At 52.2% G+C, this 52,781-nt stretch overlaps 1 protein-coding gene and 1 long non-coding RNA gene across 2 annotated transcripts; one reads left to right on the top strand and one right to left on the bottom strand.

The window, feature by feature from the left end:
• Nucleotides 1-4,094: 4,094 nt before the first annotated feature.
• Nucleotides 4,095-52,400, top strand: NTNG2 (netrin G2). Its single transcript, XM_064676845.1, is given in 13 exon segments — nucleotides 4,095-4,568; nucleotides 7,100-8,213; nucleotides 26,046-26,689; nucleotides 38,262-38,434; nucleotides 40,144-40,170; nucleotides 42,039-42,185; nucleotides 44,467-44,576; nucleotides 47,598-47,631; nucleotides 48,414-48,479; nucleotides 48,923-48,997; nucleotides 50,734-50,901; nucleotides 51,556-51,690; nucleotides 51,999-52,400. Coding segments are annotated over 12 exon segments (2,016 nt in total). The 5' UTR covers nucleotides 4,095-4,568; nucleotides 7,100-8,000; the 3' UTR covers nucleotides 52,223-52,400.
• On the bottom strand, nucleotides 28,492-38,265 carry LOC135425029 (uncharacterized). The gene is made up of 3 exons (XR_010435452.1): nucleotides 37,992-38,265; nucleotides 34,430-37,329; nucleotides 28,492-31,643 (listed from the first exon to the last, which is right to left on the bottom strand). It is a non-coding gene; the product is annotated as an uncharacterized LOC135425029 (long non-coding RNA).
• Nucleotides 52,401-52,781: the final 381 nt, after the last annotated feature.

The following is a 52,781-nucleotide window of genomic DNA, read 5'->3' as shown; positions in this document are numbered from 1 at the left end:
TTACACCCCCACGGCTGGTAAAGATGAGGAAAGCTCTACCTTCCCAAAAAATCAAATACATCCTAAATGCTTCCTTGAGCTGATTCAGTTGGCTAAGCTCTGATTTGATATATGAAACAAAAGACAAGGCAACAGAAAGCAACATATTTTTTCAGTGTCAAGGTGAAGCACTTCCCATCACCCAGCCCATCTCTGCTGGGGTTAATGTGCATCAATAATATTTAAATGATCAAAGTTTTTCAGCAGAGACAGTGATGGGGTTTTTTTCTGACTTGTCATGCTTGTTTTCCTTAAAGAGGCAATGACCTGCTGTAGTCAAGGCTTGCAGTTTGGCACGCAGGAGCGTTTTGAGAAGCGTTATCTCCCGAACAGAACAGCAGCCTCATGTTTCCCTGCACAACAACCTTTCTTAGCCTAAAATGCTTTGCATCCCATTTCCTTGATCTGGCTAAGTGCTTGCATGCTGAAAATCCCACCCTCCCTCCAGCTGTCCTTCTGGCAGGGAAGAGACAGCATCTTCTCTCTGGAGAGTACAGTCACTGCTCCTTTGGTTATCTAATCAGGGAGGGCAACATTCACTCAGGGCCCTGCGAAACCGGCTGAGCTGCACAAAATGCATCCGAGGTCTTGTGCAGGAGGAGGGAGCTGGGGAAGCCTCCCCTCCCAGAGCAGGTGCTCTCTGCCATTTCCCCAGTAGCTTTCACAAAGGAAGAAAAATGTGGAGTACTCCAGGGACTGAAGCATTCGGCTCTTCCCTCTCCTGCTCACCAGGTCTGTGTGCGCAGGGCACGGGCAGCGCCCGAGAGTCTGGCCCTGAGGCCAGAGCAGAGTGTGAAGGGAGGGCAAGAAAATAAATGTCCCCCACCCACGCTCCTGGCCTGTGTGAGCCAGAGCTGGCTGTGACTCGGTTTCTCAAGGCTTTGTGTGGGTTTTCCAGCATTTCTCCTAACTACAAAACATTTTGCCTCTCTGCCTTTTTAAAAGTCCGTGATTTTGTCTCTGCACCAAGCGCAAGGAACTGGGAAGCACAAACTTTCCCATCCTGGTCAAGCTGGGAGCTTTTTTAATGTTCAGCTTGCTAAGAACAAAAGGGCAGTACAAGGGTGGTGAGACGAGACAAATCCCCCCTGATAAGCACAGGGTTCAAGCAGCCTTTGCCTCTGCCATCCGTAACATCCCAAACAAAACCACCTACAAGTAATTTCCTCCCTTTTCCTGGAAAACTTCTCCCCAGTCCTGGCGGGCTGGAGAGAGTCACTGCTGGAACAAGGGGTTGGACTGAGCTGTGCTTGTCAAGTATCACCCGAGACCCTCCCTCCCAAAGGGGTCTCTCTCCTGCTCCTGGGCTCGGAGCACAATTCCAGGCCGTGTGTTTCCACCTAATAAAATGCTTACTCACTTGCAGGAGGCACTTTGACATCCTTGGCCGCACATTGCTAGATAAGGACCATAAAAAGAATGTATTGCTATTATAGGTGATACAGCAATATGTATCCCCAAATGAAAGTTCCTTTATAAGGCTGGTTATTATTCTGGCAGTAACCTCAGATCACTCTCCACGGGCTCAACTCAGCTCAAGTGTTAGCGAGCGTCTCGCCACCGTGAACAGGGACTGCGAGGTGCCACGTTTCCCTTCTGTTGTCTCAGTATATTCTCTATCATCCCAAGTCGGGAAAACACTTCCCTCTTTCTTCCGCGCATGTCAAAAGCACCATTTGCCATTTAGATTTCGGGAGCCAAATATAGCCCCGGTATAAACAGGTGCGAGCACGCATATGTCAATAGAATTACACCTGCTTATAATGGCTTTACATTTGGCCCTTGAGCCCTGGGGATCCCTTTGAGAGCAGAGGCTGTATTAAATATTAAGGGCCTTATTCTCCACCCCTGCCTACGCTGGAGTAATTAAATCTCGGTGCAGACCCATTGATTTCCAACCGCGCGCTCTCCCCGTGCGAGGAGGGAGCGCTCGGCATGAGGGAGGGGGTAGAGCTGTCCCCTCGAGGAAAATCACATCTGTTCTGCTCCTCGCAGAAGTTTCACCCAGAAGAAAACTACACCCAGCATTAAGTATTTGGAAAATCCGTCAGGGTAAAAGAATGCAAATGGTCTAAAATTAAACATTTGCTGCAACTCTTCCCCATTCCCTCCTGCCTGTGGCAGCAGCACCGCCGGCAGCTGCTTGCTTTGGGCTCCCGTGCCTGCGCGTGCCACAGAGCATCTCCTTCCTTCCCACCATCAGGACCCTCGGAGCCAGACCTGCCTGTTTAAGCCAGGAGCTGGGTGATTTCCCATCCTCCAAGCCTGCTCCTGGATCTCCTGAATCGCTGTGTAACCTTGGACAAGCCCCACAGCTGCCGCCAGCCTCCCCAGGGTGTTACGCTCATTAGTTAATTCTGGTGCTTTGCCTGGAGCTAGCGCCTTTTACCTGTGTCTATACAAGTATTATTGCCAGCTTCTGATCTTTTGAGCTCGCTGGGCTGAGAAAAACGACTTTGGTTTTTCCTTAAATGCCATGGAGTTTAGAAGTGTGACGACTCACACTGTGCTGTTATTCTTTCCAATTGAAACCTAATGATGCGTGCATATCACTTAACTCTGATGTCAATAATCAGCACACCACTTGGTCTTTGCCGTGGCTATTAGAGGGAATGAAAATGAAATACCAACTCCTTTTTATCCTGTTACGGTACCATAATAACTAATAAAGAAGTAATAAGTGAGACGTGGGGAATTTCCAGGGGAGTCATTACTACCCAGCAGACCTAAAGGCACAAAGTGAAATCCAGGAATATTAGCCAGCCCTGGATTCCCAGCCAGTGCTTCTCACTTAAGTTATACTGCTGCTGTAAAGTGAGTGTTTACAGAAGAAGTTAGTATGTGGAAAGTATCAGACTGTGTCCTCACCAGAGGAGTGGAAAATTGAGCCAGAATCAAAGACATCCTTGCAGACAAAGACCACCCTGTGCATCAGCATCACATTTAGGCTGGGCCACAGTCAAGACACAATGCCAGCATTTCATAAATCTCACTTATGCTCCAGAATATGGGAAACGTTTCCCAGAAGAGCTCTAAATCACCTGTCTTGTCAAAGGATGGATTGTGCGTTTTCCAGGGACTCTTAGATGGGAGAAGCCACATAGAGACCTCAGAGCAATGGGCCAAAGGAAATCATGTAACAAAATACTGAGTCAATGAGGTTCAAACCACATACAAGCTGGACAATGCATTTTCTGGCTTAGGAATTATTGAATTCTTGGTTAGGAGGGAGCAGTTATTTTTTTTGGTGGTCATGTACATAGGAGGCAGTGGGGATTCTTTGGTTTTCCTCCCCATAAATGAACTGACATTTATCCATTTCATCCAGAACAACACTACACACAGCATTAATTATTTGCAAAATGCGACAGGGTAAAAGAATGCAAATGGTCTAAAATTAAACATTTGCTGCAACTCTTCCCCATTCCCTCCTGCCTGTGGCAGACAAAAACCTGTTGTTGCTTTGGAATCCTGTCTCCAGCCACTGCCCTGTGCAGGGAAAACTTGGACCTTTACCTGCCAAAGCTTTATCTGCCTTGTCCAGAGCTGGAGCCTCCTCTGCCCCTCAGCAGGGACTCAACAGAGTTGACCTAAGCAATCCCTTCTCCAGCTCCATGCTAGAAGGTGCTGTCACACTTTGCAGCCCTGCATCTTAATTCCCCCACCTTACCAAAGAAAAACCCGGTTTGGTTAAATCCCAAAGCACATTCCCACCATTATCAAGCATTTCCCAGCCATCTGATTTCCCCATCTCCGAGTTCCTGCTTTGTTTATCCTATTAATTCCAACCACCCCCTCTTCCCCCAACACACACGCACGCAGCCTCATTTACAGCATCTTCGCTAGCAGAAGCCTCCCCAAAATATTCAGGGCACACCATGCGAGGACTTACACGTGTGGGGAAACCCTCGTGACTGGAGATTTTTTTTTTTTTCCCCCTCGAGCAAACATGATCTCATGATTTTAATTTTTTTTTTTTTTTTTTTTTTTTAAAGCTCTTAAAGGAAAAAAATAACAGAGGAGCCCCGAGGAGCGGCATTCCTGGCTGCTGTTATCCAAGCGGGGGCAGCGGGACGGCGCGGATGCTGCACCGGGAGCCGCGGGGCCGCCGGAGCCGAAGGCTCCCGCTCGCATCCTCCTCTTCCTCGGGTGGTTTTCCCTCCCTCCTCCTCCTCCCCCCCGCCCTGCATTTCCTCCTGCACCTTTAAGAAGCCCATTGCCGCCGGTGGGATGGTGTGTGCTAAAGCTGCACAGAGGAAGTTACGCAGCCGGGATCAGGCACGGAGATAAAAGCTCCGATTGTGATTGAAAGTGAGAGCAAAAGGGATTTCAGCCTCGGCATTAACTTGCGAGGGGAGCCGGGATTGCACAAAGCTCCCCCGGCCATCTGCCCTTGGGGGCCGGCGGCGCAGCGCCTGCCCGCCGCGCTGGGCTGGGCTTAGCTGGGCTGGGCTGGGGGGTGTGTTTGGGGTTCCCCCCGGCCCCGAAGTTGCTCCGCCGGGAGCCCCGCACCGCAGAGCTCCCTCCCGGTAAGGACCCGCAGCGCCGAGCACCGGGGATAGGGGGAAAAGGGGGAGAAAGGGAGGCGGAGGGGGGGCGGGCAGCGCCGGCATCTGCCCCATCCCCAAACCCCGCGTGTCCCCCGCACCTCCCAAGCTGTTCCCAGGCTTTCCTGGGGTGTCCCGCCCTGCGTCGCCCTCCCCGGAACATCCCCATCTCCCCGCCGCGGGATGGGGTTTATTTTCGCAATTCGGAGTTTGGGAAGCCCGGGGGGCTCCCCTCGCCCCGCCAATTCCCGCTCCAGCCCTTGCAACCGCCCCCCAAAGTCCTTTGGGGTAAAAGAAACCGGGGAGGATGGGGCGGGAGGGGGGGAGCGGCATCGGGTTTTGCCGGGAACCGCGAATCCATCAGGGAGAGCGGCGGGATGCGAGTGGGATTTACGGGTTTTTCTGCTGGGAGCTTTGAGCCGCGCAGCGTTGTCGCGGGGTTCAGGGTCCCGGCGCCCCGCGGGGGCTCCCCAGCTTCGCTGTCAGGGGCGCGGGGAAGGGATGATCAGCGTGGGAAAGAGGAGAACTCCCGCTCCGTGAGCGCGGGGGGAGAGCGGAGGGTGCGTGGGGAAAGCAACACTTCTGAGAGAAAATTAAAAACTCCTTCATTGAGTTTACTTTCTGCTCTTAATTCCAGAGCAGCTCAGTTGTTGCTCAGCGTTGTCCCTTTATTTCAATAGGGTGTTAATCCAATAATAAGAAAAAAACCGGAGCCAGCTAAGTCAAGACACAATCTAATTTTGTGTTTCTAATACTCCGGCTATCAGTCCCCAGCGAGTGCTGAGTACTCTTCAAAGAGAACAAAGAGCATTGATTCTATTTGTTCCCATGAACTGCAGTTTCTTAATAATATCAGGTGAAGATTTATTTTCTAAGAATCAAACCAAATCAAGCAGGGTGAAACCTTTAATTCAGGGAGCCTCTCTGCCCCGTTTGCAGTATGTTGGCTCATTTCAGAGCAACACTCCCAACTATTTCTGCAGAGGGACTGGACTGGCAAAGTGTTGCACCTCAGACTTCTCCCCAGATCCGCTCCCCTGGCTGGTGGATTGAGAGTAAATACATTTTTTCCCAGCAAGTTTTTATTTCCCTGGGAATCTATGACATTTAGCCAGCATAACAAGACACTAATAGATATTATAGATCCTTTCTACCCGAGTTTTTCCCTGACAGCCATTCAAGTGCAAAATATAATTGTCGAGGCTATGAAAATAGATCCATAAACTTAACAGCACTGGAGTCCTCATTAAAACTACCCTGCTTGTTTTCTACACCAGTCTCACACTTTCTGCTGTTATCAGGCACTTGGCAGTGACCAGTTTGATGTAATAATTAGGAACCGACTTGTTATAACTGAAAAGACAGCTCTGATGCAAGTAGGACTTATAAACACTGTGTCACACCGGCTTATTATTTTTACTACATTTACTCATGATGTAAAAATAGCAGCCAGTCTATTCTTTTTCTGGGAGTTTATTCAGGTCCAACGCAGCTATAATAGGCTGTTCGTTGAGAGCTGGCAATGAAGCATGAGAGACAGCTTCTCTTTTCTGAACTCATTCATCTCAATCAGCAATCCTTCGACCAAAAAGGGGGGAAAGGGAGATGGTAGCACGGCGGTGTGAAGCCCCCGAACATGGATCAATGCATCTGTTAACCTAGAGTTTCTGAGCTTTAGCAGCTGAGCTTTACGAGAAAGCAGATGCTAAACGTGCTGTTGAAGTAGACATTCTTAAATTGTGGAAGAAAAGTTGGGGAAACAAGTAGAAGGGGAATTATCCTGAGCTAAATTTCTGTTCTGGATAGGTGCCTCCCGCCTTCTCAGATGAGATCTTCCTCCTGAATCTAATGCTGAGAGAGGGTTTGATGTTTTTTTTTCTCCTTCAGGTCTTTGTCATTTTGGTTTGTAATTACTTACAGTTTTTATAGCTCTACTGGAAAGACAACAAAATTGCAGAAATGTTGTTCTAACCTGAAATGAATACTGGGAAGGTCATTGCTCTTTGTATTAGGTGAACCTAAATGTTATTAGGACTTTAAATTGTTTTTTATTAAATGTTATTGTTCAGATAAATCATATGTGGGGATGCTGGACAATGTATCTGTCTCCCCAGCTGTCTTATTTATTTGCTTAGCTTTTTTAAGACTATCAATTTGTCTGTCTATCCCTGCTCTGTGTCTGCATATTCTCCATCTTCTAATGACCTATACCTCCTTCTTGATATTATTTGAAGACCCATTAGAGCTCCTGTTGACCAGCTGCTGTTACAAAGCAGATACCTTAAATGGGGCAGTGCTCCTTCCCTTCTCCCAGACAGCAGAAAAGCCATAAGCATCTTGCTATGGATTGGTTTTTATTAAAGTTGTATATCTCCCTGGTACAAAAACCTGTCTGGTGGCTTGGGAAGCCCAGCTGAGGATTCTGCCTCCTTGGGGACCCCTGTTCTTACAAGTCTTGTTGCTCTGACTGTCCCCCCTTGCTCCCGCCCAATTTGTCTTTCGATTTCTTGCAGGTGCCACCTGCTGATGAGCTGTCCCTTTGCCCTGACCATGAAAGGGAGAGGAGACCTCAGGTAGCCACATGGATTGCAGCTGAAGGCTTTGGGAACTTGGTGCTCGGTTGCCAAAAGGCAGAGTTGGACAAATCCTCGCCTGCGAGTGCCTCACCACCACCACAGGACACGGCAGGAGCAGCAGAGACCAGCACTGCTCCTGTCAGCCCAGTGACCACCCAGCATCCTGCTGGGACCACCACGGATCTTGACACCTGACCTGTTCATGTTGACGCAACCATCCTTTGGGAAAAGGGAATTTTAGCTCCAAAGGATCTCTCTTGTCAGAGTTGTACTGATGACCAGATGCTCTATTCATTTTATATGTTAATGTTCAAACTCCCTAGTAATTAAGGCAGACACAGTTTAAGGCACTTCCCCAGCGACGCATTTGCAGCAGACAAGAAGGTTGAGGAAAACCTGATCCAGCACCATCTCACAGCCTCTCCAATTTACTCCTATCAAATTTCATCAGCAACTCAGAACTTGATCTTTCTATTGATTGACTGGAGTCACCTCTAGATATTTTCATGCTGATTTGGAAGACCTTTCGTACAATAAAAGGGGGGAAAAAATGAGGTTAAGGAAGACTTTTGACCACTGATCAGCAACTCTGGCCAAAACTTTCCCAATCAAGTGAATTGCAAAGTTGGCTTCTGTGCCGAGAGGAACTTTCCACATCCAGACACAGCGGGCAGAGTGGGATCATCCCTGTTACCGTCTGGGTCTCCTTCCACTGGATCATTTTTAGATGAGGAGTTTCCATGCTGATCCTGAGAGCAACCCCTAGCCCAGTAGCTGCCTTCCTCGGGACTCCCAGCACTGCCCTCGCCCAGGGACCCCGCGCTTGGCCGCAGCTGCCATGCTCCACCTGGTTGCTCTCCTCTTGCACTGTGTCCCCTTGGCCATGGGACAGTATGACATTTGCAAGTCCTGGGTGACCACGGACGATGGCCCCTCATGGGAGTTTTATGCCTGCCAGCCCAAGGCCATGCGGATGAAGGATTATGTGACGGTCCGGGTGGATCCGGCAGGAATCACTTGTGGGGACCCGCCCGAGAGGTTCTGCACCCATGTAAGTGTTTCCCTCCTTATCTGATGGGTTATAACAGGCTCTGCTGGTGACCAGAGGCAGCATCCTGCCAATGTGCCATTGTAAGGACATTTTGGCTCAGAGTGGCCCCAGTGGATGCTGCCTGGAGCTCTCAATCTCCTGGTCTGCTAAGTGGGGGAAGGCGTCCTGCCCATCCCAGTGCTGTGCCAAGGAGAAGTCAGTCCTACAGCAGGGATGGTGGAGGGGAGGGCAAGGGGGAGCTGGGGAGGGCTGAACAAGTCCTGGGTAAGGTCTGGGTTTTGGAAAAGCTCTGCCCCCAGTGAGCACTCAACCTGAGCTGCTCCAAGCACATCCCTCTGCTTGCTAAAGCATGTGGGGTGTGCTCACCGGTCCCACCCCAAAGGGCTGCTCCAGCACAGGAGAGCTGGGTACATTATCTCTGAGTAAGAGTGAAGGGCAGGTCGGTGAGGGCCAGTGTGGCCCCTGCACACTGACAGCTCTGGCAGTTGGCCTGACAGCCATAAATTTCACTGAAATATCTGAAAATGTGGTTCTCCCTCTCCTCTAACCTCCCCATGAAAAGACTCTGTGGACAGACATTTGCCCTTGTAGTTAAAATCTTTAACTTATTTTCTCTTAAATATTAATCATCACATTTCATTCCGTGCACCACAAAGCTCAGCAGGAGCATTTGATTTATAATTCACAAGGCCTTACATTGTTAAAGAATTCAGGGGTCAAAGCAAAGAGCAAAACAGTAATGCCCCCTCTCAAATGTCCCCCAGGAGTGGTCCAAGCACACAATTAAGGGACAGGGACCAAGCCAGCCCATGCTGACAGGGTTTCCATTGTGGCGAGCACTGGACAAGGAGGTATTGTAAAAGAGTTATTCTAAAAGAGTATGTTATTCTTTCATTACCCTTAATGAGGAGGGGAGTTCTCCCTCTAAATCAGTACAGAGTCCCACTTTCTATTGCCAATGCTATCCAGGCTTGTGTGCCCTGTGCCTCAGTTTGCCACCTAGGAAATACCCTGGGCCCAACCAGCTCAGGGCACCTCTTGAAAATCCAAGAGAAAAATGCTGCTTTGATACCAAGGGACCCCAAACATTTATGACCATCAGGACATGCTGCCAGTAGTTACCCAGTTCTCTCCAGCCTAAGGGGTCTCATTAGTACCAGGGAAGACATTTCCACTAATTCCAGATAAGTAGCAGCTTTACCTTTTAAAAGATCGTTTGAAAAGAAAGATTAAGTCCAAGGTTGCAAATAAAACCATTAACTATTGATGGGCGGGTCTGTATTTCCATTTATCTGACTGGCAGCAGAAGGATTAAAAGGAGAACACCAAAGTGCTTTGCACTACAGTCACTGCAGCTCTTTGCAAACCCTTTCTGGTTAGGGATGCTCCAGACTTCAGCTCCACTGACCTCCAAGGAAGCAAAAGACACAAACTGCAATCAGCCCTCCACATCTCTTGATTCAGTCAATACCGAGCTAAAATCTTTCTATTCTGGGCACCGGCAGCATTTCCGTGTAGCGTACGCCTGCCATGTGCTGTAACACTTGCAAACACCGTGTACAGCCGTGAATGAGAGCTACACAAATGCAAAACATGGATTTGCCTTCCTGTCCCTGCCTCACCCCAGCCTGGCCCAGCTTTTGTTTTCCAGAACAGAAACAGGCGCTCACAGCAATGTCCCCGAGCAATTCCCTGATGAAGAATCAAGCTAAGAACAGGAATGATATGTTGCAATATAATTTTTTAGATTTTTGGGATAGGCTCATGAAATTCCACTGTATTCATGGCCCTTTCCCCCCCTCTCTGACACCAGCACTGTCCTCTCCAGAGGACTAAAGAGTTATAAAAACGAAGCAGAGGAAGAGCAGCCCTGCTGAGGTGAGCAAAGAGCCCACCCAGCACTTAGTGCACAGAGCAGGAGGTGGCTGCAGGAGAGATCCAGCCTTAGCACTGGAGTGGTGTGGGCTGGGAGGCCATCAAGGTAAATTTTCACAGGGAATGACATGTGGCCACTTACTGCTGAGCATCCCCTTATGGTCAGCAGAAAGTGGAATCAGCAAGAAATGGCCCTTCCACCGCCGGTCCTGGGTGGTGACTTGACACCTATTGACAGGCAGGGGGAGGCGAGCGGAGCCCGCAGAGGATGTGAGCCGAGTTTTGCTCCCCCTGCACTAAGGAAGTGCCGGACAAAAATCGATGTCGCTGCCCACCGATCGTTACAACCTCCGAGCCCCGGCCCTGGCTGAGAGGGGAGGGTGAGCAGCTCACACACACGCCCTGAGCAGCTCCTCGCTGCCAGCCTGCTCAGGTGCCTTTCAGTGTCCTGTTATCCTTCCTCTTCAGGTTTTAATTATTTCTTTGTAACAGGTGGGTTCTCATAGGAGCCTGGCTTTCCAGCAGAGAAGTTCTTACGGTGACTATATTGCTTTCTTAGGTGTCTTTCAAAGCAGCGGGGTACTGTCCGTGCAGTTAAACTCGCGTTACTCAGAATTAAGCGCAGCCCAGCGGGACACCTGCACTGCTCAGACAGCTGAAATCAAAACTAAAGACACACAAACACCCCTCCATGCTCAAAGCAGCCAGACAGGAGGGAGCTGGACCGTGTCCCTGTGCAGGGCACTGCTGTGGGCAGGCAGAGGAGCAGAGTCCTGGTGACAGTCAGGACCCTGTCAGACAGTGAGTGTGTCCTGCGAGGCTGTACCAGCACCAGGAGGCATCACACAGCCCACAGGATCACACAGTGCCCTGCAACAACTCTGAGCAGTGCTCACAGAGAGTTCTGCACAAGGAGGCGTCAGGGGATGGCAGGAATTATTTGGAGGACAGTCTTTTCTGTTTTGTAGCAATTCTAGTCACATCTGGCTGCTTTCTTCTGGTTGGGAAGTGGTTTGCTGCTTATTAAAGTCAAGGGGTTTGCTTTTTCCACAGTTTCTGAACCTGCTCCTATTCATGTCAATGCCTTCCTGGCAGGGTCACCTGAAAAATGAATTGTACTTTCCCTCCTGGCAGGACAGGGGGAGTGGTGGGAACAGGAAGACAGATGGATAAGTAAATAAAAGCCTGAATGAGTCTAAAAGCGTGACTGAAGACTAATAGGGAACAGATCTTTTAGCCAAGGATGTCGAGGGAGGGGCAAGACTTCAAAGATCACATGCAGGGCATGGCACGGAGCAGCTGAACGTGGATTTCAAAGGAGAGGGGTTTGCAGGGTAAGCACGGCTGGGGAATGGCAAAGCTGCACAGTCTGCATGGGGCAGAGGGGAGATGGAGTGTTCCTTCACCTTCCCACTCTCCTGGGGAGGAGAGGGAGGATGGCCCAGCTGGCAGGGTGCTCCCAGGTGTTGATACTCTGAGCTCCTCTTTGCTGCCAAGCAGGGACCTTGGAGGATTGCACTTTGAAGCGTCAGCGTTTTGCACACAGGATAAAAAATCCTCTGGTTTTGTGGGGAGTTCACACACAGGGTGTGCAGTGGGGAGCAAGCAAACACCAAAGCCCTAATCCCAGCTCCAAATAGGTTTGCAGTTCAGAAGGTTTCCAAATCATTCTAAGCAAAAGCAAGGAGAGGTGTCCATAGCAGACAGTCCCCATGGAATGGTTTTGCTGCTCCTTGACATCCCAGTGAGAGCTCCCTGCACGAGCAGCACAGGGAGCCCAGCTTGCTGCAGGAATGGGGGCCTTTGTTTTCCCCCCAGAGGTGTCGAGACAGTATTTCTTGTTCTGACAAACCTCTTTGATGCAGGGCCGAGCTCTTAGCCCATATTGATGGGTCAGGGGTATTTTTATTTGGCGTCAGCATTGTTTCATCAGCTAATAGAGCTTGTTGACTTTGGCACGGGTACATGAAAGGAAAAGGCTTTATTTATTCATTACACATGCAGCCAAATTGGATGTTTAGTTTAATTCTTAGCTAAACTTTTCTGAATGACATGTGGTTATAAGGCTTGTACTAAAGAACTATTTCTCTTACTAGACTGAGTGCTAAAGTTGGAAAAAGCAGACAAACCTTTGGGCACAGAAACCCTTTTCCCTACGTTCTTAGCCCATCTCATACAACTCTATCCAACCATACCTTCATACACCTGTTTAGGTGCAGAAAAAGGATTGCGAGTTTGGGGATGGTTAAAAGTAAAGCCAAAGTTTTTAAAGTAAGAAGGGAAAAGGAGTTGCTTCAGAAGTACTCTTCCAGAAGCATTTTTCAAGATGCAGCATGATCTAGTGATCAAAGAATGGATTCTCTGGACTTTCTGGTGCCTTGAGCAGAGACGCACAGCCCTTCCCCAGCCCACTGGAGGTGCCTGTGCTGCCCCCTGCACCTTGTTTCAGACTGAACCAGGGAGCAAAGCACGAGGTATCCTCAGCCTTTTGACTGCCCCAGGGTTCAAGGACATCCTTTGGGCTAAGCAGAGCCCGTATACAAGTCAAATGGAAAATCCTTTCCAAGAAAAGCGGATGTTCTGCCTCCTCCTTGAATAAATCAGCACTACCACTACTGGTTGCAAACCCATCCTCGGCCATAGCAGCGGGCTGGGAGTTGGAGCTCCCCTTTGCCCTTCATTGTGGGACCTACATGGCACTGGGGACGATCACTACTTTGCCTTTATACCAAAATTCAGCAGCACAAGAAACTCACTCTGTGCTGTCAAATGACCCACGACATCTCGGGCAGGGTTGTGGGGACGGAAAGACACATCTTTCTTTTCACATCTGCAAAGTGCTAACAGCCCCCCTTCCCTCTGAACCCTGCAGTACATTAAATTAACACCTGGAAAATGCTCCCCTTTCCTTTGGGGAGAGGCTGGAAAAGGCAACTGCTGCCATTTCCATCCGGATGCAGGTTTCCCTAATCCATGCCTTGCACCCCATCGTGGCATTGCTTTCGAGCGTGGGAGAGAGAGCTGGAGCCTTTTGGTTCTCTTGCCACCCTTAATCACTTCTCAGCATCAGGGTTGCTGCAGAGGACACTGTTTGAAGTCAGGATCAGTGGCTCCTTGCCCTTGGGGCCAGACCCTTGGGTTGTACATTATTAGCAGCTCAGCAAATTACACACTGCTGCTCTCCTACCACCGAGGCTACTCCGGAGTGCGGCAGGATCTGGGTGGTACAAAAGCAAAAGCTTCACAGAAAAATGAAAGGATACAATTCAGCTTTAAATTAAAGAGTGCTGAGCACACGGGATTTTCCCTCACAGTCTGTAACAATTTCCTTAAATGCTCAGTTCGGGATTCATCTTGTTGTAAAGTGGGATGCTGCTCCCCTAGCAAGGATCATTTCCACTTGCTGATGGAAAAGACGCGGCGATAAAAATGAAACTGTCAAGTAGATTTAATTGGTACAGTGAGCAGAAAGTTTCCCCCCACCTTGAAGGAGATGAGGAAGAATCAACTACTTTAAGAAAAGCTTTACTCTTCAAAGGGAACAGTGTCCAGATGGGAAAAGCAGAAGAGAACAAACTCAGAAGACTTGCTGAGGAGTGTGGCCAGAGCTGGAAGAGCAGCTCTCACAGCAGCCCTTATATCATACACCAACTCCAGGTACCACAGTTTTCCATAAGCAACTTTTGAAGCCAGAGCTGTTCAAGGCAATCCTTCCTATTTATTGATTCTAAAATCTATATTGTGTTCTATAGCATAGATATGATTTTCCGTTAAACTTGAAAAGGAATCCTCTCTAGAGAAAATCCTGCCAGAGTGGGAAGGAGTGCTCTCCTATCATGCTCTGGTTTCCCTAAGTGAAAGTCCAGTTCTAACCTTACTTTCAGACCCCAAGTCACCTTTTTATGCTCAGGTTTTTGGGACGTGGGGCATTGGCTGACCCAGCCCCACCACCCTGCCCGTTGCCCCACGCGAACAATCCCGATGCCCTCAGCAGGGACTTGCCAGAGTTGTGATTTGCCAGAGTTGTTATGCACATGGGCTGTTCTCCACCAAGATGGGGTGAGCACCACTGCTGCCACCCTCTTGAAGTTGCCCAGCTCCCTGGGCACTCAGCTGTGCTGCTGAACGTGCCCTGGTGTCACTTGGGCAGTTCCACACAGAACGCAGGTTTCTGTGCTGGAAAGCACCAAAGAGGCTTTTTCCTCCCCAAATCACACAGCACTGCTGGGTGACCATTCTGGAGGTGTCTTTGGGGAGAAGGTTATGCCTTCAAAGCCCTGACAAACAGCAGTTTGGACTTCCAGCCTTCACCCCAGGCAGACGAGCCATCCTCTGCAGCCTCAGACGTGTCCCATGAGGTTCCCACACGTCCCCCCATCTTTCAGGCAGGGTCACCAGCACCCACAGAGGGGACATGTTGCAGTGCTGACCCTGCTCCCACCCTGCTCCACTGCCCTGACCCGTGCTTGCTCCAGCCTTTGGCACTGGTGCCTCTGCACATCTGGTCTGTGCTCCACGTGGGCAGGCTTAGGGAAACCTGTGCCTTTTGGCTCCAGGGTGGATTTCTCCATTTCTCAGCCATCCCTGAGCAGGCTCCATCTGCAAGAGGGGACTGGAGGGGGCTGCTTGTCCAGGGGCTCAGTGGGTGCAGCCACCCAGCGATGCAGAGCCACCAGGTTGGGTCTCATCCCAGCTGGCTCCCACCTCTCCCATTTGCTCACATTCCTGCAGGAGCCACTCAGGCAGCAGCCCCCCCTCCACTCCGCTCCGTGAGCAGTTCCACACACGGTGCCACAACTCCAGCCCCCACCAAGTCACATGGAAGGCAAACACCAGTGTGTGTTAGAGCAGTGGTGGGGGCTGGAGAGGACAGCAGGGTCCATCCATGGGCAGGGCCGGGGGGTTCCAGTGCCCACACACCCACATCCCAGAACCACCACCCGTTTTGCTGCACACTCCAGCACAAGCAATGGATCTCTGCTCCCTCAGTGCTGAGCTCCACGTGGATGCTGCTGCCACCACTGTGACCAGTCCTGCCTGGACACCTCCACGCCCCTTTCAGGGGGAATATCACAAAGGGACAACTAGCACAGATTCAGCTGGTTCTAATCCCAGCTAAAGGGTTTGTAACTCCCCATCTGCTGGCTGAGTCAGCTGCTTCAGCTCCACAGTGCTGCCATTCAGGGGGTTTGGGGAGCCCTCTCAAAGGAAAAAATTGCTGTCCTGCCCTCAGGGACAGCCAAGACACATTTTGAGCTGACCACAGCTCAGTCCCAACCTCCAACAGGCACCTGCTGAATTGTTCCCCTGAAGTAGAACATAAAGCAGCCAAATACTTTGCTACAACAGCGAAGTCAGAACGCTCAATGCAGCAGACACAGGAGCCCTGATCAGAGGCCGGGGTGGGTGCAGGGGTACCCACTACCCAACTGTGCTCCCCCCAGAAAGGCTTCAAAAATGCACCTCCATTTGAGGAGCACAGCAGAGCCTCCATTCCCTCCCCTTCCCACCTCCACGTCCTGCCCTCCCCCATTCAAACTATCAGGGCCTCTCTTGCAGAATAAATTATTAATAGCGGCGTAGCGAGCCTCTCTGCAAAGGCTGCATGTATTGAGCTTACAAGGCGCACAAGCTTTTAGAGAGCAGGACACTTTTCCTACTTCCTAAGCATTTTCTTAGTCCTGAATCAATAATGCACTCGCAGCCCAGCACACAGGTCGCTGCTGCTGTGCTCCTGCTGGTAGGGTCTGCGGACACAAATACATCTCTGTAGCAAGATGCAAGGGCTTAATAATCTGGCAAAGAAGGGATAGGGCAGGATCCAAGCAGCTTAATTTGTAAACAAGCTTCAGGGAAGCGCCCTGGGCAGACCAAAGCTTGCAACTCTTGGGTACAGAAAGTCTGAGTTTGGAGACAAGCTAAAAAGCAGTCAATGGGATTAAACGCCCGGGTTTTTGAACACGTGCCCGCGGCTGCCGGCTGAGGGGTGTCTGGTTCATCAGCCTCTGATCCCGGGCTCTGGGTCACCCTGCAATCCCCCCTGCAAAACGGGGTGGCCACAGGGGTGCAGCCCCGGCGGGGAGGTGGGGGTGGAGGTGAGCCCAGGGCGCCAGGAGGGATGGGGTTAGAGCAGCTCACCGGGGGATTAGCAGTTCACAAAGAAAGAGCTGCTCAAAAATGATTCCATGGGAAGCCGGGCTGCTGCGGGTGATGTGTGTGGATCCCCGGCACAGATGAGATTATCTGCTTAGGAGTGGAATTTTCCGGGCGGCGTTAACCCTTGTGCCGCCCCCAGTGAGCTGCACACACGTCCCACGGGACGAGGTGCTGGGCAGCAGATCCAGCAGCAGCAGCTGAACTGGTGCCAGGCCATCCCGGCTTTGGGAATGGGAGTGCTGCCCCGATGTCACTCTGCAAACATCATGCTTGGGGCCCTTCTTGGAGAGGTCACCCATGGACTGGGCTGATTTCAGTCTGGAGGTTACATTTCATCGTGTAGCCAGATTTTCTGTCTCTGGCTGAGCCAGAGTGGGCGTGAGGGGATTTGTGTCGGTGCACGGGCAGTGCCGGCTGCGCTGTGAGGGTGGACAGGTGACTTGGATCAGCCCTTGTGCGTGACAAGGAGCATCTCCCTCTGGATCCTCCTTTTGTGGAGAGAAGGCTTCCTGCCTGGATGTCAGCCTCCTGCCAAGGTTGTGTCATTTACAGTGCAAAGAGCAGTTCAGACCCTTTCCATGGAGTACTAACAGACCACGGGAGAGTTTCAGAGACTGTGTGGGGTGAGAGCAGAGATTTCCTTGACCCTTGTGGTTTGTCTCGACCCTCAGATCAACACTGGGTGAAGAAGCCACTACTTTGCCCAGCTGCAGATGCCTGGGGGAGTCCAGTCCTCAGAAAGGTGGAACCCTCAATGCTCCTGATGAAACCCAGACCTGCTCCTGAAATCCCTCCCTGCCTCAATTTCCCCACCTGGAGACAGGCCATTGAACTGCCACCACCCCACCCTGTCTGGCACAGTGATGTTTCCCCAGGGCTGGTGCAGAGAAGGGCACAGCCCTGAGCCAGGATGAAATACGAACGAGATGCTTCTCGAATTCAGAGCAGGCTGGAGGGGGGAAGGGGAAGAGCAGCCACGAGTAGGGCTTGAATCTCTTCTCTGGCGGAGAGACGGGCCCAAGGGAGCCCGAGAGCCTGGAACGAGCGGTGCTGCTCGGTGAGTGAGGATCTGCTTCAGGCCAAAGGCAAGAGGCAAAAAGCAAAATGTGTCTGTGTGTGTCCCGGTGTCTCGGCCGGAGCCGCGCGCGGGGCCGGTTCTGCTGAGTCACACGCTCCCAAATCCCTCACACAGCCAAAGCCTGTCCTAACGCCCGTGCAAGGGGTGACCTTGGGCTTGGACAACCTCCGATCCGGGAGGAAGGGGAAGGAAGTGGAGGAGCAATCAATCCCCCCAAACCACGGCCGGGGAGGAGATGGAGGGAGTGACATTCAGCTGAGCCAGAATTAGCAGCAGATCTGTGGAGGGACCCCATTTCCACCCTATTAATAATTCATTCCAGCTCTGCCTTTACCTGCTCATAAACAGCAAACAGCTTGTTAGCGAGGATGGTTTTCTCCCCTTTTGCTGTCTCTGCCTTAATAAGAGCCCCTTGCAGATGGCTGGGGGAGGGAGGCGGCAAGGGAAGGACACACAAGCGAGCAAACCACCCCACCAGCCCACCCTGAGCTTCCCATCCCATCCCAAAAATGCTCCTTGCCCCAGCACCCACTGCCTCCCAGCTGGAGCTGCCCTTCCCCTACAGAGGTGAAGCTGTGAAATAACCCCTGGGTGCCTTGCCAGAACCTGCCTACCCACACATGCCACTTAAAAACACCCCTTTGGAGGCACACCAGGAAAAGGAGAGCGATGCCTGGGGAATATGTGGATGAGGGGATGTCCTCATGTCTCAAACCACGACAGGGGAGCATTCCTGAGTGGCTCCCAGGCTGCAGCCACACAAGCAGCCCTTGGAGAAAACTGTATTTTCTACCATGTGAGGCAGCTCCTGGTTATCTAAAATGTATAGAGCTGACCAAAGTGGTTTTTAGAAAAAAAAAAAACAAAAAGAAGAAAAAAGCATCTTGAAGAAAGCTATTAAGATTTTGTTTCCAAAAGGCACATTTTTCCATTCAGAGCATTCCCAGTATCTCCACAGTCCAATGCTGTGCTGCTGAGCCCAACAGGGACCCCTCCCTGTACACTGACAGACATCCCAAAAAAGCACAGGCAAAGCTGTTCCCGAGATGTTTTCCAGGTTCAGGTCACTGCCAAGTTGCAGGTAAAGCCCACTTGGGCACCAGAGGACGGGAGAATTAGTGCAAGAGAAGTGGACCCTGGCCAGGCAGCTCCCAGTGCCCTCCCATATTCCTTGGAGCATTGAGCAGGGAGGGCACAGACCTTCACCTGGGCCCACAGGGAAGGGCCAGTGTGGGGTGTTTGGCACAAGAGGGGCCTCATATTCCTCCTCATCTCTCTCTGAGCTCCCAGCCCTCTCTGCAGTGAGTTATGCCACTTGCCAGCTGTTGGAAATAATCGCTGTAAATTAATTACGGCTGTTTCACCCCTCTGATCCCTCCCAGCCCATGAATAGAGTGAAAATTAATTGTCAGAGAGTATTTCCAGTTCTCTGGGAGTCCCATCCCGGCCACTGGCAGGTTATGGTTTATGCCCTGAAGCATGAGACTTAATTACTCACAAATGTTATTTTTGATCATAAAATCACCTTGTCTTTTCATAAATCCAGACAGAGCAGTTGAACCCTCAGATCAGGAGCAGCAAGAGTGAAAACACCCTGAAGTGACATTAGGGTGAGCCTGTGTTTTCTCCCGGGTAAATGCAATTCTGTTTGGGAAAGAACATCACGTCCTGGAGCAATTATTGGAAGAAAAAACCAAGAAAGCTTCCCAAAACACGCATTGCTCAGTGTGACCCTTGTCAAAAATTTGTGTTGCAGAAAATAGGTTTAACTTGGTGTCTGTGGGGAGCTGGATCAGGGACAGCATCTTCCCCACTCGGTGGGTGATTTTCCGGTGCTCACAGACACCAGAGCAAACCTACAGCCCAGCCAGGATGGGGACAGAGATCCCTGTGAAGCCTTGGCAGAGTCAGGAAAACAGGGGATGGAAGGGAAGTGAAGCCTCACAGCTCAATCCCAGCATGAAGTGGGGGAACTCAGCCGAGTGTAAAGCAGGAAAGCAAATGTGTCAGGACGGTTGTTCCAGCTCCACCCTGCAGCCTGTGGAGCAAATGGATCCAATTTGCTGCTGGATGGGGAAAGGGAGGGGGGAAAATAAGGTATTGTGAGGGGCAGTGTGTTCCCAAACACCCGTAGGAGAGGCAGGGATTGGGGCTGGGGACACCCATCTCCCATGGCCATCCGTCCTCCCGCGACAGGTTGTTCAGGGAAGGGGAGGCTGCAGGACACCCACGGTGGCACCGCTCCACGGCAGGGATGTTATCAGGGCAGGAGGGATCAGGTGCACGTGAAGATTTTGCTGATATGGTTGTTTTGCAGGATTTGGAGGAAATTTGATACCAACTTCAGGGCTTAGTTGCAGCGCGAGGCAACGCGGGGACTTTGTGAACCTCATCAGCTGAGCTTTGAGCAGAAACTCAAAGGCAGCATCAGAGGTGCCCTGAGGGAGCCAGAAGGGCCTTGGGATGCACCCAAGAGCTCCTTAAGCATCACAGCTGGGTAGGGCGGGTGCTATGGAAGGGGAATTGTCCCCTCCTGGGTGGAGATGGAGTTCCAGACCAAGGTTTCCTCAGCCATAAGCACTCCCGAGGAGGGAAGGAGGTTCCTGTGCCATCTCCTGCTTCTCCTCATGTCAAGGGAGCCAGACATGGCTCTTCAGGCTATGAAGGGGGCTATCAAACAGCCCCCAGTCCCAACCATCATCAGCACTTGCAGGAGAGCCTGGAGACACCCCAGGTCTCTGGTTGGGTTTGAGAGCCAGTTCACAGTTGAAAAAAAAAAAACCACTACAGAAAAAAGGACCCAAGAGAAACCCACACAACACCTTAGGTCTTTGTGCCAAATAAACATATTTAAATTTTTCCCCCTTCGATAAAAATCTTCCTATAAAAAGCCAAGGATTCCCCCCCCAATTAAGAAAAATAAAAAAAATTTGTTTTCCAAGACTAGTCCAAGTTGATGAGACCTTGTCAGTACTCTTATTAGGAGACTAAAATTAAAAACAAGTGATCCCAGGGTGCTCTGGGTTTTAGCAGAGGCCTTGGCTTAAACAATAAGCAGAAGAGACCCCAAAAAGCAAAAGAAGTCCGAAGGGGTTCCCTGGACTAAGACACTGTTGAACACATCACACCAAGTGTGAGAGCTGTGATGAGCATCCCTGGCTGAGCAGTACAAGCTCCTACATCATCTACTTATTTTTCCATGCTCAAATCTTGGTTCTTGTTTTTGATTTCCCCTTTAATATTATTGTTATTATTCTTATTTTTCTTCACTGTGCAGCTAGTGGTTGCAATTGCTTTCCAGCTTCCCTTTGGCACGGAGATCTAAAAGCTGCAGTCTTATTTCTGTGCAGCTTTCACCATTCACAGCAGATGTCTAGTTTGTTTAAAATATTCAACAGCTTAATGATTAATCAAGCAATTTCACCTACAAAAATACATAATTTTATGCTGTGAGGCTTAAAAATGGCATTATCTGCTGGGGGGGGGAAGGCAAAAAAACTTTTGGGCTCATTAAGAGCCCTAAAAACCAGCTGGGCTTTGTAAAACCGAGGCCTTTTACTGTGCTTGTTTTCCCCCATTCCCTCCCTTTTCAGCAAGGTGGGGAGCAGCTTTGCTGCAGCATCCTGGATTCCTGTCATTGTGCTTTGTCAGAACCAAGATCTTGTTTCTTAAGAAATCCTCCTCAAGGAGCAAGTCTCCGCTGCCACCTTCAGAAAGTCCCTTTTGCAGCATTTTTGCCCAGCACAGACTCCAGGAACCAAGAGGAGGCAAAACCAAGGGCTGGGTCTGCAATCACCAGGACTGGGACACGTTTCCAGCTCGAGGAGTGGGTCCATTGGGACCTCATGAGGTTCAACAAAGCCAAGCACAAGGTCCTGCATCTGAGTGAGGGCAACTCCTGGTATCAGTCCAGGCTGGGGGATGAAGGGATTGAGAGCAGCCCTGCTAAGGAGGACTTTGAGTCCTTTCCAGTGTCTAAAGGGGCCCACAGGAAAGATGGGGAGGGACTCTTTATCAGGAATTGTAGTGATAGGACAAGGGATAATGGTTTTAAATGCAAAAAGGTTAGATTTGACCAGTTATAAGGAAGAAAGCTTTTACAGTGAGTGTGGTAAAACACTGGCACAGGTTGCTCAAAGACATTATGGATGTCCCATCCATGGAAACATTCAAGGTCAGGTTGGATGGGGCTTTGAGCAGCCTGATCTAGTTGAAGATGTCTTTGCCTATTTGGAATAAATTACCTTTAAAAGTCCCCTCCAACCCAAACCACTCTGTGATTTCCTCGTGGAGGCACAATCTTGTTATGATGCCATTTATTTAGGACAACATGTCCTCAACAAGGCTCTTGCAGTTTGTCCCCTAGAGATTTGTCCCTTTGGGCTGAGCTGGGGCTAAGCAAGGCTGCAGCACTCTTTGTTGCACCCTGAAGAAATGCACAACCAGAAGAGCTGGAGAGCCTGAAACCTCCAATGTCTAGTTGTCGTGAGGACGCTCACGACTGATTTAATAGCGTGAGACTCAAAGTGAACTGATTTATTTTAAGCTCACTGAGACCAAGTTTGCCTGGCTAATGCATCCTGACTTTTAGATTGAAGACTTAAATATCATGAGACTTTGGACAGATTCTTTGGAGGACACACGGCTTGGGGGAGGAAACCAGATTCAAAAATAATACCTGGAATTGTTTCAATAGTGCTATATCTGATCTTACCAGGACCAAGGGAGCAGCCAAAGTATGGCCATCTGTTTCCGCTCCCCCCTGCCCTCCTGGCTCACTTCAAACCACCACCCCCCGGCAGAAAAGGCATTGAGCATCCCGCAGAGGAAGGACAATTCAATAAACCTAAACCCAAAAAGGAACACTTCATTTTAGCAGAGGAAGCTGTAGTGATGTGACTCACTCGGTGGCTTTTGAGGCTCTCCCCCACCTTCCAGCACTGTCACTTAGAGGTTATTTTTGCGTTTGCCCTCTGACAACCATGCAGCCCTCGAGCCATGTGGCTCTGCAAAACGTGAGGGTGGTTAAAGGCATCTTTGGGGTTGCTGCCTGCTGGGCTGGGCACACTCACAGGTTGGGATGTACGGGAGCCATCAGGGATCGTGCACCTCCAGTCCCTCATCTCTGGGACAAAGCATATGGCAGACAGGCAGAGTTTTGGCTTCGCTTCTCCCTGCTCCTGACCCGCCAGATCCCCTGCCAGGGACATGCCTGGCCAGCCCTGTCCCTCCAGACGGAACACTGGGAGAGGGATCACGCTTGTCAGACTCGGTTGCTTCCCCCACTGCTCGTGGGAAATCTGTCCCACCTCCCATCCTGGCCACCCTTTGCTGGTCTGGGTAATGTTTTCTTATTGTGGTTTGGTCACAGAGTCCTTCCTTTGTTCAATTTGGCCACTGCTTAAGGAAGCCTCCAGAGAAAGCCTTGATAGGAGCATTATAGCCCTGGAGGTGAAGGTGGCCACTGTGGCCATGCTGGAGGCAGCTCATGTGGCAAATATTCAGTGGAGATTGATCTTACAGCAGCTCAAGGGCTTTGGCAGCCCCAGTGGCTGCTGCACACAGAGAAAGGAAGGTGCACAGCAAGAGCCAGGGCAGCTCTGTGACACAGACTCCTCTCAGACAGAGCCACTCTGAGCAGCAAGGCGGGTTTATCAGGGAATTTTCTGCTGCCATCCCAAGCCAATTCTCCACATGAGCCCACTAAGACATTGCACTGCTGCACCCTCCTTCAGACAAGTGCTGAAATAGGACCTCAGGGATGGTCTTTTCAGGACTGCCCTATTAAGCCATCTGTGTGGCCACATTGGCAGTAGGACCATACTGCAACACAATATGTTGCCTCAGCGCAGGAAACACACTCACAGAGCCCCCAGCACTTCAGCTGAGGGGGATTTTTCTGCCTTTTCCATCAGCCACTGCTGTAAAGCTGCGCTGAGAGGCAGCTCCATCCCCCAGCAGGAAGCTGTGTCTCATTAGCAGAGGTAAACAATTCCTCTGAACGTGACGAGTCAGGAGAGCATATTAAATATGTCACTATCTCAGGGTTTCTTAATCCCTACTCCAGAACAGCGTGTTGAGGCAGGAGAGGACCCCCCAACGTGGCTCAGAGTTCCACCACACCCCAGCTGGCATCCCCCCCTCTTTGGGGGGATAGTGGGGAGCACCTGGGCAGGTGCCCTCACCCTTCAGCCTCCCCCACCCAAGCAAGCCTGAGCACTCCATTGATTTCCCTTGCTCAGTTGTCACAGCTGCGAATAAAACAATGATAAAACCTATCCAGCCACTTGCCTTTAAAACATCAGCCAACACATCTATTCAGTACCAGAATCACAGAATCAACTTTCATGCTCCGGGGTGGGCACCACACTGGAGCTCAGCAGCCCTGGTTCCAGCCCTTCCTCCTGGCACACACAGAGGAGGCAAAAGCCACACACTGCTCAAGTTCAGGCTGTAACAGGAGGAACAAACCCCAGCACAGCGCTCGCAGCTTTTCCATCAGGCAGGTGCGTGTCAGAGCAAGACAGTGCTGAAAACAGTTTGAGTGTTGACCTGTTTTCTGATCTGCTTTCCCTGGCAGCCTCATGCACACACACACACAACGTGTGCTGTGTTTACAGGAGTCCCCTTGTCTCCCCAAGGCTGTCGCTGTCTCCCCTGCAGACGATCCTGGTGCTCACGTGCAGATCAGTTCCTCGCTGTTTTGTTTTATCCCCCGTGCCGACGGAGCAGCCTCCTGCCTTATTTACAGTGCATTACTCACACGCTGCTCTGAACACGGAATTATTTATGCCCTCCTGAGCTTTTCAGGGCTCCTGGGTGCCGTGGCCTCCGCTCTCTTTGCAAAGCTCAGCGCGTGGCTCCGAGCTGTGGGGAGGCACCCAAGGCCCGTTTTACAGACACAGAATGGAGAAGCTCTGAGTAGTTCCCTAGACCTTTGGTTGCCCAGCTGGCAGTGGCAAAGCACAGATTTTCCAAAGCACCTTGTGTTACACAGAGGTTTCCACATTCAAAGCACAGCCCCAAAGCTCCCCTTTGCACCCCATTTGTACAAGCCAGCTCCTCTCCTCTGCTTTGCCTGGGGTATACACAGGGCACCCTAAAAGCAGGTCACAAGCATTCAGACTCCAGCAGTTTCCCAGATCAAAGCAAGCCACGGTGCAGGGTCAGTCCCCAGTGCCAGTGACACAGGAGCAGCCTCTTCCCATGCCTGCAGCAGGGCTCTCCCAGTCCAGGGACACAACCAGCCTGCAGAGATCCCAGCCCTGCATCTCATTTTTCAGAGACCCCAGCTACCAACACGAGCTCCCTGCACCCACCACAGCCCTAGCACTGCAGGAGGTCTCCAGAGATGGGTGGGAACACACTGATCCCCCCAAACAGCACCTTCCCATGGCCCAGCCACACACAAGGCACCCACAAACCAAACCACAGCACCCGGCTCGGTCTTACCTTGTAAATCCACTGTGCTTGGGAGGGACAGACCTCACACCCCAGCAGGCTCCTCACCTCCAGCCAGAAGCTCTGAGCAGCTCCAGCTGCTTTATCACCTCCTCCTCCTCTGCCAGGTGCCTCTGCCTCCCTGACAAGGGTCCCACTGCAGCAGAGCCTGCTGTTGTACCAATGCCTCTCCCTCTCCAGCCCTTTGGATTTTGAGTCTGAGAGGGAGGTAAAGTGACAGCAAAGAGATGCTTCATATGCAAAAAAGATTTGCATTGTGTTGCAGAGTTGATTTGTGGTTTGTACCCACTGTAACACAGACCTGCCTTATCCCCAAGGAAGGTCTGACCCACCTGCTCACTCCTGGAGGCAGAAGCTGCAGGGCAAGTAATGTTGGGCTTTAACACACATATGGATGAGGAATAAACCCATTGGCACAGCTAATAACCCTGATGCCCAAGTCCAAAGCTTCAACCTTCACACTATGTCCTGGTGCAGCTCAGCACATGGATGTGTACATGTGTCCCTGCAAAACACTCCAGCTTGGCCATGCACTGTCATTTGTGGGCAAAATGGGGTGACTGTTCCTTTTCTCCCATTGCCAGGCCTGCAGGTGATGGACATTTTCACCTGGATGGGATGAGCCATCCTTCCCTCCATGGTCCCTGCAGGCAGGAGAGGACTGTGGCACTGGGAGCACAAATCTCTGCTCTCCCTGCTACTCCTCAGTCCTATCCCATCTTGGAGATGGAGAAATTTATTTTCTTTCCTCTAGCCATACTCAGTGGTACAGGGGGGATGGTGTGTCCCCAGGATTTTTTGCATCAGGAGCCATGAGAGGCAGGGATGTGTTTGGGGGATTTTAGCCATGCAGTTCTTCCAAGGCAGAGCAAAGCTTTCTGTAGGCTTGTAAATTGGCCAAGCTTAACCGAAGTTTCCCAGAGACCATCTCAGGGAAGGTACTTTCTATGAAAATTGCCCCTGTGCCAAATTGAAAAGCCCTTTCCCAGAGGGCCTTTCAAAGGAAACAGCTCAGCCGTTCTTACAGTGGAGGCAAAGCCACATCTTTCTGCCTTAAATTCATTCTCAGAAACAGCTTCCTCCAGGGCCAGGCCCGTGGCACTCTACAGTTCAGCCCAGCAGTTAATGTTTGACACAAGCAGCCAGATCCAGGGCCTGGTAACGGTGTGAGCTTGGCTGTGATGCCCACACAATGCCCAGACGGTGCCCACACGATGCCCAGGCTTTGCCTTCTTCCCCGGTGACCGTTGTTGTTGTTCCAGGAGAACCCGTACCTGTGCAGCGACGAGTGCGACGCCTCCAACCCGGACCTGGCCCACCCGCCCAAACTCATGTTCGACAGCGAGGACGAGGGGCTGGCCACGTACTGGCAGAGCGTGACGTGGCGCCGGTACCCGGAGCCGCTGCTGGCCAACATCACCCTGTCCTGGAACAAGAGCATCGAGCTGACGGACGACATCGTGATCACCTTCGAGTACGGGCGCCCCACCATCATGATGCTGGAGAAGTCGCTGGACAACGGGAGGACTTGGCACCCGTACCAGTATTACGCAGATGACTGCATGGAGGCCTTCAGCATGCCAGCACGGAGGGTCCGAGACCTCTCCACCACCAGTGCCAACAGGGTCCTCTGCACGGAGGAGTATTCCCGCTGGGCGGGCTCCAAGAAAGAGAAGACCGTCCGGTTCGAGGTCAGGGACCGCTTTGCCATCTTTGCTGGCCCCGACCTCAAGAACATGGACAACTTGTACACCCGGCTGGAGAGCGCCAAAGGGCTCAAGGACTTCTTTACCGTGACTGACCTGCGGATGAGGCTGCTGAGACCCGCCCTGGGGGGCACCTACGTGCAGAGGGAGAACTTGTACAAGTACTTCTATGCCGTCTCCAACATTGAAGTCACCGGCAGGTAACGGCTGCTGTATTTCTTTGGGCATCTCTTCTCTGAGGGATGAGAAGTTACTGCTGGTAAACTAAGCCATCAGCATTTCTGCAAACAGTGTTTCTCCCTCTGACACCCCTTCTCCCCAGGCAGGGCAGCACTGGAAATAAAACAGATGTGTCCTTGCAGGGAACGGCTGGGGCACCTCCAAGGCTGTGTCTGAGAGAGGGGCTGTGTCCTCCTGCAGCCGGTGCTGGGGAAAGTGGGACATGGCTTAGGTGGACAGTCGGGGTCTGAATTCCCTCCCAATACCCTGTCCCCAGCTGTGCAAACACAGCCAGAAGTCCCAGGGGTGATGCTGATGCATCTGGGGGATGAGGAATGATGCTCATCCCACTAAACTCCAGCTCACTGCCAGTACAAGCAGGATGGGTCATCCCAAGTCAGCCCAGCACCCCCTGAGCAGCCTCGGCTCCAGCAGAGGAAGTTTGGGGTGAGGGTAAACCCCCCAGACAGATCTGGGGCAGGGGAGGTGGGTGGGGGGTGTTTCTCCTGGGTTTTGTTTTTAATTTCTCTGTATAGTGCCATATGTTACGTTATGACATCAACTGAAAAAGCAAAGTAAGGTGGAAAAGTGCCGAGATGGCTGATTTCCCATCCAGCTTGTGCGAGACTTACAGGCGAGAGGGGAGAAATCTCCCCATCACCCACCCCGTGCTAACAAGCATCACCACAGCGACAGAGGAGCCGTTTGTATCAGTTCCAAACTGTTTGCTACTGAGACTTGCAAGTAGAAATGTTTTGCAGGTGCCACTGAGGCTGGCTTTGAACAGGCTCCAAGGGGAAGGAAGCTGCTGTGAGGGATGGGAGAGCCCCTTCCACCCACCAGGGTAGGCAGGAGGCAGCGGTGAGGGTCTTTCTCACAGTGTGGTCGCCTGTCTGGGACGAGCAGCTGTGGCTCTCAGCTGGACTGGTGGCATGTTGGGGTGCCCACCGTTGGCATTGCTCAGGGAGAAGCCCTGAGAGGCTCAGGCACACGGGCAGAGGAGTGGCAGAGCCCAGGTTTCAGTGCAAGGTGCTTCTGTGTAGATATGTGCTGCCCATAAGAAGCATTGCCAGGTGTACTAAATATCCACAGTCCAAAACCAGCTCAGGATGCAGCAAAATAGCAAAGTAAGGAGGGTGGAAGGGAAGAAAAGCAGGCAAAGGCAAGGAAAAGGGCAAGTGCCTTGCCATCACCTCCACCCCAGTGACAGCCAGTCCTGTCCCCTGCTCCTTCTTTTGTGGCCCTGCTCCTCCCCGGGTGGCCCAGTTGCCCACAGGGACACTTGGTGTTACTGACAGCAGTGGCAAAACCACAGGGATCAAACCCCAGCCAAAGCCCACACTGACCAGAGCATCTGGCAGGAAGGGTTGGAGCTGGTGTATCAACTTGTCCAGGCTGGTTAGACTCTGTAACAGGGACACAGAGTTTTCAGCCTAGAAGGTGGTAAATTAGGACTAAAGGTTTGATGTCAGTGCCTGTGCAATGACCTTTGGCTTCCAAGCACTGACATAACTGCAGATAACCAAGGACTTGTTGCTGCTCCTGCAGCAGCTGCAGGATACTTCATGCTTCAAAGAGGTAAAGTACTCTTGGTGTCCTGTGAATGTGATCCTCCTCCTCCTCCCTCTACCTTCCCTGCCTGGCTTGGGCAGCACTTGTTGCTCCAGTACTTTGGATTTCAGGCCATGCTGACAGGATTCTCCCCAAACCAGCACCTTGCTGTTGGCTGCCCTCCTTCCCCCCCACCCAATCCCTCACCAGCTTTTGAGCTCACCGGCCAAGTTTAACACCATTTAATAGTAGCAGCCATCGGTTCAAGAGGTTAAAATCCAAAAAAATTCTGCGAAAAGAACTAGGGCGGGGGGAGGGAAACCCTTTCAAACACCCATGGCTGGGGTGGGGAGGGAGGGGGGGGCGTGTCACAACCTCTCTGAGACATCCAAGATTCCACAGCCACCTGCACCCCAAGGACAGGGCTGGCAAGGGAGGGCCGGGCTGTGAACGCCCGGTGGAAGCTGCAATGCTGCTTTTTAGCTGGGGCCAGGATGAGACAGGTTGGGGTTTGTTGGCTGGTTCCTGGCAGCCTCCCCCTGGCACTGGCTCTGTGCCGGCGTGGCCGGCTGCCCACGGCTGCTGCAGAGCAGCGGCTCCCGCTCGCCTCCACTTCCCTCTTGGCTCCACTCACCACGAGCTGCCTGACCCACTCCTCTCATGCAGCAGGGCCTCTGGGAGGACAGGGCTTTTCCTTGGCTGGGAACACAGAAAACTATGAAATCTGTTTTTTTTCAGCCCAAACTCCCAAGTCTTGAGCTGCAGCAAGACCCAGCTTTGCACTGCTCCAGCTCTCCCAGCTTGCTGGGATGGTTCCCAGGAGAGGGGGACACAGCTTGGACAGGGAAAAGGTCGATGCCTGTCCTGTGCTGACTCTTCCAGCCCCGGTGGGCACAGGACAGGAAAAGGTGACCAGCTGAGGAACTGTGGATAAGTGGTGTATAAGATGGAGAAGCCTCATGTGAATTAACTCTGCTCCTGTGATTATTCCAGTCCCAGCAAGCAGGTTTCTCACTGAAAAGCAATCTAATTCCAGCTGTAAGCAAAGCCAGTTACAGTGCAGGGACTAAAACCAAATTAAATCTTGTGTATGGCTCAACAAGGGATGGGTTATTGAGAGGAAGAGAGGAGAAATCAATGTGAGCCTGACAGGAGCCCTGTGCAGGGAAGGGGGGAGGAAGGGTAGGCAGGGATGGGGATGGACACACACTGCCACTTCCAGCATGTGGGAACGACTGTGTTTGAGGAACAGAAGGAAAGTTCGTAGATAAAATTGGAGTGGTGTTAGGGATCCACTGCAGGGGGCATGGAATCAAGAGGGAAGATGATTATGAAAAAATGAGGGCTCAGAGGTAAAAAGCAGCCAGAAAATTCCACCTGCAGAGCAGAGGTGTGAGCAGCCCTGGGAGGCTGGAGGAGCCATGCCCAGCCATGGTGTGTGGCATTGGAGGAGCAGTGTATGCTGTCAGAGCATGGCATTGCCTCTGTCCCTGCACAGCACCGGGATTTTGGCAGCAGCTGGCAGTGCCCACGGGGTGATGAGACACTTGGCAGCTCGTTTCTAGTTGATGTTCACAGTCAAGGGAAGAGTAAAACACTTTGCCCTCAGAGCAGACCATGAGCCGGGGCAGTTTCTCCTGCTGCAGCCTTGGCAGGTGGGTTCAGAGAGGTTTCTGTGATCCCCTCACTCCATGTGCTCCTGGGCCCCCATCCAAGCCCACCCCTTCCTTCACACCTCAGCCTCCCACCACAAAAGACCCCTCACCACAGTCTCCCAGAGCTTTAGGGAAAAGCAGAAAGAGATGGAGCAAAGGACACGGTGACAAGGGGAATGAATTCTCTGCCTTCTCCCAGAAGCCAGATGGACTGGGGTGGTCCAGAGTTTGACAGAGGATCTGGTGACTCCAGGGGGTCACTGCTTCTTCCCTGGGAGCTGGTGCAATGGGCTGGTGCTTCAGGGTCTCCTCTGCATCTCCTCCTCCCACAGCCTCAGCCGGGTCCATTGCTCCGTTCATGGCTGACAGTTTATTTTTACTCTCTTTCTTCTTGGTATCTTTTTCTTTTCTTTTTTTTTTTCCTTTCTTCTACCATCCTGTCCCTATTGATCCGCGGAGTAACTGGAGACGCAGAAGAGTCAGGACAGGAATAGACGCGAGCGAGCCCTTGGCCTGTGTGCCGTGTGTGTGTGTGCCAGGCAGGGTGGGGAAGGGAAGCGGGAAGACTTTCCCCACAGATCTCTGTCCATTGCTTGATTTTCTCCTCGGTGCAGCAACAAGCTCAGTCATCTCCTCAGGAACGGGTGAATGAGCTTTCCCCGGCTGCCGGGGCCGGCGCGATGAAAGCCGCTGCTTCTCTTTCCATTACACGCTGAGTCTCTTTGGAGTAATTTTTTCCCCTCCATAACGTCAGTCACCGCCGTGCTCAGCAGGCCAAGCTCCATCACGGAGACATTAATAAGCTGTAATTGAAGTTAATGTGCCATGGCCGGGACATGTGGATCCAGTTAGGAGAAATCACATTGAGCAGAAGCGAATCAATTTTAGGCTGATTTATATTAGGATTTCTCTCCTTTATCCTCCCCTGCCCCAATGCATGCACTGTCTGTCTGTCTGTCCAGCCTGCTGGTGATGAGCAGTCCCTGGAGGAAGGCAGGAGGAGGGAGTGTTCCTCATCCCTGAGCAGCTCCATGGAACAGTGCCTCCTCTCAGGCTGCACTCAGGCCCAAGAGGGACCAACAAGATGAGGTTTCCAGTTTTGTAGCAGCATTTCCTTTCCTCTTTTCTTGCTTTTCTGATGGTTTCCTTGGCTGCTGCTTTGGTTACACAAAAGAATTGAAGGGAAAGGCCCTTTGTGCTCCCCTCCTTCTTTTCCTTCTTTCCTCTTGTGTGCTCTTGGTGCCTCTTCAGGAGTGTGACTTGGAGAGTTTGTGCTAGTGGAGCAGACCAACTTTGCACAGTCTTCCAACAGCCAGGATCAGGGACACCAGACCTGGAGGATCAAGGCCATCTCCAAAAGCACCTCCTGCAATAAATGGAGCTGGTTGATTGTCAGTGGTACCCACATGCAACGGATGTATTTTTCTGCATTCATGGTCAGTTTTGAGATGTTGGTCAGTTGTGCTCGATGCTGCATTGCTGTTAAAGGTGAAGCAGTTTCTGCTTGGCCTGCTCACTGTCTCCTGCTCTGCCCTCCTGGCCAGCACATTGAAGCAGCTCAATGCACTTCCCCTGCAGTTGTACCTCAGTTCAATCCAGGGGTGCCAGAGCAAAGTGCATCCTGGCAGCATGTGGGCTGCTTTGCCCTGCTTGGACATTCCTCCTTCTGGCTCTGTTGAAGTTGTTGGAGACCCTCCAGCTGATCTTGGCTTCTCCAGCAAAGCTGTCTCTAGAAAGGAGAAAAGAAGCAGGTTTGGTCCATGGAACAGTCTCTTGTTGAGGGTCTTGGATTTTGTGTGATGGCCGATGTCCCTGTTGAGCATCTCTCCCTGGGGAGCAGGGTGGGACCTGCACTGCTGCTACTTTGCCACAGGGGAACAGGCAGGACCTGGGGTGATCTGTGAGAGCATGGGCTTACCCAGCTGAGCTGTCCCAGCCACAGTGCTGGAGCATCACCCCCAAAATAGCCACAGGCTCACCCAAACAACTCCCAAGAACTTGCCCAGTGCCCCTGCAGCCCTGGGCCAGCTGCCGCCCACACTCAGCAACTTTGGGAAGGCCACAAAAACCAGGGCAAGCACTGCCTGTGCCTGTCCCTGCTCCTTCCCCTGCAGCTCCTGGCAGACAGAATTCAGGTCCCAAGAGGTAGCAGCATCCTCATGTCAAGGACGGCCAAGTCTGTGCCAATGGTGCGCCGTGTTCCTCGGCCCGTCCTCACCTCCACGCTGGGCAGCCCCTGGGAGCTGGATGGCTGAATTTCCCTGGCACTCCTCCAGGCTGGAATTAGCTTGAGTTCAAGCAAAATCTTGCTCTTGGTCAGATAGTTAAATTGAGTTAATGCAGAGCAACTGATTGCTCGAGTCTTGCGAAGGTTTCTGCTCCCACCGCAGAACAACGGAGGGGAAACTTGCAGAGCGAGAGGGAGGGAGGGAGTTAGAGAGAAACCCAGAGAGCTCCTCCTTCCCCCAGAGCTCCTGACGCTTTGTCAATAGCCAGAGACGGATGCCCAAGGTCCTGTTACCTGCTCCTGGCTTCGGTTTGTGAGGGTTTTTATTTCCCCTCCGATTCTGTTGCCGAGTTGCGTCCGGCCCTGAGCGGATAATAGGATTTCATCGATAGACTGAGAAGGTGATGTATGTTAAAGCACTTAATATAAAGAGACTTCTACAGGAGCCCAAATTCAATTTGGCCAATGAACTCAATTGCAGGCATTATTGCATTCCAGGAGAAAGACCAAGAGCATTTATACACATTACTCTGCAAATATTTATGTTCACATATCCGTGTGATGTCCTCTTCACCCTTCCTCCCTTCTGCTGCCCGACCCCCTAATGGGGAAGTTTGGTTTCGTGTTTGCTTTTTTAAGACAGCTTTGAATGTAAATAATGTTCCACCAGTCAGCAGGATCTTGACAGCTGGTGAGTGTCAACTTATTTAAAATAAATAGCCTCTCGGATGGGAACAGCCAGCTAGCGTGCTCTCCACTCTGGCATCTTTTAAATTGTCTCATCTTTGTAACCCAAACCTCAAACCATTTTGAAGGGCACGAGGAGGGTTCCTTCCATCCCGGCCACACAACCAAAAGTAAAAACCCACAAGGAAAATAACCCACTCACATGTCCCTCTGACCGAACTCAGGGTGTTTTTTTTCATTTTTTTTGGCTCTGCACAAAGCAGTGAAACCCAGAAGCCTCTCGCCCTGGTTCAAGCTGAAAGAAACATGTTAAAATGGCTTTTCCTGCCCTTCAGTCCCTGGACCACAGGCTCCAGTAAGCTCCCAGTCCTGCTCCTGGGATGAATGAGCCACCTTTGTCTTCTTCAGCCCTTTCAGCCCTGCTCCAGGCCTGGCAATAGCAAACCTCTGCCAGAGCAATCTCCCAGCAAGACAAATCCTCATATAACTGCTCCCCACAAAGGGACTGCGCTTCTTCCATGGCCCAGCCATTAGAAGCTATTTTTACCTGTTTCCACACGCACAGATGGGCCAGAAACAATCCAAGCTCAGCACCCGTTATGCTTTGCCCAAAAGATTTGCTCCCTGCTTTTGCTGAGCTGCCAAAACAGTTGCAAAGGAGCAGGTAAAAGTGGGTAAGTGATGGCCAGGCAGCTGCTGGAGCGTGCTGAGAGCAACGGCTGGGGATGACAATAGAGAGATGGAAAAGAGTTATTCATGTTTCCCCGAGAGCCGAGATCAGTTGAAACATCATTTTCCTTGGGGATGGAGAGGAAAGAGCTCCCTTCAAACACATCGTCCCATGAGACTCATTAAAGGCTCATCAATTACAGTGAGAGCAAACAATTCAGGGGAAGCTCTGATAAGCCTTCCTTTGGCCGGCAGTCATTAGCAGCTCTCTGAGCGCTGCCTCTCCCCAGCACCAGCTCAGGGAGCAGAGAGGGAGCAGGGGGGCAAAGCCACACGGGTAAGGGTGAAAAGCAGGAGCCCAACATCTCAGAAACCAGCAGGAGGGGACCAGTCTCCACAGAATCCCTGGGGACACACGGCAACATCCTCATGGTGAGCACAGGGTGGAGAGGAATGTGCAGGCTGGGCTGGAAGGAGACTTGGAAAGGAGATGGTAGCCCACTGTAGTGGACTTCTGCTGCTCCGTGTCCTGTCCCAGGATTTTTTAAGGAGCTCAGGGCAGTGTTGTCTCCATGGGAACTCGGTGGAAGGTGCAAGGGGACAGAATAGCTCTCTGGGTCTCCAGCCAGCAAGTGGTTCCTCCAGCCCTACCCCACACAGCAGTGCGGTCACTGCATCAGTCCTGAAGGGGGGTGCCAGCACCCCATGGGGAGGGAGAGGGATAAGGAGGTGCTCTTTGCCTTTCTCTGCCTTATTTCCCTGCTCTGCAAGTGGGGTTATGGACAAAAAGAGGGGTTGTAAAACACATAAGAATCCTTGGAAGGAAAACAAAGGGCTGGGGGGACTTTTTAAAATCACTTCAAAAGTCATTATTAATGAAAGCTCAGGGAAAGGGGCTGTTTTCCCAATCCCAGCATGGCTTCTGCACTCACCCCCTTCCTCTGCATGGGCATCTCCTTCCCTCACACGTGGGCTTGGCACCAGACACCTCTCCAGCCGCTCACTGCTGTGACCTCCAGGATGCTGACTTGGAGAAATGCAGGAAACTGTTCTTTATGGCTGGAAAAAAAAAGAAAAGAAAAGAAAAAAAAGAAGGACACTTTCCTGTAAACTTTCCTTGGCGCTCCAAGCTCCGTGATGTTCCCTGGTGGAGGCATTGGCAGCATCAGATCGCACTGCACCACTCTGAGGAAAGGCAGCAGCTGAACAACTGCACTAAAATAAGCTCCTAAATACCCCATTGTGCAAACTGTAACGTCCTGGGCCACACAGTGCCCCAGCCTCCCTTGCTGGGAACAGTGTGAGCCAGTCTCTGTTTAATGCACAATGCAGTTGTGTGACCTGCTACCCAGTGCAGGATGGGTGTCCCCAGGCCATGGGTGCTGCTCACAGGTGTGCTCTGGGGCTGCTCTCCTCGGGCTCTTCCCCACCATGGGCTCTGAATGCTCACTGAGAAACAGCACTGTCAGTGTGTGCCTTGACCCACAAGCTGGAGGAGAAACACTCCTGGCTCTTCAGCCCTCCAGAGCCAGAGAGACCATATTGCAACCAGCACTTTGCTGGAGCAGCCCCGGGGCTGGAGCGGGGCCATCGCTGCAGGACACGGCGCAGGTGTCTGCCCCGAGCCTGCTATTTAAGCCTCACTGCTAAGTAGCTCCTAACCTTTCCCTTCATCCTCTCCTTCCTGCCGTGGCTGGCCGCCGAGGAAGACGGGCAGAGGCAGGCAGGACTAGCAGCTCCCACCCAGGGGACTGGGCTAATGCCATTTACTCCAGTCTCTGCCAGCTGAGTCTTGGCTGTGCACAGACCATCAACAAGCACATGTCCTTGGGCTGCAGGCCCAGAGAAGGAGGCAGAGAAGCCTGAAGAAGGGGTTGAAGATGAGCCTCTGAGCCCAAGCAGCAGGAAGGCTGGGATGCAAAAACCTTCTCCCCAAAACAGGGCTGGCAATCAGGGCTGGCTAACAGTGCTCGGCTGTTGGCCATTAAATAATGCAGCCTGATTGATTGGGCTGAAAAGTGCTGTGCTGAGGGGTCAGCCTGCTGGGGTTACAGTTCCCTGCTTAGATTGATGATCCTCAAAGGTCAAATTCAGAAAGCAATTCCCTGGTAAAATTGATCCTTTGGATAAAAAAACTTCTGCACGGTGGCAAAGGGCAAGTGAGAAAAATCAGTGACCTGGGCCCAGGCAGGCAAGGTGAATGTCTGCCTCTGCTTTCTCTTTACTTAGTTTTCCTTGTTTACACCAATTAGGAAGTGAGGATCTTCTCTGGGAAGAGCAGAGCTCCATCACACCTACATGCAGTGGCTGGGGGACGTCCTTGAGCACCCACCCCATCTCCATCCCACTGGCCAGGGCAGGAGGCAGCTGGGGCTGTCCCAGGAGCTGGTGCTCAGCTCCCAGCCCACCTCAGCAGCAAGTGAGCAGTGTGTGTGTATGAGCAGACACATCTGACTGCTCTTGTTTTCCCTAGAGCAAGAAGTCTGGGTCCCACTGCTTGGTGAAGGTTTTGTAGCTGCAGCCAAATTAACAGGTCTCGCCCTCCTGCACTGCAGCAGCTTGGAGCCAGAAGCACCTCAAAACATCTGCTTGGCTCTTGGTGGGGGATGCCAGGAGCAACGATGTGCTATGTGTGGAGGGGGTTATTGAGGCTTTCCCAGGCCACCTCAGAGACCAGGTGGTGGCCCCCCAGGGCTGCTGTTCCCACTGTGAGACTTGCAGGGTCAAGGACTGGAGCCAAGCACTACCCTCCACGTCATCCCAACCTTCAGGGACAACAAGGGGCATGACAGTCCCTGCATTCCTCGTACCCACTCCCCTGGGGCTCTTAAACTTGCCTTCAGCTGGATTGTGATGCTGTGCCCTGGAGCTGGTCCCATCCCCTCGCTCCCACCACAGGAGGAGGGAGGAGAGAGGAGAGCTGCAGCTCCCAGAAGCTGTTGCTCTGTTCAGGCTGGGCCCAGAGCAGCAGCAGTGAGGCTTTGACCTGCTTTAACCCACTCTCTTGCCTGCTTTGCTCTCGTCTGCTCGTTCTGAAGTGAGAGAAGGAGGCCACGCTGTGTGGACACTGAATAATTCAGAGCCAGGCTCTGCAGCACTCTGGGGCTGGGCATCACCTCTGCCACAGGGCTGGGACAGCTCAGCCAAAATCCTTCCTCACCAGAGGCAGAGGGGACACGGAGCATCTGAAATTCAGCCTCCCTCCTGTGTAGGTACCAGCCAAAGCCACTTCCTCCCCCTGGATGCTTGGATTTGTGACTTGCTCCCAGAGCACCAATGCTTGGAGGCTGTTAATGCTTTCAGCCGTGACACGGCATCTCCAGCTCTCACTAAAACACAGTTGCAAGTGGAGCATGCTGAGTGTGTCTGCCTCTGCCCCCTAGAACACGTTTTCTTCCTTCCTCCCTTTTAGAAACTGCAAAATTCCCTCCTCTGCTTGGTCAGAGACAGGGCAGGATTGTAAGATGGGGAGAGAGATCGTTCATCCAGCTTATGCTGAGCCTCTGAGCGGGGTTTGCTAGAATTAAGGACGGGGAGGGGAGGGGGGGGGAAAAATCATACATGAGGTCAGCTTATCCAGCCATGCGTGAGGAGAGCACAGCAAAGGCAGCCTTGGTGGGTCAGGCAGGTGGCTGGGGAGCTTCTCTGGGGGCTCCAAGGGAGAGGGGGAGAGGCACCAGGAGCTGGGGGGCATGCGCAGCACCAGCTCCCAGCTCCCAGCCTAATCCAGGCTGTTTATCCCAGTGCAGATAGAGCACAAGGAGCAGCAGGCCATGTTTTCTGTGTCTTCTCTGCATGTGGCTCATTCCCTCAGCTCTGCATCTCTTCAGCCCTGTAAAACAAAGTGTTGCCCCATCAGATTTCTCCCGTGCACAAAAGGCTCAGCGTTACTGTTTTCCTAATGGTTCTGCTTCTGAGAGTGTAAATTATCGCACAAAGCATCGGGCTGGGCTAGGGATCGACTGTCTGGAATGAAATGAGATGTTTTGGTCCCCAAAGTCTCTGTCTGATGGTCTGAGCTCGGGCCCAGGAGTCACCAGAGCCACGTGTGAGTTATGGGCTCAGTCTCTGTGCTCTGCGCAAGTCACCTCCGGAGTGTGAGCAACAGGAATTATTGTGCACAGAGATAATTATTCCCTGCATACTGCACTACTGCTCATTAAAAGTTTCTTAATGTTTGCAAATTGCTGAATAGTGGTTTTAGTTGTTGCCTTCTCTGATGAGGCGCATTCTGATGGTGACTTGCTCTCTGTGTTATTTTGGTCACAGCAGGCTGGGGAAAAGGGTTTGTGCTGTGCAGCTTCACACCACGGGAGGAAACACTGCTGACTTTATCACAAGGGGCAAGGGCCAAGTCCCACCGGTGCTGGCCATGCTCCTCCATCTAAAGTCCAAGACTGCCTCCCAGTAAAAGGGTAATCACCCAGATTTCTGTAACAGCCCTGAAATGTGAGTGACTCCTTCCTGGAGTCTCAGTTGGAGACATTGACTTACCATTAAAGTCTGTGCTACTGCAGTCGGATGGTGGGAGGAAAGCATCTCTCATCTTGGACTAGAGACAGCAGATGCACCTTGGGCAAGAAATTGGACATCATAACTCCAGCACATACCTGGGGAAAACAGCTGAGTTCAGTGATAAGTCCTGCAGAAGGAACAGAAAGGGGGTGACCAGCCTGGCTTCAGCACTACATTTTCAGCACTACACCGGGGGCAAAGAGGAGCAGCAGTGACACCTGACAGCTCTTCCCTGTCTTCCTCCTCCAGGTGTAAATGCAACCTCCACGCTAACCTGTGCACCTTCAAAGAGGGCAGCCTGCAGTGCGAGTGTGAGCACAACACCACGGGGCAGGACTGCGGCAAGTGCAAGAAGAACTTTCGCTCCCGGTCTTGGCGAGCAGGATCCTACCTGCCTCTCCCTAACGGGTCCCCCAATGCATGTAAGTAACCTGCAGAGAGCCAGCCCTGGCTGGTTGTGCACCCCGCCTTGGGCTGCACAACACCCACAGATGGGAGCAGGGTCTCATCATGTCCTTCTCTGACTGGAATCGGTGCAGGATGCTCAGCTTTCGAAAGGGAAGCGGGTATTTACCCCTGTCTTTGTACACAGAGACATGAAAGAGGATCTGGTGGATGCAGAGGTGGTGTGTTGGCTGCTGGTAGATGAGTGATGAGCCTAAATGATGGTCAGGAATAGGGAGGGTGACCTCAGGCCAAGATACAGGTCCATGGCTTTGTGGCAATGCAAATTATTGTCCGTTAGAGAAAGCATCGTTACCCACAGCAGAGCACTGGCTGGGGAGTAGGAGTAGCAGTGCAGGTTGATTCCTGGATCCTGTTCTGTGCACGTCAGTGTTCCAGGCAAGCGCCGCGAGCTCCGGTCCCTCTGCGCAGCTCCAGTCTCATCCAATTGCTGCTGGAACAAGGCTCTGACAGAAGCAAAGGCGCGCAGGCGGGATGGAGGATCCATCCCCAGCATCGCTCGAGCAGGGGAATTGGGGCAGGAAACATCACAGATGGGCCGGTTCCTCCTGGGTTTCTGTCCAGTCCGCATTAGCAGACTTGTTTAAATGTCACGGAGCCACGGTAGCCACTCCAGCCTTTCAAGCAGCAGCTTTGAGCATTGCCAAAGAGAACCTTTTCCCTCCCACCCCCCAAATTTTTTTGAAAGATTCATGTGCTTTAAGATGATCAAAGCTGAAATTCAGGCTCCGAAGGCCGTGACAGGAATGTTTTGTGTGTGCCAGGGCTGGTAGACGAGCAGGTTCTTTGAAAGGGAACGAGCTTGTCAGCTCCCACCAAGCGGCTGCATTGCTTCAAAGGAGCCTGGGAGAGTTTCTGGTGTTGACAGGCACAGACATGCTGTTCTGTCTCTCTCCCTCCCCTCCGTTCCTTGTGTCTCTTCCTATTTCTCTTTCTCCTCTGCTTGCTCTTCTCCCATTCATCTCTCTTCCCATCTGTCACTCAGTCTTCTTCCTCCTCCCCACCCCAACTCTCTCTGCTGCTTCCTCTTCCCCACATCAACATCCTCTTCCTCTGCAGCAGAGGCAGTTCTCTGAAGCCCTCTCCTCTTGGTAGTCCTACCTCTTCTGTTGTTGCTCCTGTGCTTTATATTCATGCAGAGCTGAGACTTTCCGTGATTTACCCACAGCAGGGAGGAGCAGGGCCAAAAGCCAGAAGCTGGTCCTTGGATGGACTTTGGAGCTGGTGCCTTTGCAGTGTCCTGTGGAGCAAATGCTGCAGTGGGAAGAGTGTCCAGCCCTTCTTGCTCACTGAGAACTGGTTCAGTCCCTACAGCTTGTCCTTAGCCCACTGAGCCTCAGAGGATGTGCTTGTCCTTTGCTGGGCTTTAAGGGCAGGTCAAGGAAATGATTTAGAGAAAAAACCATCAGCAAAGGCCACGCTGGTTTTCCTTCCCCACATGACAGGCTTGAGATGCCAAGACCCCAGAGAGCACTGTCTGGTTGCTTCTGTGGTTTGACAAAAGCAGCTTTTAAGCTGTTTGTTGCAGCAAACCGATGTGCCCATGAGCAAGACCCCCACTAATTAACTGCTGTTTGGTCCAAGGTTGTGTGTCTGTGTGACCTGCTGGTAAGAGAGTTGGTGGTGCCCTGCTTCCAGTGACTGGGCTTCTTCTTCTTTTTTCCAGGTGCAGCTGCAGGCTCAGCCTTTGGCAGTAAGTAAAACCCAAACTGAAATGCTGGCATTTAACACCTCGGTGCATGGTCCTTGTGGATGTCACTAGGAGAAAGAAATATGGTTATTTTCTGTCCATTATCGTTTTCCAGGCAATAAGTCTTCCCTAATTGTGCCTCATTTTCTGTCTTGTCAAAGAGTCTTACATTTTCCTCCTTTGACTTCAGGAGCCTCATTTTGCCTCTTCCTCTGGCATGGTTTCCCCCCATGAGGTTCGTTAGTATGGCAGCCGGAAAGGAAATAAAAAAAGACTCTTCAAAATCACCAGCACTCGCTGTGAGCTCCCCCCACCCCTCCAGGATTGCAGGATTCTGCTCTGAGAAGGAGCTGGGTGTGAATTATTTGGCATAGAATCCAGTCTGGGTCACCTTGGGCTATCAGTAAAAAAACATATAGAGCATGTGTACATCTGCATGTACACGTGTATGTGTATGAACATATGTCTGTGAAGTGTCGGCAGCAAAGGCAGCAGAGCTCAGTGGGGATTTCTGCTGCAAGATTGATGGGATGAGAGGACTCCTTATTTAACAAAGCTGGAGGTAGTTTGATATCAAAGAGCCTGGAGTTTTGGGTAAGCAGAAAGCCTGGGTTTGAATTTTGTGGCTCAGAATTCCCCTCCAGAAGAAACAAATCAGAGAGCTGAATGAATAATGAATTCTTTGGTTTGCAGGCAAGTGGGAAGAATTGGAGGAGAAAGAGTTTCAGAGAAATGCAAATGCAATTAAGAAAAATGCACCTAATTGACAAGCGGAGGACAGGTTTTCTGGGTAAATGAACCATATTTAGATTTTAAGCAGTTAAATGCTTAAAATTTTCAAATGAAAATTAAAAGTCTCCCTTCAGTAATTTAGAATTAGAAAAAATAAATGTTTTAACAGTCCAAAATGTTCTTCACCTTCCTGGTCAAAACCATTTTGATAACTCTTTTTTTCCTCCCTTAACAAATCTTGGCATCCTCAGCTCTACCTTTGTTTCACTGGAAAGAGTTTCCCATCAAAATTTGCTGCTGGGGAGAAGCTTTGGGGGTGCTGGGAGCGATGTGCAGGAGGTGGACAGGAGGGATTTGTGTCCAAGGCCAGTTAAGGAGAGATTATTTAGCCTGCACAGGAGACTAGAAGTGACCTAAATTAAGTATTTAAACTAGCTCAGGGCTATTATGAAATTAAGCATGATAATCTGCATGAAGCAGTGGGACAAACAAGGACAGGAGGGCAGCAGGTGTAAGTTAAGTAGGAATTTGTGTTTGAGTGTTATTTCAGTTCGGGCTGTTGTGGTGCCACACTCGGGGTGGCTCCTGCCCAGCTCTGCGGGGGCTCCCTGATCCTGAAACATCCTTTAATTTGCAGGGTGCCAGTGGAAATGAACAGGTGCCAGTGATCCTGGTTGGTTTTGATGGTGCTGAGTAGTTTGGGGGTGTCAGGAGGGAATGGTGCTGGGTAAGGAGCACAGCTGGGCACGTGGACACTGGGCAGTGGAAGCACAGCTTGGGCTGGGAGTTCATTCCGCCTGCACCTCACCCCACCCCTGCCCAGACATGCCTTCATTTCCCCTTTTCAGCTTAATTGGCAATTAGTTTATGATAGAGCTGTAAGTATTTAAGCCAATATCTGCACCAACAGAGTAAGCTGATACAGGCACAGCCTCCAGCCCCTGCACACACACATACACACTCATGTGTGTCATAGAGCTGCCGTCGCCTTAATCCTCTCAGTGCCCCAGTTGTGACCATGCTGAGAAATCAGTCACCAGTTCAGCCCAGCAGCAGCAGCCTCGTGGGAGTGCAGGCTGGCAAGGAAACCCTCCTTTCCCCCCAGTAAGTGCCTCCCACCTCTTCTCTTTGCTTGTCAGCGTATGAGCGACCGCAGCGGGTAAACACCCCAAAAACCACCACTGCAAAAACGACCACCACAACAACGCCCACCACCACCACCACCACCTCAACCACCACCACCACCACCACCACCACGCCCCTACCAGCCACCACCACCCAGCCAGGTGGGTGCCACGCTCGCTGCCTCACCTGGAGGCCAGGACTCTTCCCAGCTCCTCTTTTCAGCTGCTTCCCGTGGGACTGCCGTGTCGGTGGCCCTGGATATCTGCTCTGTAGGATGATGATAAAGAGACATGGATAAAAATCACCCTGACTCATTTCACATCTCCCAGCCTCCAGGCAGCTCTGGTTTGCTGTTATCTCTATTCAGCTCCTGTCCAACATGAGCCAGGAGCAAGGTTTATGGTCCCTGTAAGCAGGGACAGCCACAGCAGGTCCACCTCAAAGTCAAGAGACAACCACCCCACGGGTTGCTGTCCCACCTCACCAGCTGTCCCTCTGTTACCATCAGGACAGCAAGAAGTAAAGCCAGGACTGGATGTGGGGGAACCATTGCTTTTCCCTTTTTTTCCTCTCAATTTTCTTGTTTTTTAAAAACAGAAGGTTTTCAAAATCCGTCCGTCCTAGAGCCACTTGGCAATGCTGTCCTGCACAGGGCTGGCACGGCTGCAAGAGGTGCTCTCTTACAGCTCCACCACAAGGCAGGGCAGGAAGGCAAGGAAGATTTTACTGTCCCATAATAAAGTTAAACCACACATCTCTCTGGAAGGAGAGGGGAACTGCACCCCATCCTGCTCCATCCCTGACCTCCTGCCAACATTCCCCAGGCAGCTACTGTACAAGCAGCCAGGGAGCATGTGGGGCTGCAACTCACACACACGTGCCAGAAACATCCTTTCCTAATTTCCAAAATCACCCCGTGGAGGAAAACTTCTGTCCTTTTCCTGGGGGTTCCTCCTTCCCTCCCCCTGTGAACAAGGAGACGGCGTTTTCGCTTGTCTTTTGGAAATGAGCAGATAAAACTTAACAGCAGGACATTTTTTTTAAGCTTCTCACAGGGGAATTAGACACGCATTCCTCCCCTTGCCATGCTTTCAGGGCCTGATATTTCCCAGGAGGACGTTTTACACCCACAGTATGTTAGTAACAGTCTGTCTGGGGGAGCTGCCAGAAGCCAGTCAAAGGGATGAGGAAACTTGATTGCATGTTTATGCAAATATAGATATATTCATGGAAGTACCCTGCTTGGGGAGTTAATCAGGAAGCTGAGAGCTTATGACCAACTTCCATGGAGTTGGAGTGACCCTGGAAACAAAGTAGAAGTCTCAGCTCTGTTAAGAAGTGTTCCTCACCCAGATCCATGCTGTACTTGTGCAGGAGGAGGTTCATCCACCACCCCTGCCTGGGGCTCACAGGGGCAGTGGTCACATCTCCATCCACACCAAATGCTTGGGGTCATTTGATTTTTATCCATGCTCTCCTGTAGCAACATTTTAGGGCTGTTTTTTAGCTGTGTACATGTGGGTGATGTGCTTAGTGCCTCTCTTGTGTCTGACTTGCAGTGCTCTGCCTTGTGTCGTACATCTGGCGTGGGCAGGACGCATCCGTGGGGCTGGGGGTGGTGGGGGGAAATCTCTCCTGCCAAACTGCTCTGAGGGACCTGAGAGACATCCTGCACCTTGGGGTTTATTCCTTCTCCAAAACCTGCTTCCTGGCCAGAGAAAATGTTTTCCTCATGCTTTCATTAACTAAGGGCAAGGGACAAAATTAATAGATGGCATCCCAGCTGACAGATCCCTGCCTGGATACAGTCAGGCCTGAGCTCCAAGCTCCTTGTCCCCATCCAGATCCCCACCTGTGCTTCTGCACAGCCAGGTCCCACCATAGAGTGGTGACAGTCCCTGGAGGGGCTGTCCCACATAAAAAGGCAGCTAGGGCCACCCAGCAGCTCAGGGACCTGCTCTTACCTGGGCAACATGCTGGGTTTGATGACAAAGGTCCACCTGTGCCCTTGACCAGCAATAGGGAATCAAGGCCCAGCTTAATTCTGATCTGCTTTTGGCCAGAGACGTTCCTCCTCTTCCCTGCAAAATGTAAAGTATTTCTTTAAACACTATGACATCCCCACAGGGTGCAGATCTAACTCACCTGGACCTCAAGGGAAAACATCCTGTTAAAGAGGTGAACCCTCGAGCTCCTGGTGGGACACACGTTTGCAGGAGACACAGTAACCCCAAGCAGGGTCAGAATCCCAAAGTGAGACACCCTGTTGTCACCCCCTTTCTGAGTTTTAGAAGCATTAAAATCCCTCCTTGCTTTAAAGCCACCTCAGTCAGCCAGGCACTTAAAAAAGTCCTGTCAGAGCCCTGCCCCATCCCCGCGCCGCTTCACCCTCTGACTGACACACTGTCTTCTGCCCTCTGAATTTCTTCTTCCCACCATAAGCAAGCGTCATCAGACCAGCCTCTGAGTTTGCTGCCTCTGTGCCCGTGACAGAAACACAGAAAAAAGCAGGTATTTAAAGCCAGCCCGACGTGTTTTCCCCCTTCTCCTTCGTGCCTCCGCACACTAGTGGGTAGCAGCAATGCTGCACGTAGGCTTAGAGGAGTAGATTAGATTTGGGTTGTCTCTGGGTTGCATGGATCTGCTAGACATCTGCTTCCTTTGGCTGCTCGTGGTGTTTTCCGTGGTCAAGGTGGAGCTGTGGTCGTGTTTGGAGGATGCTTTTGTCGCCTGCTGTGCGGTGAGAGGGGAGAGAAGAATGAGTTCATGGGCAAGGCCTGTGGTCTGAAGGCAGTTGAGGCTGCCAAAATGGGTAGAAGAAAGGGAAACTGCAGAGTTACCCTAAGGAGGATGAATTAAGTGCTATTCTCCTTTGCCTTCTGCGGTTCTGTTATTTCAAAACCTTCCTTGAAGCCTGTCAGATTCTTCCTTGCCATTTGTTACACTTTTCCTGTGTTCAAAATAAGCAAAAAAAATAAGCTTTCCCCCCCCCTCTCTGATTTGTGGCAGTTTCAGCAGTGCCACTTCACCTCTGGGAAAAACAGAATGAACCTGAGCCCTGCTTGATGGTTACGAGCTCCTGACAGCCTGGCTTTGTGGAGGTCCTGCAGAAAGGGGACCCCTGTTTATGTTTTGAGCAGGACTTTTTCAGGGCCTCCCACTACCCCCAGCACTGTTTGCCCCAATGGTTTTTGCTATGAAGTGTGACTTCTTGGTTCAGTTTATTCCACTTCTCCAGAAACCCACCAAGAACAGCGATTTCCATCAGAGCTGCCCATTGTTTCCCATTTGTACGACCTGGGTCTGGGGGCAAAACGTGTCTCTCCCCCTCCCAAAATGTAAAACTGTCCATTATGGCCCTGAGCTGCAAGGGAAAGGTTCTCAGGATAATGAGCATTAATAATTTTCCTGGCTCTGTAAATGTGATTGAGTGGAGGTGTATGTGAATGACTAAAAAGCAAAATGCCTCCAGGGCTGTTTTTTATTGTGACTCTAATTAAACCCTTGCCAATTTGCACCGGGCTTTTTTCATATTCTCTTTAACACCATATTAATATCAATTGGTTTCCACTTTCCAGCTGAAAAGGACAATGTCTATCACCTTCTCTTAGAGCTCGTCATTAAAATAATTATTTTTTTTTACTTTTTCATTCTGTATTGTTTATCATCCCCCTGACAAGGCTGGGAAATCACATTTTTCTCCTACTCGGGTTTGTCCTTTGAAACTTGGCAAGGATCAAGAGATTTTTTTTTTTGATTTTTTTTTTTCCTCCTCCTCCTTATGTTACCCAACTGGAGCTCGAAATTAATAATATGGCTTTTAAAATTTTTAGTCCTTGGTTTGTTTTCTAGCAAACCTGAAGATTGTTACCAATACTGAGGAGCTGGGGAGGGGGATGGAGCCAGTGGGGGTGAGGGTTTGCAGGGAAATCAAACAAGTGAGCTATAAATTTCTCACTGGTTTAATTTCCCTGCAAACTGGCATTTTCTGAGGGAAGGGCAGAGCCTGAGGGAAGGCCTGGAAGTTGGGATTAGGAACCAGGACTTGGTGCCTCCGTCCCAAGACACCTGTGCTGTTTCTCAGCGCTGTTATTTCAAAGGGGTGCAGAGCAGGTGCTGATGCAAACACAAGAGCAAACCCCTGTGTGTTGAGCTGGGCTGAGAACAGGCAGCTCAGCACCTGCTGCCATCCTGCCCCTCCCAATCCAAGGGCTTCCCAGCCCCTCCAAGCCTGAGGACACACTGGCCACCCTATGCCAGCAGCAGTGCTGGCATCAAGCAGGTGCAAGAACCCGAGTGGCACAGGGTTGGGGTGTTTGGTTTGGGGCTCTGGCTCCCCCTCGGGGTTCTGCAGGGCTGCTCGTGGGACACCAGCCCTCCCAGCACACCCAGTAACACAACTTTCCCCTCTGATCACTCCAAGACTACACCGACTTGTCGGCGGCTGCCCCGCTGCAGGTGGGCTCTCCCCCGGCCCAGGCTGGCCCAGGAGCAGAAGGTAGGAGCCACTCAGTGGCTGAGCTGGGTCCTGCCAGTGAGAACCAGCTCCTGGTGCTCTGAGAACGCTTTAGTTTCCAGCTCTGAACCTCTGCTTTCCATGCCTCTCTCCTCCTCCACCTGGGAAAAAGCTCAGGGTTTGTCTGTGCCCTGCACGCAGCTGGGACTCTGGTGAGGCTGCTTTGAGCCTCGGGGTTTAGTCGTGTACATGAAAGATGAGGATGGTAAGTGGTAGAAGGGATTGTTCACAGCTTGCTGCTGGGGTGAACGGAGAGGATCATGGAAATCCTGTCATCTCCCGAGACCGGAGTCTGTTTGTAGAGCAGAATCACTCTGTAAATGGATAAGCCTGTGTTGTCTAGAGCATAGATGCCTTCTTGTTCTCCTGAGTGACTGCCTAAGGTGAGCTGCTCCTGGTGGGAACCCTGGGGGGTTTCACACTGGCTGTCGAGGCTGAAGCTTCTCCTCCTCAGTGTTCCCACCAGCACACACTTCAGCAGCTGCCCACTGGTGCTCAGCTCCCATTTCCCACCCAAGATCCTGTAGCTGCTCCTGCTATAGACACTGGCATCACTTCCAGTGCAGAACAGGGCACCCTGGGTCTGTCTCTGGCCTCACAGAGAGACAAAGCTGCATTTGGTGCATTAACAAGGGATAGAGCCACACCACAGCCATCAGGGCTGGGTGGTGCTGACAGTCTGTGCTGAACCAGGAGGGCTGTGCTGAGTCCTGACAGTGGTCTGCAGATTTGGCTTCTCTCCGTGCTTGGGCAATGTAAAGACCACATGCCAACACTCAGCCACCCAGCAGCTCCCACAGCCTCCCCTTAGGAACACTTTCCCTGTCTCTCTTCACGCTCAGAAATGTTAATTTTCAGGAGGCTTTGTCTCTCGTTCCTGCTTCAGCACATCCTCAACCAGCTACGGCTCCGCCCACCTACCCTAAGACCTGCCTAGAGCTTCCAGTGTCCCTTTGCCACCTTTGTAAGCAAACAAGGGGGGATCTGTGTTAAATCTGATGTTCTCTCTGATGCCACCTGTGATGACCCACCAAACACAGCAGCACTTGGACGCAAGCTGAAGCCCCCAGACCCTCCCAAGAACATGCGAGGTAAGGCTGTGCCCGTCCCCAGGGTCAGGACAGGACAGGTTTCTCCCTCAGTGCCATAGGCCAGGACAACCCACCTGTCCTCAGCATGACCATCAAATAATCTAGTCTCCTTCTTGCAGAGTCCATCTCAGCTCAGTTCTGCTCCTCCAGCCCCATGGAGGTCTCTTTGGAGACATGTTTGGGGTGGGAGAGCCCATGGGCTTCTTTGGGAAGGGGTTTTATGCCATGGCCAAAGTCAGTTGGACAAGGTTAATTGGGCTGATGGGCTGCTCTGGCCCATCAGGGCCAAGCCTTGTTAGCAGATCCCCCTGTTCCCAACAGCCCGTGGAGCCTCCTCAGAGCCATGACCCCCTTCTCACTGAGGGCTGTTGCTGGCAGGACGTGACTGACACAGGTGGTTGTAGCTGGCAGTGCCCACCCAGCGCCTCCCTGAGCCCCACAGCGCTTGCAAGGGCTCGTGTTCCACAAATAAACAGTGAGACCCCTTCCCAAACACCCTGTGGGACCTCAGTGCTGCTCCACCTTGCCCCTCACTGGGGTCACCAAAGCGCAAAACCCCCCAAGCACCAACAAAACCCCATCAGCTCGATGGCCTTTACCCCCAGCGCTGGGTCATTCCATGTGGGACAGGGGTCTGGCTGGCAGCACAGCCCCCAGAGAGCCCTATCCCGGCTGGGGCAGCCCCTTGCCCCGAGGAAACATCCCAGCCCAGCCGTACTGGGCTGGCCCTGGGAGCCCTCTGCCCACCACAGCGCTCAGGCGTGTTTTGTCCTCTGGCGTAGCGGCTCCGAAGAGCAAAGCAGGGCGCACAGCACACTCTGCAGGCAAGAGGCACGGCAAAAAAACAGGTACGTGCTGCTGGGGACGGGCCAGGCTGGGGCAGCACCTGCTCTGCGGGACCCTGTAGCACCCCCTGCCAGATCCCACCTCCATAGCACTTTTCCTCCTCGCAGCTTTTTGGTGGTGACCACCACCAAACACAATAGATGTTGGTTTTAAGCTGTTTAGACTTGTAGATCCTTGTCCCAACCAACCCAATCCACACCACCGAAGGTGCATAAAGTGGGGAGGAAGATGTGTGAGTAGCTCCTCCCAGCTCTGCAATAGAGCCGCACATGGAGTTTTTCATGCATCAAACTTCGAGGAGGGGAGAAGAAGAGGAGGAATTTAGCAGCTCCCAGCTCCTGGTGCAGAAATAGAGAGGGGTGTTCCTGGCTTGGCATTGTTCTCGTGGCAGAGCTGCTCGTGGTGTTAAGCAGTGAGAAAAAGCGTGTCTCTGATTTCTCTTAAGCGTCCTCAAAGAGCTCAAAACTCATCCGGCTCAAACCAAACTCTGGCCCAGTGGCTCCTATCGAATCATACAGAGGTAAGAGGAGGGAGGGTGGTGCTCCAGGGCTCCTTGTCTTCACTCAGGTGATGTGGTCCAAGAGACTCAGATATGGAGAGCATGGGGAGGGTCTGGCTATCCAAGTCGTGGTTAGCTGTCAGTTGTATGTAGGAGTGCATCCCTAGACTGCAACAACACTTGGGAATTGCAGACACAGTAATTTGAGCTGAAATTCTTTGGCTATTGGTTGATGAGGCAGAAGTTGTTTCACAGCAGGTCAAGATTACAACAGACTGCCAGCTCCTCCTCAGGCAGCTGTGAACCATGGGGAAACCTCTGCCCTGCTTCATCTTCCTTGGTCATCATCTCATTGATACAAGTTTCCTTCTCCAGTTGCATGTGCATGGCAACCCACACCCTTCCATCCCATCCCTCTGCCATCCTTGAATGTTTAATGTTACTTGCCTGGAACAAAGTCCCAGCTCTGAGCTTTCCTCCTCTCCAAAGGTTGGGGAAGCTCAGACTTGGATGACACTATTTCTTCCCACATTATTCCCTGCCCATGCTGGCTGGGAACCTCCTGACCAGGACAGCTGGGACATAAGGGAACCAAGTCATCTCCTTTCCTCCTGCATTATCTTTTTAAACTCCCAGTAAGATCCAGCACTTGGATCTGACACTGCAAGGTTGTCACCGTCCCAGGTCATGGTAATAAAAAGCAAACACAAGAACCACATCATGCAATTTCTCTGGCTACAAATTCAGCCTGGCTGGTTGTGTTCTAACATGTGCCCACAGCAGAGGGAGGTCAGCCCTGGGGACAGGAGCAGCGCTTGGCCAAGTGAGGGTGGCATCTCCCACCCCACCAGCTGTGCCAGGCAGCCCTGCTTCAAACCTTCACACACCTGTCCACCAGCTTTTGAAGGACCCCACCCAGGCCACACTGCCTTGCACAGACTCATTTTAAGCATTTAACCTGAGAGTCATCACCCTTCTCAAGCAGCATTGGCTTGGGAGACACAAGGGGTGTGCTGAGAAGGGACACAGAGGGAAAAAAGCCAGAGACAGCAAGGTTTTACCTGGACATACAGCAGCTTCAGGTCCACCTGAGCACCCTCTGCCAGCTCCATCCCATGGGCCAGTGCCCTCTGTGCCCAGCAAGGCAGAGGCTTCACCAGGGCTCTGCACCCCAGCCCAGCTCCTCATGGGTCCTGCAGCCTCCCCAGAGCCAAACCCAGCTCTGCTCATTAACAAGGCAGCTGTGTAATTAGCACCTGACTCCCCTTCACTGCCTGCTCCCACAATTATGCAGTTCCTGAAAGAATCATAGAATCAGCCAGGTTGGAAAGGACCTCTAAGATCATCAAGTCCAACCCTTGTTCCATTACCACCGTGGTTACTAGACCATGGCACTAAGTGCCACATCCAGTCTCATCTTAGAAACCTCCAGGGATGGAGAATCCACCACTTCCCTGGGCAGCCCATTCAAGACATCATGTCCTGGGATTGCCAGGGTCTGGCTCCACACCCCAAGGGGACAGAGACCCTCACCCTGCTCTACTCTCTGAGCCATGACTTCCAGCCCTGATGCCCCCACGGTGGTGAAGAACAGCCACCACTGTGTGCACTCATCCTGCCCAGCCCAGCGCAGCGTGGGCAGTGGCCATGACATTCCACCCGGGCAGGAGCATCCCCCGGTGTGGCTCCTCTCCTCCGTCCAGCGGGAGGGAGGGTGTGCCCAGCCCAGCTCCCCAGGTCTCTCGTCCTCTCCGCAGACTGTGAGTGCTACGGGCACTCCAACCGCTGCAGCTACATCGACTTTCTGAACGTGGTGACCTGCGTGAGCTGCAAGCACAACACGCGGGGGCAGCACTGCCAGCACTGCCGCCTGGGCTTCTACCGCAACAGCTCGGCCGAGCTGGACGACGAGAATGTCTGCATAGGTGAGTGTGCCAGCCCCGGGCAGGGCCGCCGGCCTGTGGGATGGCTCATCTGGGTCCTCACTCCGTGGGGTGGGCTTCGGTTCAGCCCCTGTCCGGAGGATGGTGTGCCCACCTGTGCGTTCCACGAGGATGATGGTTATTACAGTCTGTGCAGCTTCCCAAGGGAGCTCTTCCCTGAAAACAAACCCCAGATAATATCACAGAATCACAGAATGGTTTGGGTTGGAAGGGATCTGCCTTAAAGATCATTTCATTACAACCCCTTGCCATGGGAGGGACACCTTTCCACTATCCCAGGTTGCTCCAAGCCCTGTCCAACCTGGCCTTGGACACTTCCAGGGATGGGGCAGTCACAACTTTTCTGGGCAACCTGTGCCAGGGCCTCACCACCCTCACAGTAAAACAATTGTTCCAACTGGATTCAGATGCATTGCTGAGCCAGGAGGGGCTCAGCTCCAAAGAGGGGTGGCCTTTGCACCCGTGGCTGTTTGCACTATCAGAGTGTCTCAGGCCTCCATGTCCTTCCTTGGTCTGTAATGTCCCTCCTGTAGCACATTGCTGGGCTTTTCCAAAGTCCCCAACGCCTCCCTCAGGGAATGGGCATGCACAGAGGCCCCAGGCAGGGCAGGCTCTGACCAGAATGTCTCTGGCCAGAATGTAACTGCAACCAGATCGGCTCCATGCACGACCGCTGCAACGAGACCGGCTACTGTGAATGCAGGGAAGGCGCCACGGGGCCCAAGTGCGACGACTGCCTGCCCAACTACTACTGGAGACAGGGCTGCTTCCGTGAGTACCGGGGCTGGGGAGGCACGGGGACGTGGGGATGGGTCCAGGCAGGAGGGGGATCTTCAGCACTGTGATGCTCGGGGTGGAGGGTGAGCAGATTCCAGCCATTCCTCCCAACTCCAAAACGACTTCGTAGCTTTGTCTGTGGAGTTTGCACCTCCCACTGTGTTCCTCTGGCCTTGGAAGTGCTCTAGCACTATGAGGGTTGGACAATTGAACCGCTAGGAGCTAAAAGCTTCTAGTTCCTACTGCAATCAAGGGGTTTAACACCCACACCCTTCCCTCCATCCCTTCCTCTCGCCTCGTAGCCAACGTCTGTGACGATGAGCTCCTGCTCTGCCAGAACGGCGGCACCTGCTACCAGAACCAGCGCTGCATCTGCCCCGTGGGCTTCAAGGGGGTGCTGTGCCAGCAGTCCAGGTGTGAAGTGGACAAGAAGGACTGTGATGGTGCCCCCGGTGTGGGCAGCAGCCTCGGCACGGTCGCCCTGGGGGTGCTGGCCCTGCAGCTGCGTGCCTGGGGGGACCTCTGACCCCGCAGGGTGGGGGGCCCAGCCCAGGCACGTCGCCCGAGGGACCTGGGGAGCCCAAGGTAACGGGTGGCTCTCCCCACCGTCTCCTCCGCCTTCCTTCACGCTAGGACTTGCACAACTTTGGGCCCACCTTCCCAGCAGAGGTATCCGCAGAGAACCCGGGGCTGGCTCCTGCCCAGCTGGGGTGGCCCAGCCCAGAGCCGGCTGTGGAGTGTGGGGACTGCACCAGCCTGTGCCAGGGGCGTGGGCACGTCCTTCTCTCTGCACAGGGACTCTCCTTCCCTGCCCCACACAGGGCGAGCCGGGGCCAGGGCCGCCAGGGCCCTGCTGAAATAGTGCCGCGATCCAAGGGAGATTTTTTTTATTCTTACTTTCTTTACTTTGGTATAGGCTGGGGTGTTCTTTTTATTTTTCCTCCTCTTAGTGTCCTGTTTCGAAAGAGCCTGTCATGACAACTCCGGAGCCCCACGACACAACAGGCAGGGGAAGGGGAGGGAGGGAAGGGGGGACTCTGGTCCATCCCTGCTGCATAGTCCCACATCCCACCATCGGCCTGGCC

Source organism: Pseudopipra pipra, chromosome 20, assembly GCF_036250125.1.
Source record: "Pseudopipra pipra isolate bDixPip1 chromosome 20, bDixPip1.hap1, whole genome shotgun sequence".
In the NCBI taxonomy this organism is placed as follows: Eukaryota; Metazoa; Chordata; class Aves; order Passeriformes; family Pipridae; genus Pseudopipra; species Pseudopipra pipra.
This window is presented reverse-complemented; position numbering and strand designations above follow the sequence as displayed.